Source organism: Lissotriton vulgaris, chromosome 1_1, assembly GCF_964263255.1.
Source record: "Lissotriton vulgaris chromosome 1_1, aLisVul1.2, whole genome shotgun sequence".
Classification (NCBI taxonomy): Eukaryota; Metazoa; Chordata; class Amphibia; order Caudata; family Salamandridae; genus Lissotriton; species Lissotriton vulgaris.
Genome location: NC_141685.1, coordinates 1,082,317,131 through 1,082,389,219, shown reverse-complemented (window position 1 = coordinate 1,082,389,219; position 72,089 = coordinate 1,082,317,131).

The window sequence follows — 72,089 nt, the reverse complement described above, 5'->3', positions numbered from 1 at the left end:
CTACCATGTTCAGGTAAAGGAATGTTTTCCTTTCCTCCCTTTTATTCTAGAATATGCCATTTTTCTTCTCAGCAAATGACGCGTTTCTGGCTCACGAAGCCCTTGTTCACAGGCGGATCAAAGCCATGATGACTATTTTTAAATGCTGCATAATGCACGCCCACCTTCACATACTCCAAGTCACATGATCATGGACAACGAAAACAGACTGTATTGCTATTTACGAGCATCACATCAAGTTTAAATTTTGTAAAAGTGCTAACCTTATTTCATTGATGACGCGAAACGTATTAAAACATACAATAATTCATTATTATGTTTCAACGTGCCAATAGTTATATATATATGTCTTTCAGTATAAATACATTAAGAGAAAAAATATATCCTATCGTAAAGGCATAATATGAAAGTGCCAATAGTTCTATATATATGTTTTTCTGTATAAATACATCAATAGAAAATATATCCCATCATGAAGGCATCACAATCATTACAGGATAAATCCTTAATGTAGAACCAATAACAATAGGTAATGCACCGTCGATGGAGGCATTTTCTACTTTTATAAAATCGCACTATATTGTTATGTGGAGGACCCATTAAAGTGCAAAAAGTGCATAGCAGCAATCACCTAACTGTGCAAAACTGTGCGAATGTGCCTATGTAATTAGAATAAAGTGCATCCGTATGATTTGAATAAATATATAAATATTACTAACAATAAAATACCATTTCAGGTTAATATTGCTAAAATCATATTAATATTATTCATAAAATTCAACATACTGGATAAAAGCGCAAATACATTATAAATAGGCTTTCCTGTTTTCAGTTTCTATTTTTGGTAAATTCTGGTGGTGTTTTGTCAGTGTTTTCCAGTGATTGCAATACCTTAAAAAAACAGTGCTTTTCAGTGGTTACTCATTTTCACTCCATAAAAAACAATGGAAATGGTGTTTTGCTGGTGTTTATGGAACGCTTTGCTTTTATTATTGCTGGCTTTCTTCATTGATGCATGGTATATGACAGTGTACGTACAGTACAGTGTATATGAGGGCCAAATACATTTTTACACGTCAAATTTATTGTAGTACACTATACAATTTTATTCAGTGATTCTTTGGTCATTCGCGCTCTCTCTTTCCTTCCCATGTATACTTTTATTTGTGAAAAGGCCCTCTCGACATTGGCACTTGAGACTGGCAACGCCAAGACAGCTAGTACACAATTTGCCAACTCTGGCCACTAACGTAGCTTTCCATGCCAACCAATTGGTGAAATTGAAGAACACATCTTTGAGGCATAGCATAAGAATCCATTTTGTGCTTTTTTTATAAATTGCTTCTGGAAGTATCTTGTAATGTGTTCTTAACTTTAATGTTTTTGGGTACTGCTAGTACGTATCGCATGTTTCTCTGGACAGTAGCTTCATGCTTATGCCAAAGATACCAGGATTCCAGTAGAGTTTTCTCAGTGAACTAAAATCCCGTCTCTGTCACTCAGTGGTAGCTAGTGATGTTTGAAAGTAATGGGGTGTAACATTCATCTTCGACTTTCAAAGAATGCGCAAAGTGAGTGACACCGACTGACCGAAGGGATTTTGAAGATGAAGGATATTGTCTCCACATTCACTAGACATACAAATGTATGCAGACGGGCTTTACATTATTATCGTTAACTCACAACATAATTCAGAAGTGGTGGGGACTTACTGTTTGTTTTCATTTTACATTATTGCTACAGCACTAGCAAGATTTTTTCAGATTTGTGCTTTTTGTTTGTCAGACAATGATGATGGAGTTCAACTGAGTACCCAGATCATAGTGACTAGTGGTAGCGGTTATGTCATGAAACTATTGTGTGTGCGCTAAGATGAAGCAATCGTTTTATAAGCCTTGTGGGAGCAGTTCACACTGAAATACACCGAATGCTGCTTTAATTACAAAAAAGCTGCGTCTTTCAATTCATACGCGCATGGGTTAGTGGCATCTATAACCAGAAAAAAATCCCCATTTCTTTTGAGATGGGCAGTGGCGCAACTAGAGCCAAATTTCGAGGAGGTTGTGGGCTAATAAAAATTTCGGGGAGTTGGAGTTGGTAATTCCTCCAGCAATCTGCAGAGTGAAGATGCAGGGTCAGAAGAGGTTGCAATGCAACTGGTGCTCATGTAAAGTGCTCTGATATCTCCAGCTCTTGTTGGCGCTATATAAAACACTACCCCCTGAAAATGTTATAATAATACATGCCAGATTTTCATGATAGCTATGTAGCAAAAATTCACACACCAATTATAACTGGAACTCCTTAACAAGGTCAGTACAGTACAGAAAATCTGGCACTGATTTGTTACTCCTGGGCCTGCCTTGGGTTAGAAGAACTTGCTGAGGCTCTCCCGTCATTTAACCATGAAAAACCTTAAGCTACCATAGGATGCCCTGCAGGCCCTTGAGCCCGGTACAGTGCTTGCTAGAGGGGTTCCGTGACATAGAAATCATCACTGCAGCACAGAGCAACCCATGTCAGCACTCCTGCTAACAAGAGGTGGCCAGATCCATGTGCGTCCTGCAGTCCCCGCCTACACAGAATACCCAGAACTTTTCCAAAGCGTAGAAATTAATTACATGTATTTCTTCGTGATTGTTTTAATTTTAAGCACTTCCTGGCTCTGTAAGGCCATCTGTTTTACTTCCAGTGTTTTTGTGCATTTTATTTCAAAAGCCAAACAGGACAAACTGAGTGAATTGACCCATACATCCACAAAAGGCCGTAGACAGACAGATCGAGTGCACACCAAGAAACTCGAGGTGCAACTAGTATCAAAAATAGGGGGGGGGGGGGCGGCTAAGAAAACATTTCGGAGGAGGGGGGGCTAATTCTTCAAACAATTGGCAGAGTGAAGTTGCAGGGGCTCCACGAAGGGGTGAAAGAACAAGTCCTCGGTAACTAAATGGTCTTTTAAAGACCTGTGAAGTGCTCGGTGCGACTACAGTAAGACGGATGCCAGACCACAACAGCTCCTCCCCCCCCACGTGAGCCAGGCAGGGGGCCTGGTGTTCCGCTGGCCCTAGGGGTGTCCAATGTCAGAAGAGGTTGTAACGCAACTGGCTGGTGCTCATGTAAAGCGCTCAGATACCTTTGGTTCACTTTTTTGGGAGACTCCGGCAATAATCTCAAATATTCCCAATTTTGAATGAATGAAATAGCTGGATAGTGTTGTTTTTGCATTTCAAATTAAAGAATTTGTTGAATTCAGTGAAAACACGGCATTCAGTGAAACCTCAATGTAAAATGACCCCAGAAGAAAGAAAACCACAGCCCTAAACCAAGAAGTCAACCCGGTGATGAGCTGCCTGGAAAAGACTCTTCATCTTTGAGAGTACGGGCCATTATTCTAATAGCAGCAAAGTAATAATTTAAAGATTTGCCTGTCCAAGGGCAGCTTTCTTAGTGCAAATCCATCTACCTCTTCATTCAGAAAAGCAATTACAGTGGGATTACGTGTTTTAAAACAACAACCAACAGTAAATCTAAACAGTAAATCTCAGAGCGGCGCATTCTCCTCTGGGAGGTTTTATCTAATAATAGGGCAAACAGTGTGGTGTTTAGAGAGGGGCCGGGAGAGCCCAGCCTGTTTTTAACCAGGTAGACTTTGCATGACAATTTCACCTGTGGGTGGTTTGGGGATTAGCCTGAGTGTGAATAGTAAAGGGACCCCCGGCACTCATCCGTCTGCCTTACCTCATGCTGGGAGCAGGTATGAGGAACTGCGTAGTTTAATCACGAATGCTAATGAAAGGATTCTGAGGAGCAACCAGCTCACAGCTGCAATGCTTTCACGAAGAATGTATTTCTGCGGCATCCATCCCTGAAGCCTGTTAGGCTGCTTCGCTATCAGAGAGATTCATTTTTTTTATTTTTTTATTATTGCCCCATAGGGTGGAGTGGGGCTGCAGCACACCAGGCTCTGGTTCCGGGAGACAGAAGGGGCCCGTGAGGGGCCCACGCTTAAGGACTCAGGCCACCCGTCACCACTGAGTCTGTATGTGGCCCGCACAGGCAGCGCAGCGGGTTGTGTGCTGGCTGCATGGTGTGTACATTAGTTCGCCTCACCCTTGCACCGAGGGGAGCTAGGGGCTCGGTGTGCAGCTCATGCATGCCCCACTCCTTTGTTCCTCTGGGTGCAGCAGGTATTGCCCAAGCCCCACACTTCTCAGGCAGAAAACACCCCGACCCTTCTCGCCACAGACGCGCCTGGTATGCTCCTGGCACTATGCTGCTCACACTGTGTGGCGCGGCTGTCATGGCCCTCTCTTCAGAGGCTTGACATGTGGTGACCATGCTGCGTGGGGTTACAGCCAGGCCTCCACCCCACATGCATACATGTCTGGCTGTTTGTCTGTCCTTTACAGTGTCGCTGCCGCCGCCCGCCAGACTTCCCTGACAGCCATGACCTCACCCAGATCTGTTTAACAGCCACGATCCCCCGCCCTACAATTACTTGACACCTTGACCGCCTCGCCCAGGGGTGGGACCCACAGTGTTTACATTGCCGTGCCTGGGGTTCACGCTTCCTGGCGTGGGACATCCTTGACACCCCCTCACGGGTATATCCTGTGCTGCCCGCTCCCAGGGCACGAACGGTCGCGGCCCTCTCGCATCACACCATGCATATTCTGCCTGCCACTTGCTGTCACACATACTGCTACTTGCCACATTTTGTCACTCGTCCTGTGTTAACCGTGGCTTGATGCCTGCCCTGCTCTGCTCAAACTCACAAGTCTCCCCCTTCCCACCTACCCAGCTCCGAAGGGCCTGTCAGTTCACGTGCTGCGCTTTGTGTTTACCACTTGCCTATATTCCCACTAAGAGCGTATTCCCATGACAGGCAAAATGCATGCCCCCACCCACCCCCGAGATTTGTCTTAATGCGCCTTTAAGTTAAAGGGTAGCCGCTGCACGCACATTAAGACAAAGTAAAAGATCTTTAAAGCACACATTCACATTGTAAGGATTTGGCTCCACCAAGTGGCCAAATGGTGCAACAATGGGGCAACAACTATGCAAATCAGTCACACTCGGTTTAAACCGAGTCAGCTGATTTTGATCCGGTAGTGTACTATCAGTCAGAGCCGGTTTGAACCGAATTCCGGACAGCCTAATTATAAAACATGTTTTCAATTTAAGGCATGTGAGGTATTCTAATCCTTCCACTGAAGTATGATGGTTACAGTTAGTTATATATCCACTCAAGTGCAAGCAAAGGGGGGTGGGGTGGGAGAAAATATATACATATGAATATGGTATTTTCCACCCTAACAAAATTCAGCGGTGTGTATCATCATATTGTGCGATCTACTCCAAATGCAAAGGGGAAGACAAAGGCAAAAATTCGAAACTAGAAAAAGTTAAACATATCTTCTGTATTATTCAACCCTTTTGGCCATTTACTGTCGAATTCGAGAATCATTCTAGTCTCCAGCTGCCTTAGTTAGAGTTCTCTGTTCCCCCCCGCGTCGTGGTTTAGAAATAGATCCTACCACAAAGTATTTGAGGCAAGTAACATCATTGTTATGTGCCCTTTTAAAGTGATGCGCTACTGGATACGCAGGGTCACTATGAAGAATGGCACGTAGATGCTGCAAAATCCTCACGTGCACCTGCAGCTTTGTACTACCAATGTAGTCAAGACCACAGGTGCACATCAGGACGTATACAGCAAATTCGGTCCTACAATTGAAAGTCCCCAAAATAGCTGTTTCTCTAGTAGAGAAGGGGGTGCGATAGTGTGTCATGTTAATGCCGAATTTCCAGGGTCTGCAAGTGGAGCATTTTCGGAAGCCATGAGCAGTTTTTAACCAGATGTCATTTTGTCTGATCTCGGGGCTACTTTTATCCAAGATTGCTCCCATACACTTTGCTCTCCTAAAGGTGATCAAAGGAGTAGCAGGCAATCTTGTGCGTAGCACCACACCAGTGAGTACAATGGGTCAGTTCTTTCTGACTATAGATCTGATTTTTCTTTCCTCACTGCTGTAGGTTGTGATCAGTCTAGGGCTATCTTTATAAGCTGCCACATCGCAAGTGGCTGAATCCATAAGTGGAACATGATTTTCAACGGCACTGCTCTTGAACAGACTCATCCTAAGACGCACACTAGCTTTGGCCATTGCTTCATTAAGCAAAGTGTCGGAGTAACCACGTGCCCTCAATCTGGTCATAGTTTCTCTAAAGCACATATCAAAATCAGTTTACAGGCTACAAATTCTTTTAAGTCTTAAAATCTCACTATAAGGGATGCTAGCTATGAGATTCTTGGGATGCGCGCTTGTGGCATGGCGTGTGACATTCCCTGATGTGGGTTTACTGAACAAAGTGGTTGAAGTTTTGTTATCTTTGATATGGACTTTTACATCTAGAAATTCAATGCTAAATTTAATAATGTGGGATGTAAAGTGGAGATCCATGGAGTTGTTATTAATGACCTTTATGAACTCTAAAGCTTCCTTTTCCTCTCCTTGCCACACAATAAAAATGTCATCTATATACCTAAGATAACAAAATATATTTTTATTGAACCATACCCTGTGTTCTTGCTTCAGAATCGGTTCCTCCCACCAGCCCACGTGCAAGCACGTGTAGCTGCTGGAAGAAACAGGCTCCCATCACCACTCCTCTAAGTTGTCTAAATAGTTCCTTCCCAAAAATAAAGAAATGATTATTCAAACACCTTTCAATGAGATTTAAAATCACCTTATTATGTTCATGAAATTCGCATGACCGTTTGTCCCAAAAAAACTTGTCTGCAGGCAGCCCCGTATTGTGGTCTATGCTCTTATAAAGAGACTCAACGTCAAGAGTAATTAGCAACATATTTTTTGTTCACATTAGGTCTTTGGTCTTTACAAGGAAATCACCAGTGTGTTTTACGTAGCTGGGTAACTCTTTAACCATGTCTTGTAAAAAATAATCAATATATTGACCCACTTGTTCTGCAACACTTTTGATGGTCGATATGATTGGCCTTCCCGATATAGGCATAATGCCCTTGTGGATTTGGGGAATCCGATATAACACCAGGAGGACAGGAAACTCATTATTCATGAATTTATATTCAGCCGATGAAATCAGTTCTTCCCTTCGCCACTGTGCTAGTTGCTTCTGTAGAGTCTCTTTGGCCTTTATGTATTCCTTATGTGTGTATATATATATATATATATATATATATATATATATATATATATATATATATATATATATATATACTCCACGTTTGCTTCGGTTAGCCCACCACCTCCAGATCAAAGGGTGCGTCGGCGTTGCGGACCTCCGAAACCCGGTCCAAAATATGCAACACTCTTCCAACGAAGGAAAGTTGACGTCATGTCATTTTGCCACAGTTACTTTATTGTCAGCTGATAGTGCCAGATGAGTTTCGCCTTCACAGCAGGCTTGCTCACTAACATTTGAATAAAGTTTTTCTGCAAATTTAACTGAAAGTGCTTCCGTGTCTCGTGCAAACTACAAAAATGGCTAGTGAAAGCAGACTGGTAGTTTTTTTAATCAGATAACCACATTTCCCAGTGCATTGTTGCCGCAACGCTTATTCTACGCTCAATTTAGTCAATGTGAGATACATATTGTTACCATCACAATTTTAGTAATTGAAAATTCAGCAAATTTCATTACTGCCAAATTGAAACTAAATGTTGATTAATCAGTTTACAATGACACTCTCAGCTGCTCCAGTAGGCTAAAATGCATAATTGATCAAATCATTTCATATCACTGATGCAGATCGCATAACATATCACATATATATGTTAAACATATTGAGCATCTCGTTCAAGTTGCTTAAATATAATGACATAATATAAATATTCTCTATTACTTAAGCCCCAGTTGACCTTTTTCACCCAGGAAAATGCATTGTTATTGTATAACCCTTTTACATTTACACACTTACATCATCGGTTACATGTCCCACTGCAGAATGTTAGCGATCTTAATAAAGTATGCCGAGATTGACCACGCGAGAATTCTGGAGGAATTGGAGCAAATTACAGACATGCTTAGCAAAGAAACTGATCAAGAGCTGATTATGAAATTCATTAGTGAAATGAAAAATCGTCTAGGCAAATTGGAAACAACAATAAAAGAGAAAAAAGCACAGAAGTTCCTGCGGGATAAAATTGAATATGACCGGGGACAAATCTATACATTTGCTAAGAAGTTTGAAAATATGAGGAGGCAAAGGATGAATAATGGCAGTCAGGGGATGCAGGCACAGCAGTTAGAACAAAGCAGTATACAAAGCTCTGAGCCAGATACTGATCTGGAGGAGGGGCTATCCAACATAAGATCTATACAAATTTCAACAGTTATCGATGAATTTGATTTTTTAAGGGATGAAAGACGTTTCTTTCTACGTCCAAGCCCCCAGCAGAGTTCAGACCTCAAAGAGCAAGAGGCAGAAGAGGAAGAGGCGCAAAGGCGCCAAACTGTGCAACATCAGGAGAGAAGCCCAAATCCAAAGTCAACAAGTAGATGGAAGTAATGATGCAACAATTGTTAACCTCACGACGATTAATCTCTCAGAATAAAAACGAATTTTGAGACTGCGACTTTCCTACTGTCCTAAAATCGATATGGATTATACTACTACAAGGGTGGATGTGTTTAAATTTGTGAGAACCCTAAAATTGCAGTAGCTCCCAAACATCCAGCCATACGTGTATCAGATAACACGCAGGATGAAGAGGGCAATTTATTAGTGAAAGATATGAATTTTATGGTGGAGCTACAAGAACTGCAATTTTGTAATGAGGCAGAAGGTGGCACTAATGAAATGCAAGATTTACCGAGTACCTCTAGCAGGGTGATTGAGCTGGCCCAAGAGGAGGACATCAATATAAGCAGTAGTGCCATAACCAAGTATAAACCACTTCCAAATTTACACCATTAACAGCAAGAGACTCTGTAGATGTATTTAATGATCTGGTGATCAATTAGGTTAAGAATTTGTGTCAAAGAATAAATGCAAAGAAAAAACTATTAACTCATAAAGCTAAAGAGTATTATACTTTGGTTGACAAATTGTCTAATGATGATGACTGTATTGTTTGTAATGCTGATAAAGGGGGAAATGTGGTTCTCTGGAGCAGGCATCAATATCTTACTGAGGCGTATAAACAACTTGGGAATAGAGTGAATTATGTCAAAGTGAAAGCAGATGTAATGAATAATAGCTATCAGATGTATAACATACCGTTACTGGAGTGGCATATGCATGGTCTCATCTGCCAAGATGAATTGTCCTTTTTGAGAATAACCAATCCCACTACCCCAGTGTTTTAATGTGATCACCACCTGCCTTGAAAACAACTTTTTTTCTGTTTGATGGAGAACTTTATCATCAAGTGTGTGGGATAGCTATGGGCACCTGCTTCGCCCCCAGCTATGGCAATTTGCATATGGGCTGGTGGGAGGAGCAGGTGGTCCAATCCCTATGGCAGAAAGAATGGCTGGAGAATGTGATCCATTGGAGTAGCTATATAGACAACCTATTTGTTGTGTGGAATGGAGATGAAAACAGTGCCAAGGAATTTGTTAAATAATTGAAAACCAACAATCTGAATTTAAAATTAACTAGTGACATCAGTGAGACAGAAGTGAACTTCCTGGATTTGACAGTGTATATCTATAATGGGAAACTACATACTGAGCTCTATCACAAACCCACAGATGGAAACACGTTGCTACATGCATCAAGCTTACATCCGGCCAATTTGGTCAGAAGCATCCCCTATGGGGAATGCCTCAGAGCAATGAGGAATTGCAGTTCTAATGATGACCTGGAGGCAGAATTAGAATGCCTTAAAACTCGGTTTGCCTCGAGAGGTTACTCCCAGAAGTGTATTGGGGAAGCAATACGGAAGGCGAGACAGAAATTCAGGGAGGAAATTCTCTTTAAGGTTAAAAAAAAGAAAGAGCAGACTAACCTAGAGAACTCTCAATGCAGGATGATTACCACTTATAATAACCAACAGAGGGAATTAAGAAACATCCTGTATAAACACTGGCACATCATCCGCAAAGATCCCATCTTGGGCAAATTTGTCCAAAAGAAGCACCAAATAACGTTCAGAAGGGCGCATTCCCTTAAACAATCATTAGTCAGTAACATGTTACTGATAAAACGGGGAGCAAGCCGAGTAAATCATGGCTTATCAGAAATGCCATGTTTATCAAGTGCACTAAGTGCAAGGCCTGTACTTTTGGTAAAAACACTGCGAGTTATGCTTTAGGGTTCGCAAAAAATGAACAAAAGATAAAGGGGCAATTTTTGTGCAAAACGGAATTTGCTGTCTACGTACTTCAGTGCCCTTGTGGCTTGAAGTACTTGGGCAGTACTATTCTTCCAATCCACAAATGGGTGCTGCAACACCTGCGAACCATTAAAAATGGCGATAAGACGTATCCTGTTGCCTGCCATTTCGACAAATGTCACAACAAAGATGTGGGAGGCCTTACATACTTTGTAATTGATTTTTTTTTAGTATTTTATTTTTTCTCTCGACCAGCAGAACTACACAGCAAGTATCATCATACAACAATTATTCTCGAGTTACAGTTGACACTTGTTAATTATATTGTGGGTGACATACAATCAGTTATTCTTTACATCACATAGTACCTAGAACAGCAATAGTATAATCTACTTAGCCTTAAGGCCCCCCCCGCTCGAGCTCCCGCCCGATTTCACATCTCATCCGGTCCTCTACATGTGTCTTTTACTACAAACCCCGCTACCCTATGTTAAGGAATCGTCATTTGTACGGAACATTTAGTCTGCAGCGTCCTGCAAATATTGCAGAAGTGGCTCCCAAAAGTCCCTGGGTCTGGACGCCATTGGTATGTCTTCAGCATAGGTCTCTAGTGTTGTCTTGCAATAGGACATGTCTTTGATCCAGTCTTTTAGTCTAGGTGGTCTCTTGCTGCCCCCATCTTATCGCTACTCGTCGTTTCGCAAGAAGTAGCTCCACTGCCAGGAACTTCCTGCGCCTAGCGTATTTAAGTTTTTTGATTCCCAATAAGCATGTCAGAGGGGAATTAGGAATATGTTCTGAGAGCATGGTGCTTAACGCATCAGTGACTGCATGCCAGTATGTCTGCAAGCCAGGGCAGGACCATGCCACGTGTGAGAAATCTGCACCTGCCGCATTGCAGCGATAGAAAGAGTCGGTTTCCCTAAGCCCCAGTTTGTGTAATTTACTGGTGTGTAATATATTTGATGAAGGAATTTAAAGTGTATAATGCGCAGGTTACAATTGCATGTAAGAAGTGTGAGTTGCGTACAGCTATATTGCCAATCCTGCTCATCAATTGGTATGCCCAGTGACCTTTCCCATCTGCCCTTTGCCGTCGTGGGCCCGTCAGCCTGTTCACTTTGAGCTGTGGTATATAGTCGTGTTGCTAAATTTTTGCGAGTTGGGGCTGTTAATAGCACTTGCAGTGTCAACAATTGTTCAGGTTCAGTAGGAAACGAAGTATATAGCGCCCTCATAGCCATACGGAAGCGCAGGTATGCAGCATTTTTCATTGGGGTCTGATGTGCGCATAAGGCGGGGTCCGACCATTTAATAAATGTATTATGTAGAAACGCTTGGCCCATAGTCTGGAAGCGCATGTCCTCAAAAAGCTTCTGCATATTTGGTTCTTGAGTCACCGTGAGTTGGGGGTGTTTTGCTGTTGGTAACGCCCGCGCATATATCGGCAATTTGTTTGCTCTGCGCGCCAACGCGTGCCACGCTCTCAAAGTGTTCTTGGCTGTATGTATCGTGTCTTGTTGTGTGTAATGTATGGGGTGGGCCAGTTGCGCCATCAGCGGCATAGGAGAGATGCTGTCGCTCTCTACCGCAACATGTGGTATGTAGGCGTGTGGCCTCGTCCAATAATGTGCATGTTGAGCTTGTGCGCAAATATAATATAACTGAAAATAGGGCGCCTCAAAGCCGCCCAAATGATATGGTTGGGTAAGGACTCTCCTGCTTACTCTATCCTGTTCACCGGCCCATGTTAGTTTCTGGAGTACAGAGCGTAATCTGTCAAAAAAGGAGTTTGTCAGCCAATTTGGAACATTCCAGAACAAATACAGGAATCTAGGTAATACGATCATTTTCTGAAGAGCTATCCTGTCCGCCATTGAAAAGGGCATTTGTATCCACCTATTGACTTGGTCCTCCAATCTAGTCATCGCCTTACCATAGTTCTCTCTGATGACTATCGCTGGATCTCTGTGTATCCATATTCCCAGGTATTTGACCGGGTCTACAAACCATTTTAGGGGGTAATCTAACTCTGGCTCCGCTGTACCTGTGGTGAGTGGGATCACTACTGATTTGTCCCAATTTATGCAGAGACCAGCGTATTGAACGTACTCTCTGATGAGTGAATTCAAATTCTTATCCGGATGCGTAGTATAGAGGACCATGTCATCCGCATATAGCGAAATGCCAAATGGCCGGAGGCTAAATTGTAGAGCCGTGGTGGAATGTTTTTGCCGGATTTTGCAGGCTAATGGCTCAAGTATCAAGGCAAAGAGCATTGGTGACAGCGGGCCCCCTTGTCTCGTGCCTCTTGTAATTGATATAGGGTCGGATGTTAAGCCATTGATTCGGACCCGTGCCTTAGGTGCCAGATATAATAGGGAAATCCACTTTAAAAAAGGTTCAGGGAAAGTTACAAACATGAAACTCCATTCCACTGAGTCAAACGCCTTAGCGGCATCCAGCAGGGCTGCAGCCGCTGGCTCCTCCTGGTCTAATTGGTGATAAAGGGAAAAAATGGTGCGCACATTTTGGGCTGTGGACCGCGTCGGCATGAAGCCTGCTTAGTCGGGTAAAATTAAATTAAATAGGAGCGGTTATATTCTGTTCGCTATTATTTTTGCCAGAATCTTCGCATCTATATTGATCAAGGATAAGGGCCTATAGGAGTCACACCTCTGGGGATCTTTACCCGGCTTTGGGAGTGCTATCAGTAATGCTTCCGTTAGAGTGGTCGGGAGTGTGCATTCCTCATACGCTTCTTCAAGCATTTCTGCAAAGTGTGGCACCAGTATATCTCTGTATTCCTTATAAAATTCTCCCGGGAGCCCATCCAGAACAGGCGCCTTATTATTGGGTAGGGAGTTAAAAGCATCTATTATTTCCTCCTTAGAAATTGGCAGACAGCAATACAGTCTATGAGTATCAGACAGCCATGCAAGTCCCATAACGTCTAGGTACTTCCATATGTCCGGAGCAGGGGGTGTTACTCGGGCCGTATATAACTGAGTGTAGAATTCAGTGAATTTAGTATGGCTGGCGTGTCGTATACTGGGATATTCTGAGCGTTTATTATTTCGGTAATATGTGTTGTGGTGTGTGCAGGTCTAACTTTGTATGATAGTGCCCTACCAGGTCTGCCTCCCTCGCCATAATTTCTCGCTACATATTTGCGTGAAAGGTATTTTACTTCATCAGCAGCAAAGTCATTATATGTGTTGATGTGTTTCCTTATATCCGCCAATAAAGCGTCAGATGGGTTCAACTCATACCTGCGTTCTAAAGCCAGAATGTCATTCTCAGTTTTCTCCAATTGGCGCTGTATGTCCCGCAGTATACCCGCGTGTGCACCAATGCAGTGTCTGCGTACAGTAACCTTAAATGCCTCCCACAGGGTTCGTGTACTCTGTACCGAGCCAGTATTGTGCTCGAAAAAACTCTAGATTGCCTGACGCAGTCCCTCTCTGAATACCTGGTCTTGTAATCCCGTGTGTCTCAACCTCCATGTGAATTGTCGCGGAGTGTGTGTTGGAATTTCTAATTTAAGTTTGACCGGTGCATGATCAGATAATGTCTTAGGCATATGTGATACCTCTATAGCCCATGTGCAGACATCTTGTGTTACTAACCAGTAGTCCAGTCTGGACCATGTGAGGTGTGTTGATGAAAAACATGTACCTTCCCGTTTATCTGGGTTTCTCTGCCTCCATATATCCACTAAGTTCCAGTCAGACATCCCATCCCATAGGACTTTGGTTGAACGTTTGCCACACCTATCCAGGCCGGTTGACCTATCTATCACGGGGTCTAGGCAGGTGTTGAAGTCCCCCCCAGATCACGGTGCCTGGTTGCATTTCCCTCAGTGTTGACCAGAATTTGGCATAGAAAGAAGGGTCGTCCGTATTTGGGCCATATACATTCACTATAGTTAATACAGTGCCCCGTAATTACCTTGTAGTATCACATAGCGCCCTTGGTCGTCCTGTACAGATTTAAGGTGAGTGAAGGGTACAGAGCGCTTTACCCAGATTAATACACCCCTGGCGTATGACGAATAGGAGGATGCCAGTCAAAAGGAGGCCCACCTTGTTCCAATATGTTGTTCCCTACGATCAGTGAGATGTGTTTCCTGTAGACAAGCCACATCAATTTTGTGTCTGCCTAGATATGTCACCACCTTGCGTATTTTCTGTGGGTTGTGTAGGCCCCTTATATTCCATGAGAGGAGAGCCAGTGGTCTACAATCTTTAAAAACATCACCCATATTGTGCGGTGAAAGCATGGATCACCCCCATGTGCTTTTCTATATATTGTGTTAAGTTAGCATGAGTTTATTAAATGTTTAAACAACATATTTTCCTTAGGCTTCAGTTTGCACACGACACATAATTGTTATTGTAACTTTCAACCTAGACGAAAGATGTGATTTATTTGAGAATAATATGTTATTGCTCTGATATCAGTTGTGCTTGGTACACTTGGTACACTGTCTGCACACTGAAAGCTGAACCCTCTAAGAATAACCTAACACAAGGTTGCTGGGAGGCCTGATCCTCGCACCACATTAGACATAACTCAAATAAAGTTGCTGCCAACATTGGGCTCTACGCGGGTTTAAGATAGAGTTACTGAGAATGCAAAAACACACTTGATGGTGCTTCGCATGCAGAGAGCTGGTAGCTGATGATGTGATTTTCTCCTACTGACATTTAGAGGTATGGGCCCGCCCTGCTAAAACCCAAATGAGACCTTCTTAGATATAATATAGTATGCTAAATAGGGTGCGCGAAATATAGGTGATACAGATTTCTATTGATTTTTGCATTATAATATGCTATCACCGTTCGCTTACTATGGATTATTGACTATGCTGATAACTCTGATTTTTATAATATGTATTCTGGTGTTATATAAGATACTGCGTTTAAGAACCTTGCATTGAAAAATAAATATTTCAAACTTGCACGTGTCTTCTTTTACTCCCCGTTCTGGTTTGAAATGATTATAGAGCGAAAGAGTGTTCATGTGTTCCACGATACCTGAGGTAACCCAAGTTCATGTTCTGGTTTGTCTAAGTCATTGGGAGTTTGTTATGACCAATGAGACACTGTAGCTAGTTCGGTAAGGGGATTTTGGATACTAAGGTGGGTATTGGGTCACCCTAATTCACCGAGGTTCTAGATCTCTGTGCACAGTTCTGTGGGAGAACGGAAACCCTGCTACATGGCGCCCATACGTTGTTGGCCTTATATCATGACACTCGAGTAGTATATCATTCAAACCTTAACCCCTTCATTCCCGTTTCCGGAAAACGGTGGTGTCGGAAAAACCTACCTATTTTTGAAATAGGTCTTTTCAAGCTTGAATCTATCTAAAACGGTTTCCTTGAATTACTACCCAGTTGTGCTACAAAGTAGTATTTTTTTTTCACGTTCCTGTGCAGTCATGGCACAAGCCGTGGACATCCCGCAGCATAGTCGCATTGCGGTGCGTGATCATTTGCGGGCTTATGATGACCCTTTGGAAGGCTTGGCTGTGGTTCTGGTGGTGAGTGCGGAACATGCTTACCCGTACGAACTGTTTTATTCGTGGGTGACATTTCCGGCAGTGGACGCAAATTCTGGTGTGTTCCACTCACACACTGCGTCAGCTGTACCTGCTGAATATGCGCCGTACAGAGCACAGGAAGTACCTATTGATGTTTGGCAGCATGGAGTTTGGTTTGGTGGCGCCCTACCCCACTCTTTAACCGCTCCGAGATTAGGTCCTTTGTCTATTCCGGGCACAAATTGGCCCGCTTTGGCTGGATTTACTCCTCACCCTAATCACGCCACTTGTAACTTAGCTGACCTTAGGCGACTTCATGTAGTCGCCATTGCCGTGATTAGAGCCCTTGTGTATTACACGAGTCGTAATGTTCACGGGGGTGCCCCCAGAGGTGCAGCCCTTCCGGCAGGGCAGGCTGGTTTGAAAATCAGTCCTGTCATGGTGAATTCCGTTATGGGCAAGAAGCCCCTAGATAAGGATGATTTTCCTTTTTGGCTTGCCGAGAAATTTGACCAGCTGGAGGCGGTTTTTCCTAATACGACTCCTGGTGAAAAACACCGGATTCTTACGCTTAGTTTGCTGAAAGATTTGGCCCCTGAACTTGTTGACTGTGAGACCTGGGGTAAGACTTTTGCGGCTGTCTATTCGAGGTGCTTTGGCTCCCTGTCTGTGTCCAATCTGTCTACGGTCCTTAAACGTGTTCAAGATGATCACGGGCCGGAATCGGCTGTTGAGTTGGGTATGCGCCTATGTGGCTCCTTTGATGTGGTTTGCGATCTGATCCTTGCGAATGTCAAGGGGGATGCTGTGAACTTTCAGGTGGCTACCGCTTTAGCGCTGGTTCCCAATGCCGAGAAACCCCGACAGTTAGCGAGGATAATTGTGGCGGCTTATAAAACCGTAGGTCGCAATAGTAAGGGTAATAAGCCTTTTTCTACTAAGGAGAAGAAGCAGCCCCAGGGACAAGCTTCGGAAACTGACGTTCAACCCAAGTCCAAGAAACAAAATTGGCCTAAAAAAAAGAATCAGGGTAAGCAACAGCAACAACAACAAACACAGGTTTTGCGTCCTGCGTCTCCGTTGCCTGCGCAGTCGGAACGAGTTTATGATTTGCTCGACCGCGCGATGATTAAATCACCTGAACGCTTTCAGGCTTCTGACCAACGCTCTCCTCGTTCCTTTCAGGACTCATCGGCTCCGTCAACCGGTGGTGGAGGGGGCGGCAGGGGCCGGGGTGGCCAGCAAGGACGTGGTCAGCCCTGCCCGCGCAACGGTGCAGACAAGCAGGAGGGCTCTACGCCTCAGAGACCGCAGTTTGCCAAGAAGAAAGTCGCAGCCTTAACGGCGCATCGATATGCCCCAGATTGTGAGAACGCGTCTTCGGAATCTGACTTGCGCTCTGACCTTGCTGGACAGCGCGGCGGAGATTACCATAGTGATAGAGACCCTCCGTCCACTACTGAAGGTGACAGCGACTGACACTTATGTTGTGATTGAAACAGCTGATACAAGAGTTGCTCCCCCTGATAGACTTTTTGAAATTGTCCTGTTAATTGAAGGTGACATACAGCGTACCATAAAAGGGGTATTTTGGGAAAATCTTTCGTCTATGTATGACATTTTGCTTTCGGAGGCTGACTGGCCCCCACCTTTTGTGCTCGCAGATCCAAGAGGGGAGGAGGTAATCCTCCCCAGTTTCGCGAACACTGTTTCGAGAGTGGAAGCGCTGCACTTTGCAGAAGAGTGGGCTCTGGTGCTTGCACCGGCTGTGTACCGCAATCAGTGTGGCTGGGATAAATTGTCCCCAAACCACGAGATTCCTTTACGGTCTCAGCCGCAGCCTCAACCTCAATATCCCATACGACGTGAAGCCAAGGCTTCAGTCGCAGCGATCCTTGAACAATTGGAATATCAAGGTGCAATTGAAATGTGTGCGTCACCGATGAATAACCCCCTTTTTACTGTAAACAAGCCAGACGGCTCTTACTGTTTGGTTTTGGATTACCGGCATTTAAACTCGCATTGCCGTAACTGTGCAGTACAGAATACTCATGGCTCGGCCCTTGTAAATAGTCTTGTGCGTAAGCGGTTCAAAACCACGCTTGACATTTCCAATGGTTTTTATGCCCATTCATTGGACAGTCTAAGTTCCCAATGGACTTCTTTCACATGCGGCGGTGTCCAAAAAATGTTTCGGCGTCTCCCGATGGGCTATAAGAATAGTCCTGGAGTATTTTCCACCCGCATAGTCTCTCTGTTGGAGAGGGGCGACCCAGATGCTTGTTCCTATGTGGATGATATCTATCTCACAGACGACGAACTTTGGGAGCATCTGTGTCGAGTGAACAGTATTATTTGTAACTTTGCAGACATGGGTTACAAGTTTAATTTTGCAAAATCGCACATTGCAGAGTACACAGTGTTGTTTCTAGGCTATGAACTAACCAATGAAGGAAAAGGCTTGGCTCCTCACTTCCTGGAGAAATGCGCACAGTTGCACTCTCCGACAACACTGAAAAAATTAGTCTTTACTGGGCTTTTTGAATTTCGGAAGAACATACATTCCGGAATATGCCCAGCGTATCAAGCCTTTGTATGCTTTGATACAACCATCTTTTTCCAAATCATGCTGGCTGCCTGAGCATTCAGCTATTCTGCAGTCTTTGCAAGCTGATTTGCTCGCTTCTGTATACTTACAGACTCGTGATAACAAGACCAACCTGGTGATAAGAATTGTCCCGGGGACGGTAGGTTTCACGTACCTAACTTTTAATGAGGGAGATACAGTACCTATGGCTTACAAGTCACACTTGTACACTTCGGCTGAAATGCGCTTTTCCACTGTGGAGAAAGTTTTGACGGCTGTGCAGATGGCAATTCTCAAGGAACGTGCCCTGTCACAGGGAAAACGCATGTTGGTTGTTACCCCGTGTCCTGCCTTGGAGGCAGTTACGAAAGCCAGTGTACCAAATTCTAAAGCTTTGCACCTTCGGTGGATTCAATGGGCTGCATCCTTGTCATCCCAGGATGTCACGTTTATTTTTGACGCCACTTTACGGTCGCAGGAGAACTTACAGTATGAAATTGTTCATCCTGCTCCTTTAGCAATGCGGCCGTTGGAGGATTTCCATTGCATCATTTACACTGATGGTTCGGCGCAGGTTGCGCATGGCTCTAAACATGCCTACTTTTCCGCTTGCGCCATTGTGGTCGGTGCCATGGTGAACGATGAGTTCAAGTCCAGTGTCGTGCACACGCAGACGCTTGGGGACTGCACCGCACAATTGGCAGAGCTTCGTGCTCTGATGCTTGCATTGGAGTACGCGGATCCTAGTGTGACGACTTTGATCGTAAGTGACTCTTACTACTGTGTCCAGTCTTACAATGAGAACTTGTTCTTTTGGATTCAGAATGAATTTTCGTGATTCCAAAGGTAGCACAATAAAACATAAAATGATCTGGGTCCGAGTGGCGGAACTCAAAGAAAAGTTGCCACTCGTGTTTTTAATTCATACTCTTGGCCATCAGCGCGTGGGAGTCCACGCTGTCGGTAATTCGCTTGCTGATGAAGCAGCGAAGGCAGCAGTATCAAAATACTTAGTTGCAGCAGTTACGAGGTCCAAAAGTAAGATAGATGATGACATCTTGGCAGCTGTTGCTGCAACTGAGAAGGGAAGTAAATATCCTGCGGGGTTCCCTTCAAAATACACATACCACTTAAGTCCCGATAAGGTTCCTTATGTGAAAATTCCTGATGTTGGCGAACGTTTAATTCCCAACTCGGATCGCAGAGCTGCTTTGATTACAGCGGCTCATGAAGGTGTGGAGTCTGCGCATGCGGGCGTCTCAGCCACTGTAACTCAGCTACAACAGAGGTTCTGGTGGCGGGGACTGTACAAACAGACGCGCGATTATGTCCTTCAATGTGACATTTGCCAGCAGATTAAACCTTCAACTGCTGCGCGTCCGCCTCAGACACAGTTGTACATTTCTAATAAACCACTGGGGTGTGTTTATTTGGATCACTGCGGTCCTTTTTCTTCTGATACTGCATATAAGTACATCTTAGTAGCAGTTGATTCATGCACACGCTTTGTGTGGGTATGGCCCCATCGGAGCGCTGATTCACGGACTGTCATTAAGGATTTGCGAGTCTTTGTAGGGATTTTTGCCTGTGGTACCTTCCATTCGGATCAGGGTCCGGCTTTCGCCTCTAAGGCGTATAAGGATGCTATGGTTTCATTGGGAGTCCAAGTCAAGTTTTCGTCTCCGTACAGACCCGAGGGAAATAGTGTAGTGGAACGAATGAACCGTGACTTAAAGCAATCTTTGACAGCTCGAGTTATAGGCACTGGCAGAAACTGGTTAGCCCACCTCAATGGCGTGCAGCGTGCGCTTAATAACCTCCCTAGAAGGTCTCTGGGTGGGCGGACCCCATACGAAATGCTCTTTGGTATCAAGATGTACGTCCCTGACCTCGACGGTCTAGACTGCAAGGCCCAGGCCGCGGCCTTTGACGTAGATGAACATTTCAATGTTTTACAGGATCTACAAAAGACCAGAGACAGTCTAGCAAAGGAACATTTGCCCTCCACATCGGATGATGCGTTGCAGATCCCGGTAGTTGGCTGTCTACCCCAAGTTGGAGAACTGGTTCGAGAGAAGATCGATAACAAGAAAGAGTTTGGTCCCTCATATCGTGCACCGGTTCGAGTTCTTGGAGTGAAGGGCACGAGAACAGTCATATTACCACCACTTCCAGGTCGTAAGGAAAACAGATTTATCTCTATTGACAATGTCAAGACACACAGGGTGTCCGATTCTTCATAGCATGACACCGGCTGTATCCTGTCCTTCCATGGTGAGGCATTCTGTGCTGGCTATTACTTCTGGTGCAGAACCGGAGGTGTCCCTCGAGATGCCTGCTATATCCAGTCCTTTATTAAATACTATTCCTGTTACTAACATTGATGAGCTAAACTACACCTATCCTGCTGATTTATCCATGCCAGGTTTGCAGACTCGTTTGGCCGACCAGACCAGATTCTCTTTTGACTCTGTTTCGGAACTTTCAAAGAAACCCTCAACTATTGCAAAATATGCCACTCTATTTAAAAAACATTTTTTAATTCCCCCTTGGACATACATTTGGTTGATTCTATTTTCATTTTACCTTTTTATGTCGATTGGTTTTGTGTTTTATTTTTTCCGCCTGATCGATGGCCACTATGTCAAAGAAAGAACAGGAATTCGGTACCTTAATGGAACATTGGCTCCTCTTTCCTCTTCACATTCAGCACACAGACTGAAACGAGACTTGAATACAGTCAACATTACTGCTTGGCTTGTCCTTGATGGGATTGTGTGGGATGCGGTTAGATTTCAGATACATGGGCCCACTGAAGTGATTAATGTTCCGAATGTGCTTAGAGTAAACATGGGGGATGTGATTAAACAAAATATACGTTCTGATGATTGGGATATTCAGGCCGTAGAAGCATTATTCTCTGATTTAAAATATTATGCAGCTTTTGATGCTGAGGATTTATATTTAGATTCTGTTAATTATGGTGATTTGTTTTGCTTCCAACATTATGGTAATAATTTTCTGCATAAGACGAATTCCAGGAGGGTTGCTGTAAATTACACACAGTGGGAACACTGCCCAGCTCCAATAGGAGGCAGCTCCAGTACATTTCTGAAAAAATACACTTATTTTACAGACTTTAATCAATCAAATCCTGAGTCGTTTTATTTCAAAATGACACAAAAGCCCATGTCCAAAGTTAGACTTACCGATACAAAATTGCTGTATTCGAAGTCCTTTCTAGACAAATTAGCTGTAGATGGCTACGAGTTCTGGAAAGGAACAATTGACCTTAAATCGGTTTGGGGTACCAAAGATTGGCAGGTACAAGGCACTGAGGCTTTGCACCGTGCATGTCTCATCCCGAATCACATGTTGTTTCTAAATTCTACTATTTCCCAAACAACATGCTTTGGATTGGCTACTTCTAAAAAAATTAAATACACCAATTATCCCCGAATTGGAAGAATATTCAGGTTGGGGTAATTTTACTGAATTGTCTATTCGTGAGTTACAAACTCTATTACACAATTCATCCTTTAATGTATCTAGTTTGGATCCAAAGGGTTGGCTGATGTGGCAAAGAAGTACTGATTCTTGCCAACGTCGTTTTCTGGGTTTGGCTGAAGGGTTCACACAAGTCAGACCTGATCCCCGTTTTGAAACTGATTATACTGTCACCACTTACTCTGTGGGGAAACTGTGTCAGAATTGGTTACAACATTCCACTTTAGCTGCAGTTAAACTACATCTGTCTCAGTTGACTGATAATGTGGATTTAAATGATTTTATAAAAGGCCCGGCTAAGGGTAGGTCTAAACGGTGGATTTATGCAGTTTACAATGAAATTTGGAAATTTTCGCAAATTGAGGCTGCTAAGCGCCTAAGGGCGATTGACCAAGCAAATTTGGAAAAAGTGCTTGCAGTTGTCGATAACAGTATTAACATGCTTTCTTCCCGAATTTACACGGTGAACAATATTGTCTCTTCTGTAGTTGACATTGTGAATGATGAGGTGTCTGTATTGTACCATGGACAAAATCAATTGCGTTCTGTGATGCAGTTTGCATGGACACTACAGACTCTTAAAGCGGGTCGCGTGCCCTGGAGTTACATGAACGCGTCATCCCTATTTGCCCCATTTAATTTGACTGACAAGCAGCGCATGCTTTCCATGCGAGATGCATCATTTTCCATGTTACACATTGAAAAGTTAGAATCTTTGCCCTTTTCTGTAGCTGAGGCAGCTGCTGCTACATGGCTTATCCATGGTGTTATTACGTTACCATTTGCTTTGTACAAATTTACTAATTGTATGCGGTATATTGCAGTAGGGCGATATGAACCACTAGGCAGTGCTTTCCTCCATGAGGCATGGTCTTTACCATACACGTACAGATGCCTGAAGGATGGAAAGGAAGTAAATCTGAATGGTGAAGAATGCACACAGTCGCCTGACCGTTCACTGATATGCAGACACATCCAGTTGCATGGTTCTTGTAATCAAGACCGGCCTAATTTAGCCTGTGTTTTAAAAGGCACACCAGTCCCTGCAATAGTTCCCACAATCACTTTATTGACAAACGGTAGTTATTTACTTTTGAATAACGAGGAGTGTTGTGGGTTAATGGTCGGTATCGCCTATGTGGTTACTGTATCAGAACGTGTGGTGTGTTGCAAGAACGTGTTATATCCACCCACGCATGGGAATTCAGATGTTTCCATCTGGCCGCGCATCCCAACCTTGAAAGCGGAGTTCAATGGTATGAGCAGAATAAGGGCTCTTTTGTCTCAAAAGGAAGTGGCCCTGAGCTCGGCCCGTGAAACGTATGTCCTTCACATAGCTAACACACGCACAGAGGTGCAGGCACTTTTAAATACTGACTTGCCGTTTCATTTCTGCGAATTAGTTCATCAAATCTTTAATGCCTCCTCCACGTCTGGCTTAGCTCATTTTTTTAAATTGGTTAGCAGTGGTCTTGTGACTACATTTGAAAAGATTTTTGGTGTCATCCCCGCTTTCTTCCATTTAATATTTTCGAGTTTGTTTGGCGGATTCCCTGTTTTGCTGGCTTTAGCTGCAGGCGTTTTGATATTATTGTGCTTCCTAAAACATGGATGCCCATCCTGCGCAAGAAGCCGCTCAGCCCCTTCTGACACTGTTTCGCAACCGTCTGCTTGATTACTATGGCACCCTGCCGCTTGCGACCTTAAGCACGGCTTTTGGATTATCATTTCGATTTTCCTATTTCACATGTGTCCAGCCTGTGTTTCATTGCCTGAGCTGCGATTTTGACTGGGCCATTGATTTGTGTCTCTGCTTGCCGTTATCTCCTGAAGTCGATTTTAATCACCTGATGGGCCCCGTAGTTGCTCACGAGTTGGTTTGTTCTGGCGAAAGGATTATGGCCTTGGCAGCGATGCATGAACTAATGGGTCAGTGGGACATCCCCGCAGCGGCGCATGAGTTTCTGGCACATAGCGTTCTTGAGAACCCACGAGTTGTCCTCTGAAGTTGCTAGAGGGTCCAGTGCTGGAGGAGCACGTATGTTCTTTCCCATTGCTTAATTGGATGGCTGAACTGTTTTCGGATGATGACAGTGATTTCATGTTGGAAGCTGTGGCTACCTATTTTGCATATTCTATCCACCCATGAGTGGCTTTGGAGACTTTCACTATACTGGCACGTGACTTTTTAGTAATTCTGAATGTGCCTTTTCTCTTACGGACATTCGACTTTATATGTTCTAGGCGTATGATTTTATATTTGGCCTCAAGTTCAAGACTTTTATTACGTTTTATTTGGCCACTATAGGCATTCATACATATTTTTGTATTGTTATTTTTTATATACATCTACATACATTTAGCTTGGCTCAATATTGTTGAACTCTGCTTTCATGTTATGCCTTTATTATATTATTGGCTTGTTTTTTTTTTGACTGTCCTCGGATCATTGGGGGGGTGTCATATAGTTACTGCTTTTCTATATATTGTGTTAAGTTAGCATGAGTTTATTAAATGTTTAAACAACATATTTTCCTTCTGCTTCAGTTTGCACACGACACATAATTGTTATTGTAACTTTCAACCTAGACAAAATATGTGATTTATTTGAGAATAATATGTTATTGCTCTGATATCAGTTGTGCTTGGTACACTTGGTACACTGTCTGCACACTGAGAGCTGAACCCTCTAAGAATAACCTAACACAAGGTTGCTGGGAGGCCTGATCCTCGCACCACATTAGACATAACACAAATAAAGTTGCTGCCAACATTGGGCTCTACGCGGGTTTAAGATAGAGTTACTGAGAATGCAAAAACACACTTGATGGTGCTTCGCATGCAGAGAGCTGGTAGCTGATGATGTGATCTTCTCCTACTGACATTTAGAGGTATGGGCCCACCCTGCTAAAACCCAAATGAGACCTTCTTAGATATAATATAGTATGCTAAATAGGGTGCACGAAATATAGGTGATACAGATTTCTATTGATTTTTGCATTATAATATGCTATCACCGTTTGCTTACTATGGATTAGTGACTATGCTGATAACTCTGATTTTTATAATATGTATTCTGGTATTATATAAGATACTGCGTTTAAGAACCTTGCATTGAAAAATAAATATTTCAAACTTGCACGTGTCTTCTTTTACTCCCCGTTCTGGTTTGAAATGATTATAGAGCGAAAGAGTGTTCATGTGTTCCACGATACCTGAGGTAACCCAAGTTCATGTTCTAGTTTGTCTAAGTCATTGGGAGTTTGTTATGACCAATGAGACACTGTAGCTAGTTCGGTAAGGGGATTTTGGATACTAAGGTGGGTTTTGGGTCACCCTAATTCACCGAGGTTCTAGATCTCTGTGCACAGTTCTGTGGGAGAACGGAAACCCTGCTACAAGAGTTTTCCGTGTACCCAGAACCACCCCCACCCACTCCACTACCCCAAACTTAGTGGAGACATCCTTTGCAACAGTATCCATCATGCCCCACAACAAATAACATAAAAAAAGAACTAAAAAAAGCATAGAACAATAACTGTGCGGTTCACGCGTGGGGGTCAGAGCTGCCTACTCTTTACCTGCAACCTAGGTTACATGAGTCAGAGCCCACTGCAACATAACATCTCCTCACCCACACCCAGTCTTTTCTTTTCCCATATATAAGGCCGTATGGGCAGCTACATTTAACATCTCTACGCACCTGGTAACAACCATGTCAGATCCACACACAATTCTCAGTTCTCATAGAATACTTAGCGTTTGTTCACTTATCTGGTTTCGCGTTCTGCGGCAGTCATGCATTTAAATCTCCAATGTTCATCACCCAACGAGCTACACCCGCAGCCGCAGCCCACCAGCAGTCAATCTGAGTCCTGAGTCCCTATTATTCCACATCAGATATCGTGGGCTGGTCTCATTGTTCGCTTCTTGGCGATCTTCTCCGCGTACTCGGTTTCCCTCTTTGTTTCAGGAATTTATTCACCTCTGTTGCATCATTGAAGATCCGTGTTTAACCCTCCACGGTGATTTTGAGTCTTGCCGGATACAGCATTGCGTACGGTATGTGAAGTTCCCGCAATGTCTGCTTTGCATCCATGAATTTCGTACGTGCTACTTGTACCGCTGAGGTAAAGTCAGGGTAGAGGGAGATGTCCATCCCTTCATGGGTTAGTGTCCCCAGTTCTCTGGCCTTACGCAGCGCCGCGTCGCGATCTCTGTAATTTAATAGTTTGGCTTGATGGGCCTCGGTCTGGATCCGGTAGGTGGCCTCGGAGCCAGCGACATATGTCCTCTTTCAACAATGAACACGTCCGAAAAGGTGTCTCGTCCCAGCATGGAGATCAGCAGTTTCTCAACGTAGTGTTCCATTGGGCCCATATTCGTGGTTTCCGAAGCACCCATCAGGCGGATATTACTTCTCCTGGACCTGGCTTTCGAATCCTTCGTCTTCGCCGCCATTGCCGCCAGCTGTTTCTCCATCTTCGTTTGTTTCACTTTCATTTGTACCTGGTAGTCTTCGGCCTCTGATATCCGTCTCTCCGCCATATCCAAATGTTCGGTATGCTTATCTAAGCGTTCTGACATTCTATCTACCCTGTACGTTAGTGAGTCAATTTTTCCATCGATGTTCGTGAGTGAAGTCTGTATGGTGTGGAACATGGATTGAATGGCATTGTTCGTAATCACTCCAGCATCCGTTGACGTGGGTGGGAGCGGGGTCTGTGTCTCTGTGGTATTGTCTTGTTGCTTTTTGGCCTGATCGAAGGTAATCTTCGGTTGGTTACTGTATGGCTTCCCCATAGTGTTTCAGCTATTTGGGCGACCGTCCGGTTTTGGTGGACGATATATGGGAAGGCCCTGGGGGAGCAACTTCACCGTTTGGGAGTATATATAGGCGCAGTCCCAGGCAGCTCCGCTAGCGTGTAACTTATGCAGCGCCGTCTAGTGGCAGTGGCACCCCACCAACCAAGTTGGCGCCAACCCGCAGATGTTCACTCCCCGGCTTCCGGGTGTTCCGCCAGATCCGATCCGCTGTCCAACGCCCGCACATTCGCCAATTACCTTATGCCTAGTATTCAGGTGGCGTGGTCTCAATATCTGGCCCGGTGCCGTATAAGTGGCAGTCTAATGCAGCCCTGGGCAAATGCGACTGTCTAGCTCACCAGCAGCATCAGCTTCATTGGTACAGGGCGGCCTGCTGGCCCATCAGTACACACATTATGGTGCCGCTGTGGTCCTTCCCACCACCGTTATTAATGTAGAGGAGTGAGTGCCTCTTGCGCTGCGCTGGCCCAGCCCTGGATGCCCACCGCTCCGTGCTGTACAGTCAGTGTCTCCCCATCGTGCACTGTGCCAGCCAGCACTTCAGCTGTGTCTGTAGGCTGCCTCTCCCCACCCAGGCCCCGGGGTCCGAGCCCTAATGTAGCCCCACCTCGCCCCTAGACCGTCACACGCTCCCAACTACAGGATTGTCAAACGGGAGAGGGGGCGCCGTGCCAGCCGCACCCAGTGTTGGGCCCACTGCCTGCGTCTGTTCTCCGCAGGCCTCCTCAATGCAGCCACCGCCTCAGGTCGTCCACATATTTCGCAGGCTCTCTGGGCTGTAGCTCGACGTGCGGGGGCAATACCCCGCGTCCCCTGGTTTCCTGGCGCCTGCCACGACCTGGAACAGCGCGGCACCGGCCCACCTGGTGTCAGGCAGGACTCACCGGCCCCCGCAGCCGCCTTACGTGACTTGCGTCATGGATCCGCGTCGCACCCAAGGCCTGGGGCTCCACACTCGCTCGGCGCCGCTAGGCCTCTGTCTTCCAGTCGATTTCACAAGGCGCCTGGGGCGCGGCCGACCCCCAGAGTCCAGTCGCTCGCCGCACCACACTCCGGACAGCTCCCGGTGTGCCGCAGTATGGATGAGGTAAAGGATGGTCTTTTAAGGATTATATGGGCTCAGGCGAAGAGCTCGCTTAAGCAGCGGCCATCTCGCTTCCTCGCTAGCTCCGCCCCCCTACATACTTTGTAATTGATGCTGTACCACAGGTCTTAATATGGAGGAAGATCTCCATACACATTTGTAATGTGCTCCTGACCCTGCAGTTTTTAACTGGTTTTAAAATTCACATTCACGATCAGCACTAGTTTGGTGGAAGCAGTGGGATATGTAACCGATGATGAAAGTGTGTAAATGTAAAAGGACTATACAATAACAATGCATTTTCCTGGGTGACAAAGGCCCACTGGGGCTTAAGTAATAGAGATTATTTATACTATGTATTTATATTTAAGCAACTTGAACGCGATGCTTGATATGTTTATCATATATATATATATATATATGTGATATGTTATGCGATCTGCATCAGTGATATGAAATGATTTGATCAATTATGCATTTTAGCCACTGGGGAAGCTAATAGTGTAATCGTAAACTGATTATTCAACATTTAGTTTCAATTTGGCAGTAATGAAATTTGCCGAATTTTTAATTACTAAAATTGTGATTATAACAATATGTATCTCACATTGACTAAATTGAGCGTAGAATAAGCGTTGTGGCAATAATGTCCGGGGAAATGTGGTTATCTGATTAAAAAAACTATTAGTTTGCTTTCACAAACCATTTTTGTAGTTTGCACGTGACACGGAAGCACTTTCAGTAAAATTTGCAGAAATGTGCAGAAAAACGTTATTCAAATGTTAGTGAGCAATCCTGCTGGGCAGGCGAAAGGCGTCTGACACTATCAGCTGACAATAAAGTATCTGTGGCAAAACGACACGGCGTCGACTTTACTCGTTGGAGGAGTGTTGCATATAATATATAAATATATATATATCTCTTCTGTCGATATCTTTAGACATATGCAATGAATAGACCCTCTAACTATGAACACGTAGTCCATCAGTGGACGTAGTGAGTCTTTTATATATGCAATATGGCTTTGGAAACACATTCCAATATGGCGCTCATGGTGTTGTTTGAGGGGTTAGTCCATGATTAAGTTAAACTTTATTAACATGCTGACATTTTGGTGTAATTGACACACTGACGGAGGCAGCACGCCGAAACGTGTCTGTGCAGTTTCCCTGAATAAACCTTTTTGTGGTTTCTACAATCCTCCTTGAGTGCTGTGCCTTTTCTGTAAAGACAAGAAAAGTTTGAGCGTAATATATATATATATATTTTTTTCAAGCTCAAAGTTTGCCAAAAGCAATGAGCAGCACTCAGAACGCCAGTGTAACAGAGCCTTTATTCGGTATGAGCAGGGTCCCAAAGGCCAATACCTGATTCACAGCTGTTCCGCCGCCTGACGCGTTTCGAAGGAGAAACCCTTCTTCTTCAGAGGCTTTTCAAAGCGGAAAAGGTTGCATGCGGTTCCGGTCACAGTCACGTTTTTTAAATGCCATATTCCACGCCCTGATTGGGCTGCTTGTTAAAGACTGCGGGGCATTATGGAGTCTGTAGTCCCAGCATTAATCACTGCGGGAAAAACCTGTACCAGCCCTCCGATGGGCCTCAGCCTTCGTGACACCGCTCTCAATCCGCACTGAGGTTCCCACACACCAGTCCGGTAGTTACCGTGCTTGTGGCCCCCAAAAGAGTTCTCAGGGTGGTCCCAACATCTTAAACACACATGCCTTTTTTTAACAACCTACCTCCGCACCCCACCCCAGGCTCAGTTGACCTTAGACCAGTACAAGTGATTCCGAACTGCCTTACTCTTAGGGTGCTCTTAGATGACAAAACTTGACAACAGCACAGAGGAATTTTTGTTGTGCTAGGCAAATAGGGATAATGCGTGTGCAGCATGACATAGGCCTGTTTAATGGATTGCGTTCTAGAGGGGTATCCAAAGTGCTACCCTCATAGTGGCGGAAGACTACTGCCTGCACTAGGAGCTAAACAGCATGAGTGCGGTGGTGCCAGAATACCGATTGGGGAGTGGGGGTGAGCAGGTCCTCTTTAAGTGTCACTGAAGTGAGGCCTAAAGTCTCACACATTCAAAATTCAGATACTGTGCTTAACTCACCTGTTGTCTACACAGGGTTGTTGTGAGGTGCTGCGGAGCGCATGAGTGGTGTATCTGCTGTGGGTGTATGTGTGCCTGGGAACGGTACACTACAGGGATAATGCAACACTGGGTAGGGTGTTCATGGTAAATGACTGCACTGGATGTATGTGAGCCTGTGAGTGATACAATGCACAAAGAACGTGGGCAGTGCATGCATGTTGAATGCATGTGCTGGGTGTATCTGTACCTGTGAATGGTATAATGCAGAACATACTATGGATTCAATTTTGGGAGACCCAGGCAGATTTGTGTGATGCATTCTTGTATGCCTGGTAAAACACACTCGAAGGGAAAAGCCTGGAGAGAGGTCCCAAGGGAGGGGCCTGGACACTTCTCAGGAAAGAGATGGGGCTGACAAGAGAATGATAGCGTATGGCTGAGGCTCTAGGGTAATCTTTTGATCAGCTTATCCTTGCGGCTGACATGCAGGTGTGAACACTATTCACTCCCATGGCCTATGTTGCGTGGCTATGCTATCAGATTTGGAATCGCTCCTGCTGTGACAGACTGCTTACTAGAGGAAGAGAGGGCAGAGGAATGGGCACTTCAAAATGAAACAGACCACTCACCCCCTTCCCCCTCTCCCCCAACATGAACTTCAAAGATTCAGAATCTTAATTACATTTGATGTTTACAAATGCACAAAAAAAGGGAAGCAGGAGATAGCAAAAATTGTCAACAGTCAAGAAGCCAGGTGGGCTGTGTGAGGAGGAGAAGATCGGAAAGACCTCTGCCTGTGACCAGAACTGTGGGCATACTAATCTCCCTGCTGGTTAATAGAACAATACCTAGGGAACAGAAGACCACTTGCCCTTGAGCACCATTGCCTGCCAGCTTGCCTAGACCAGAGTGCCTTAAGAGAAAGAGTAGAGCATTGAAGAGAGTGAGTTCAAGAACAGAGCCCTGTTGGGTGGACTTCATTTGCGAGGTGTGAGGAGACAGCTGCTGCACCAATCAGGTTATTGCCCATTTGAAGGACAAATTCTGCAACCCTTGTATGCCAGTCGAGCGCTGCTTTGAAGTGAGCCGTGTGCATTGGTACACTGATTGACCTGAAGCCTGGGGGTAGTGAGGAGCTAGCAACCCAGTATGACAGTAGGGGCCGCCGGAGGAAGATTGCTGTAAGGGCTGCAGCCCTTGTGTGGTGGTGAGCTGTGACCCTGCATGCCATGAAGTTCCACTGGGATCAGTAAGGTATGTGATCTGGTTAGAGTCGTCACTAGAGAAGTGAGGTTTTCATGGGGACCCGTGCATATCTCTACCATGACAAAGAATTTGGATGAGGAACATTACACTATTCCTCCCCGTCATGGGACAGACCACTGACTGAACCTGTATGGAAGAGCTGCAAAGAATCTCTGGTTCTTGTAGTGGCCCAACCGCATCTGAGGAACTTTATGAATACTGTGTACAGTCCGCTAGGGCCATGTGGAGTGAACTCACCTGAATCAGCTGCTGCCACTCCACTGTCCTCAGAAGGACATGCTCAGGAACTCTGGTCACTTCGATCCTGCAGGTATGGATAATACTGATTTCAGGCAAGTGAGCCCTGGGGCAACTTTGCTGTAATGAAAGTCTGGTAGCAGAGGTGTAGTTTAAAGATGATTTGTTCGTCTTAGTTGCAGATTGGAATATTCATAGTAGGCTCTTGGTTTAGTCCATAGAATATCAACACCAGGAGCAGCCTCCCTACTGCTCAGCCCATACTCCAACTAACATGCCTCACCTCACAGGCGCTCAAACATTCCATTGCATCACTACCACTCCAACATTCCACACAGCACATTCACATTGGCTGACCATCAAGGTTCAAAGCAAGGGAAAGATGTACATATAAATACACAAGATATAACATATACTGACCCTTTATGCAACACATACGAAATACACAAATGCAAGATGGTATAAAGCAATACTTGAGGGAGGGAAACATCGTTAACAACGCGGTCACTACACCGCAATGCTGTTACAACGCGGTCATTACAAAGACAGCGATGTAACCACGCTATGCCATTACAATGCAAGTCTTTACATCGACTTGCGCTAGATGACGTGCTAACATTACAAATAGTGTCGTTTACTATCCCAACACCTTCCCTACTGTTAAGTGGACTGGAGTTGGAATAGTAAATTACACCTTTTTAATGTTAGCACGCCATCTAGCGCAAGTCGATGTGAAGACTTGCGTTGTAATGGCATAGCGTGGTAACATCACAGTTGTTGTAATGACTGCAATGTAATGGCACGCGTTGTAATAGCTAGCGTTGTTCCGTCATACATTCCTTGAGGGAACATGCATAAAGAAAATAGGGATGATGCATATCACACATCCCACCCCTTTGTAAAACACATATAATATAGCAGAAGAAAACTGGCCACAAAGCATTTTCTTTAAATCACAAGTTGTTGGACAGCGGACTGAGGAAGAACTCTATCAGTCCTACATCACCATAAACGATAAAAAAAGATACAATGCCACCCCTATTATGACCACTAACCACACCAACTGGCCAAACAAGCTTGACAGGTGGAATAACACAGCAGAACAACCAAACGTAGCAAACACACACATACAAGAAAAAAAAAATATGGGGGATATTCTCAAGAACGCGTGATAATTTCTGCAAAACTAGCTTACTGCACTCTTCATATCGCAGTCTATCGCGGGAAAACAACGCCGTGTTAACTCAGTATTCACAACACGGAGGTACTATGTGATAGGTCCACGACAACGCTTCAAATGTCTGCTTCAAAGTCAACGCGACGCCGCAAAAATGCGTAACACTAACGCGAACATAGTAGCAATGAGGCCAATCGCGATACAAACATCAGCGTATCAGATAGGCATCCCTGCACAAACAGTAACAATATACAGTGACATGAATTCTGTATGTAACCTGCAGGAATGCGGAAATATACATGGGAAACACTGTGAACCTGCATCCCCTCTTCACATTGCAGAGGGACAAACAACACCCCCTGCACACAGACGTGCCTTGTCCATGACCAAACAATAATGAAAGGTTGGACTAATGTAGGGGCAGTGACTCCCCCTTACGTACATGTTGCCCATGTCGTGGGACTTGAGTCACAGGGTGCATCCCTGCATCATGGCGGCACATATCAGAGCCCAAAAGAAGCCTTGTTGTCACTTGTAGGCCAAAAATGACAGCCAAAATGGAATGAATTATAATGACCATACGGAGACACTGAGTGAGTTTGTGGAACTGACTACGGGCACGTGCGCCCAGTCCCTTTTATTGCGAGGGTCACCTGTTCAGTGACACCTATGCTGGATGGGTGTTGGGTAGTGTAAGCCACCCCTCAGGGGTGCTTGGTGCTGGCAACAACCACTACAGTGATCAGGCAATCAGCAGTACAAGCTTCAAACGGCAAGGGTCCATGACTTGCGCTGCACAGAGTTAGTGGCCCAAGACTCACTACGGCCACAATAGGCACACTCCCACGGGACGGTGACTTGCCCTGCACTGAGGTGGGGCCACACGAGCTGTGCGGGTCCTCGTCGGTGTCTAAGGTGATTGTCGCGGAGGGTTACGGGGACAGTGGAAGGTGTCCTCCTAGGCATGATGCAGAGGGTAGAAGCAGGCAAATGGCGGAGTTGAATGCTACAGACTCCTCATTACCACCATGTCAATATCAGCCTCATGATGATGTAGACAACCCCCAGCCCATGGACTCAAGACACCACCAAAGTTCAACCAGAGAGTGCCCATGAATTTCCGGGCACATACTTAGTGGCACCAGAGCTGGAAGGGTATGCAGTCTTCGATGAGGCCTGAACAATGACATGAACTCTGCCATGAAGAGATCAGGACTCATTTCCAATTGTGTGACCTACTCCACCGCAGTGTGTGCCGGAGTCAGCGGTCAACAGTGGCCCACTGCCACGTGTCATAGGTCTGCGTTGCACAGAATTAGGGGCACGAGTGCAGTTGTTGGTAGTGTCCCATCACCTCCGGAACGGAGACCCTTTGCTCGTCCGGACTGAAGCGCGTCTTCCTCTTACTCCTCTCCTTGCGTACTCTGACATGAACACTGAAATAAAGAAATCAACACTCCATTCCAAATGTGTGACCGAGTTGACCCCAGTGTAGGCCAGAGGCCGCGGTCAGCACAGGTCAACCGCTGTTCAGCCAGCTCCTCCCGGATCCAAGACGTTTGAATGGCATGTCGAGGAGATATGTGGCTGATGGAGGTAGTGGCACAGAGTTGAGCGGGTGTTTGCCAGCGATGATGCGATGTCCTGCCTGATACGGACTGCATTGGATTGGTGTGAGGCCTGCAGGACCACAGTGTAGGCCGAAGGCCGAAGACCAGAGTTGAGAGAGTGTTTGCCAACGATGATGCCATGTCCTGCCTGATACGGAATGCATTTGATTGGTGTGAGGCCTGCAGGACCACAGTGTAGGCCGAAGGCCGTAGACAGCAAGGGCCCACAGACAAGTGTGGTTGGAATGCTATGCATGGCGTTGGTGTCACCACATCAAAGAGAGTTTAGTGATTTAAACTCAGCCATAATAAAATGTCCTCTGCCATACTGTAATCAAGACTCAGTTCCAAATGTGTGACCTACAGGTCTGCTGTGTCAGCCGGTGGAGTACGTCAACAAGGAAGGAGTACTGCGGGCCTGTGTTGCGGAGGCCGTGATGGTCTGAGGAGGCTGCCAAGGACGGGGGCCTCAGGCTTGGAGCTTGCACCGGCACGTGGTGGGCCCTCTGTGACACACGCCGGTGTCGGCAGGTGAGCAGTGAGGCCTGGGTGCCATGGGGTGGGCAAGACGGGTTCTGGGAGCAGCGGCCCGGTGTGCAGCAGGCGTACAGGATCTCAGGCACCACCGCTCATGGCGTCGGCCTGGCAGAGACGTTGGGCATTCCGGAAGAGAACCATGCCCAGAGTTACATGCTTTTTATTCACACCCCTATGCTGGCCTGGTGTACGCCGGGCCAGCCCACTCCGCACAAGCTTATAGGGGAACGTCAAAAGCTACATATGACTCTCACACTGACTGGGGTGACATGGTTGCGTCCACTGTCCACTACACTCCAACCACCAGCAGTGTATGTCGAGATGGAAATGTCTGTGGTCTGCATACTGCAGTCTGTCCAGCACATCCACGCCACACTTGGCATTGTGTGCATTCTCATCCATTGGTCACTTGCTGCTTCACACATGCCTGGTTCCCACCTCTCCCCACATGCTTCTAATGTGTGACTAAGGTGCCATGCCGTTGATGGCTTAGGTACATGGCTAGCCCAGGTTCCCACAGTAAGTTGCGCTGCCGTGTCTGGTGGGTGTGCATGTTGTTTGGCATGTTGTATGTGAGTTTGTAATGTGTGCATTCCCAGAGTTATGAGTTGCATGATTGTGGAGTTGAAGTGTGTGGTGTGTTCATTTGGTACTTACCAACGAGCTGTGCATTTCCGTAAGTGCCAGCCTGGACGCGCTGGTTGATGATGGACTGTCGGAAGATGTAGGAATCATGCACACTGCCTGGGTAGTTGGCCATGACATTGGTGAAGAGTCCCCGGTGGTCCACTATTGCCTGCACACTGATGGAATGCATGTGCTTTCTGTTGCGATAATTGTTTGCAGTGTCGGAAGAGGGAACAAGTAGGACATGTGTGCAGTCGATTGCCCCCAACACTTGCGGGAATCCAGCTATGGCGTAGACGCCTTGCTTGGTGTCTAGCTGTTCATGCACAGTGTGGGGGAGAATAGGTACTGGGGTACCAAGCTGATGATGGCATCCAGGACAGGTTTGAGGAAATTTGATACGGCTGGCTGTGAGACTCCTCCGACTCTGGCGGTTGTTAGTTGGAAGGTACCTGAAGCCAACAGGTGCAGCACAGCCATAAGCTTTGTCTGAGGTGGGATGTTGGTTGTCCGCTGTGTTGGTACTGTCAGCCTGTGGTCAATGAAGTTCAGTATGTGGAGGATGGTTGTCCTTTTGAGCCTGAAATGGGCAATGACATACTCTGGTGTTAAGCCTGTGAGGCTGGTGCGTTTTCTGAAGGTCCACTGTCTGTGTCTGCACTACCTCTGTGGGGGTTCGGGAGGGTGGTGTCGGGCCTGGGGGTGGTGGTGGGTGTTGTGGCCCTGTGGGGGCTCCGAGCTGCATGATCAGTAGCTCCATGACTTCGGTTTGTCTTCATGTGTGGCTGTGGGCTGTGCTCCCTTTCCTGGTGCAGGCTGTTGTCCGACTTTACACCAGATCAGAGCAGGTGTTAAATCCCTGCTGCTAATGCGCCTTATCGCCTGTTTTGGGATCTTATTGCCGATCTGGCTGGTTATTGAGAATGTTGCAGAGTGGTGTTGTTGCGGCTTTTGCCAGGGTCATCTGTGGTGATGTTTTTTGAGGCTGCTATCGCTGGGAAATAGTTTTTTTATCGTAACTTTGGCTGCAATAAAGTGCCGATAACGCAGCGAAGTTCCTTGAGAATATGCCCCTCTAAGTCAAATACTAAATCAAAAAACACTCGTTCTCACACAGAAGTGATGGGTGAGATTCACCCCACACAAAGATCCCCAAGCAAGGGCAAATCATGTAAAATGTAGAAATGGGTGACCTCCACCTCAAACCGCCATCCTACATGTAAGGGCATCTAGCGTAAATCGTAGAAATGGGTGACTTCCACCCCATCCAGTCATCCCTCATGTAAGGGCATGTAGCATACAATGTAGAAATGGATGACTTCCACCCATACAGCAATCCCTCATGTGAAGGCAAGTAGCGTACCATGTAGAAATGGATGACTTTTACCCCTACAGCCGTCCCTCATGTAAGGGCATGTAGCGTTCAATGTAGAAATAAGTGACTTCCACCCATACAGCCATCTCTCATGTATGGGCAAGTAGCATACAATGTAGAAATGTAGCACTGCAACACAGCAGTAAAATGGCAACTCCCACGTAAAGGAAACTTGCACACCAGCCGGATTCGCCACACACCAGAAATTAATGTCACCACAGCACCTCAGTAGCGACACCACAATGACATTCCCAGCCACAGGGAATTATGGAAAAGTGTAGAAAAGATAGCTTTAAAGTCATACGCCCCATACACTCTCAAACAATGCACCAGTAGGAAATCATACATCACAGGAAATAAGCACTCAAGAATACATTGCACAATAAGCATACTGTTGAGAAAACAATATGGCAGCCAATAAGAATCATATGTAACTTGCTGGAAACAAAGACATAAAAATGAACTGAAGAACAGTATTGAACAATGTCATGGCAGCCAACTAGCAACAAAGAATAGTAAGTAGCAGGGCAAACATGCCACCTAAAGTTTCTGTTGAGCGACCTCTCACCCGAGTACTGCCACACTGGACAAAACAAGGGCATGTGTACACCTCTGACATGTAAAGAAGTTGCAGGACTGACCATCAAGTCTCCCATCAGACGAAGCCAGTGGCACACTAAAAGAACGTTCCGAGAAACTTTTCCACACCAGGCTGCAGATAGACTTGTCAACTTAACGTTACTCCATTTTGAAACTGCAGATGATCCCAATTCCCAATACCAAGGCATTGTCTTCATGACTGCATGTCCACTAAATGTTCCGATGGATACACTCATTTCCAGATGGTAGACAAGTGATGTCAACAGGGATAAGCACGTCAGCCATTTACCCATAAAGAATGCATGGAGCGCTGACCACTACACGTCCCAAACTCGCGGACGTGTGATGACAACTAAACAAAATCATAATTAATGTTGGGCCAATACGTCAGAAACCATGCCCTAAAGAAAAAGTTGTTGAGGAATGTGAAAAATGCACGAGTCCCAGGCAAGCCCTCGATGTGTTATGTGGCACACAGATGAGGGGCAAAGACTCCAGAAACACAGCCTGAAAGAAAGAAGCGCTCTGTCACAATGATAGGACTGGAAACAAGACTTATGCAGGCCAGCATGTCAGTTGTCCTGTATACAAATACGCCAGTCTGCTAGAAACGAGAATTGTAAAACGGCTATTGTGCTTGCGAAGGGAAAAGAAAACTGGTGGCACATAGGGAAGAATAGCGTCATATGGCTTCAGGCGCGTGCGTGCTCCAAACATCGTTGGACAGCACATGTTCTTGGATTTTATTGAAGAAGCCTAGTTGCTCACCCCACAACACCACAAGAGAATGATATGGGCTGCTAACCGGATTAACACAAAGTATGGTGCCAGATTACCAATCCAAAGTACAGGCATTGACGGCTGTCCAGCCTGCCAAAAAACTGAACTCAGTCGCTGGGAACATGTTATCCTTGTAAACACTGCTAATTCCTGTAAAACTCTGCCGGTAATTGCCTCTTGAATGATGACAAGTACATACATACATCAGGTTGCTGTAAATGCTCATAACATGAAAACTAAATAATGTAAACAACCGAACCATGCCCTGGCTGGGGCCGTCCGATGTAGAGGACACTGGTGGGGCTGCCAGGCATTGTGCTTCATTCTAACATTGTATTTCTTGATACTCTTAGTTTCATCAGCATTTCAATCATCAGTTTCCTTTTGAATGTCCTCAGTAGTTGCACGCCTTGTTTCTCTAGATCGTCGCCAAAATGTTGTAATGAAAGTTTGGTAGCAGAGGTGTAGTTTAAATATGATTTATTAGTCTTAGTTGCAGATTAGAATATTCATAGTAAGCCCTTGGTTTAGTCCATAGTATAGCCTTACTAGGAGCAGCCTGCCTGCTGCTCACCCCATACTCCAAATGACACACACATCAACTCACAGGCACCCACCCACCCAAGTTCAGACATGGCCATATGCAAATCAGTCTGACCCTGTGTCTCATGGGAACAATCCAGCCCGAACTGCCAAGCCATGTCTTCCCTGGACCGGAAACATGCATCCTGGGACCGGTTTCGGATTCATAATCCTCATCAGACATGCTATTTTGAATCCAGTGGTAGAGTTAGCAAAGGACCCACGTCTGGGCATACCCTGCCAACTTAGGGCGAACAAAGCGATACCAAAGGGGATGATGGACGGAGCGCCTGAGCAAATCAAACACTCACCCCCAGTCAACTGATCTGGGTTTAATCCATCACCATTCTTTAGCTCACTCCAGGGGCCCAGGGTCAGACTGATTTGCATATGGCCATGTCTGAACTGGGGTGGTGGAGTGAGCTAAAGAATGGTGATGGATTAAACCCAGATCAGTTGACTGGGGGTGAGTGTTTGATTTGTTCAAACTTTCCGTCCATCATCCCCTTTGGTATCGTTTTGTTCGCCCTAAATTGGCAGGGTAAGCCCAGACGTGGGTCCCTTGATCACGCTACCACTGGATTCAAGATAGCCTGGCTGATGAGGATTATGAATCCGAAACCGGTCAGAGGATGCTTGTTTCCGGTCCAGGGAAGACGTGGCTTGGCAGTTCGGGCTGGGTTGGACTGTTCCCATGAGGCCCAGGGTCAGACTGATTTGCATATGGCCATGTCTGAACTGGAGTGGTGGAGTGAGCTAAAGAATGGTGATGGATTAAACCCAGATCAGTTGACTGGGGGTGAGTGTTTGATTTGCTCAAACGCTCCGTCCATTATCCCCTTTGGTATCGCTTCCTTAAACCTTAAAATTAAAGCAGCTATTTCCAAAAACAAAGCCTTTCCTTTTAGAACTGCCTTGCTTGCAATATCCTTAACACTACTCAAACAGGGCGGACACATGGCCTCTAAGGTGTATGCCAGGCTTAGAGCCATGACTACCTCTTTATGTGACGTCACTCAACCGAAATGGTGTAAAGACTGGTCACAAGACGAATTACCCAACCCGCCCAACATTGACTGGCCAAACTAATGGGCTTTCCCATTCACCAAGAAAATTATACCTCATCTTGTCCAGACCAAACTACATATTCTACAAAGATCATTCTGGACTCTGATTCCCTAGTCACAGCAGGTCTCATCAACAAAGATAGTTGATAGTTGAGAGCTGTAACTCCGCAAATGCGGCTCTCTGCCAAATGATGTATGAATATCCTCAATTACATGACTTTTAGACTAAAATTCACAACACCATTGACACCATCTTTCATGTTAACCTCCCTATGAACTTTTCTTTCTCCATTTGCGGTGCATTTAGCCCATCACATACAATGGGCTTACAATGAGACAGACTACACCTAGTAGATTTAATGTTTACCCTAACTCATAAAACCATTCTCTCTTCTTCGATATCACTGGGGAATGCATCCATCTACACATGGTGGGAATGGCTGAAATACATTAGGGGCGCATGTTCCATTCTATCTACCCAATACCCTTGGATTTTGGCCAGCTAGGCCCTAAGGAATAGCCTTGACAGATAGCTGGGATTGATCAATCTTCCTTGATACAATATGACTATATCCTCCCTAGCTAGTCCATCACGTCCACATTGGTCTGCTCTATACTTGAGATGTTAATGTCCTCTAACAGTCTTGCTGACTTGCCTATCTAGTCTTGGCAGGCCTCTTACCCCAGTAACTGGATATTTCCCTCCTCTCCTCTACCTGTTTTTGTTTTTCTCTTTTGATCTACCCCGATCCTTTTCTCTTTTTTATCATTTTTCATTCACTTTCCCACCACTCGGTTGAGCAACTAAGTTATTGTTACCTTATTGAGCTCTCGTAAAATTGTCTTATTCCACCTAGATATTTGTAAAACACTACATGATCACATTGAGTAAACTGTACTCAGCTCATGTATATATGCCAACCGATTGTTTTGCACTAAAATCCTTAAACAAAAAAATTGAAAGAAAAAAGAAAACGGAAATGTGAAGGCAAAAAGTTTGGGGATTACCCTGCAGAAAGGAACAAGTCCAACACTCACTGGTGAGCCTTTTTGTACTCAAGAGATTCCACCTCAAGGCTCACTGGAAGATGCATTCCGCCTTCCGTGTAACTCCAGTGTGCTTTCATCATTTTCACTTCTGCTACTGTTTCCATGTGTTCTGAAGGAGGCCAGGAAAGACCTGGCTCGGATCATCCAGAAAACCCTGGACTGGACTCAGTGAGTGTGGTATTTCGAGCAATTGAGCTTGAGCTTTTCTGCTGTGCTCCATCTACCTTTTTAGGTGGACCTGCTGTACCAAACATGGCGTCGGTACAGAATCTCTACAACCTATACCTCCACACGTGGAGATTAAGTGGAGCCTGTTGTGTGGCTTTGGCCTGCCATAGAGGTTATTGGTGTCATCTTGATGGCACACAACACATCCATGTAGTCTACTTACTTTGTGCATTATACAAATTATGGTTTGGTGTTAGGACCATCGGTTTAAGCAGTTGTAGACTTCACTATCTGATATAATTTCTTTTTGTCCTAACTTTAGCCCTGCGAGGCCTTATCGTGGGCACTGTTAAAGGTTATTTGTTAGCCATTCCAACTTTTCAGCATTTGCCTGATCAGCCCTCCCTGTTTAAGTCATCAGTTGTGATGAGTTTTTTGAGTGGGCTTACATATGTTTCCCACTGCACCTTTTGTTAAGCTGCATTGAGACCGTAACTTGGTTCTGACCTTCTTGATGTGCATGTCCATTTCCATTCTTTTTTAGCAAAATGTTTGTGCAAACAAAAGATACCCACGTCTCCTAGTAGCAGCTTTAGAAAATTTAAAGTGCATATTGCCAAGTGCAGCATCATAATACAAAGCAGCAATTCATAATACAGGAGAGTATATATATACACTACATTTTCATCACCAGTTTGCACCATTTTGTGTCCTTGTACAATTTTTAACGCAAAATGGTGCAAACTGGTGATGAAAATGTAGTGGATACTACATTAACCAGCATGCATCCATTGACAACACAGAGTCACATGACTGTGTTTAAAAGGAGGACTTAGAAACTGGCTCAACATGTGGAAAATTAGGAAAAGTGATATACATAAGCAGTGTTCATTTGCCCTTTCCCATTCCCTTCCCTGTATGTTAACCACACCACTCCGCCAGTAAAAGCCCGTGCCCACATATACCGGATAGCCATTTTAGGCACCATGGCCTTTTTGCCCGCTCATCGGAATCCCCGGCTTCCCTCCTGCGCGTATTTGAACCCCCCCCCTCTCACATGTATAGATCATGAAACCCTCTCCCTCTGCGCGACCCTGCTACGAAAAACAACCTTCCTGCTTGACCCACGCAAAGTCCCCCATTCCTTCTTGAAGAAGCATCCCTTGCCTCAGCTGACCTAACCCCCCAGCGGTATCTGACTGCCCCCGTTCTCTCATGTGCGGGTCATAAGACTCTGTCCCTGTGCGCACCCTGGCTCTCCCCTCCTCCCTCGCATGGACAAGTCATAAACCTCCTTCTTCTGCAAGGCCCTGTCCTTGGGAGTCACGGCCGCACCTGACCAGCACCTCCTTTCCTTTCATGAATAACCCCTCTGTTAGTAAACCCTCCCTCCGCGATGGACTGTCCACACATGTCCGAGGCCAACGCCTAAGCCGGAAGAAACTGTTTATTGCCCCTTATTGTATGGAGTCACTCCTCTTCAAAGAACCCACTATTGATCCTGGCTTCCCCACCCCTTGGGATACGATCAGACGCACATATCCTAATAATCAGCAGAACACTCAGCTGCGTCACTGCCCCTTCTCTTATCGACAGTTCAAGGGTCTCTATTGTAAACATATGTGGGATAGGATTGACACGAGGATTATGGGGATGTCTTTCCTTTGTGTCACAACGTCCTGATTGTAATGCCAAGTGTTTTGTAAAGTATAAAAGACGATGTCTCAGCTCACTTGTTAGAGCACCTCCCGACAGACACTGTGTTTCGTGTCCGAAATGACAGGCTCTCCTCATGAGTAATAAATCCTGTTCTTGTGATTCCTGCTTCCAGCGCCCGACTCTTTATTTGGTAACTATTCAGAATGGGAACTAAGAGGCGACTTGCCCCAGCAGCCCGGGTATCGATAGTATTATGGGCTCACTTTCGACAATTGGCGTCCCAACGCGGGGCCCATCAGTGACATAAGGTCCAGTAAGAGAGATCCAGACGAAGAAGTGAACATCTAAATGATCGGAGTATACCTGCCTTGAGAGGGCCCTCGTCCGGCTGCCGATCGAATGAACTTCACCGATTCTGAATGGACCTCTCTCGAAGTGACCTATTGTCCTGACTGGAATCCCACAGGAATGCTGCATGGAGTAAGAGAACGATCGGGCGCTGGAGGAGGAAGATAAAGAACTGTCCGTATGGTCCGGTCCGGGTAAGATTAAGTAGGGCGTTTTACGCCTGATTGGTAGGATGGTTTTATCCATCTGATTGTTTGATTGATTGTATTGGAATCGGTATTTGAATACTGATATTGTTTGGTTATTGGTTCATTTAGCTTTGGTTGCTACTTGAAATATTGGTTCTCTTCTTGAGAACGAGACATTCTCTGTTTGCAAACAGCGGCAAATAGGAACGTTCGTCTCTCTTTGCAGATAGAGAAGGGTAGGTAATGCAGACCTTTGTCCCCGTTGTAATCCGTCATGCCTACTTTTCTCCCCACTGATTGTTTGAAATCGATTAGATAATCGATTGTTGCTCTTTGAGATCTTCCCTGTCCACAAACAGCGACGAATAGAAATATTCTGTCTCCCTTTGCAGATAGCGAAGGGCAGGTAATGCAGACGTTTGTCCCCGTTGTAATCCGTCATGCCTGTTTTTTCTCCCCACTGATTGATTGATTGACTGGACATTGTTGTCCAAGGAATTGTTTGTTTGAGGTATTTTCTGTTTGCAAACAACGTGGAATAGAAATATTCTGACTAGTCTTTGCAAGCAGTAAAGGGTAGGTTATGCCCCTTTATGATTCGTCAGTCCTACCCACTCCCCACTGATTGACTATTATTTGGGGGGTAGCTCACCTGGTCCGTCCAGGAGGCTACCCTAATGGAGGACACATGCCCCCACCCGTTGGCCATTTATTAGAAGTAACCCATCTGGTCCGTTCAGGAGGCTACCCTAGTAAGTGGAGGTACATCATTTGGTCCATCCAGGATGATGCCCTAACAAAGGGATATGTGTTCCCCTCTGGTTGATAATCTAGTTCCAACCCGGACCATTTATTAGAGGTAACTCACCTGGTCCGTCCAGGAGTACCCCTAGTGAAAGGACATATAAAAATGAAGTGATCACCGTACCCTACTAACAGAAAACTTTAGCTCGAAACACGCTAAGGAAAAGAAGGAAAAATAAAAAGAAATCGGGCTAAGTCAGTAACCCCCTGATGAGCTTCCGACTTCACTAAAAATAAGAAACATTAGGAATAATTCGTAATGAGAAATATAAAATGGCGAAAGGTTTGACAGCAAGACAGCCACGAGGTAGCTAGGCTCCATTGCCTATTCCTGCTCCAAACATGTCTGCCTCATTGCCCACCACGCCCAAATAACGGTCACATGAAATAGGAACAAACCAATAGGTACCTACCCCCATTCCGGAAGCTCCCGAAGTGCAACAGGTCCGCGGTTACGCCCATCCGGAAGGCGAGGCCTCGATGCATGCAGGGCCCGGCTGGCCGCAGTCGGAAGGGGATGCTGTAGGGCGGACGGCCAGAGGAATCATGGAGGTCTCCCCTTTTCCCCCTCTCCTGCTGCCCTGCAGGCCAAGGGGGGGGGGGGGAGCTGTCTTGCCTCGGCCACCGACCGCTCCCCGCCCCCTCTCTTGCCTGATCTGGCCATCGTCGAGGACCGGAGCAAAGGCGAGGTCGGACAACCCTGAGAGTTGCAGATAGTCCCGCCACATGACCACGCCTGAGAGTTTCAGGTAGTTCCGCCACATGTCAGAAAAAGGGGGGATGTCTTGCCTCAGCCACCGACCCCCCCCGTCTTCATCAGCCGGCACGGCCAATACCGAAGTGCCGGAGCCAAAGAACGGTGCGGGTCGCTGGAAGGGGGAGGCAGCGCGAACGAGCCTCCCCCACCTCCCTCCAGGTGGAGGCTTCCAGCGACACCCCAACGCTCTTGCTTAAAGAGGGTCAACATCGAAAAGCGGTCTTTTGCCCAGGACGGGCACAACGCCCCATGCCTTCTCTCCTCAACTTTGAAGATTCTATGAGAGCCGGGGGGCCCCCCGACCCCTCCGCATGGGCGCCCCCGTCCCCCTCACTGGGAACCGCGACATTGGCGCACTCCTGCCAGCGCCAGCCTCAGTATGGAAATGGCTAAAATACAGCCAAGGTACAGACTTGTTCAGTTCCGGTGGAACACCAGAATGACCCGGTAGGAAAATTGTTGCCGCCCTCCCCACTCTTTGACTGATGGTCCATATTGTTAGACTGTTACCACATTGCGAAAAACTTTCGAACTACCAACGGAAGGTTCTGGTCCTACTACGAGTCAGCGGAGGCAATCTGACTATACTGGGACTTGCCTGACCTCGCCCAAAATGGCGCCGACACAAAATGAGACTTTTTAAATAAACGTTGTTGCACCCTGATTGCTCAGCTTTGACGCCCCGAGATTTGTATGCAGTTTTTGGACAATGAAAGTAGATAAAAAGGATATTGAGTATGTGCTTGGAAAAGAAAGCGATATAAGATGAACATTGATTATATGTTGGGATGATGAACTGATTTAGAGTGGGTACTAATTATGTGTTGGAAGCTACGAATCGGTATGAAATAGGCACTGATTGAGCATTTAAACAATGAATTGATGTACATTAGATATTGAGCAAATAGTAGAATGATGAGATGATATTATTGAACGCTTGATACGCATTATACTTGCCGCTTAAGAAAGTTCGATATGATTTTCATTGCACTGCTGCACTTTATGAAACAAATGGCCCCGACTTCACTCCTCTTATGCCCAGTTCCAGTCTGCTCCGTAGCCGGCCCACTGGGTTGTAGGCCCGTATTTGTGCGCCATCCTTTTCATTAAAATTTCTTGACCACGCAAAAATTATCGTAGCGTTTGTATTTATGAATGTTATTGAAATGTATGGCTACTGTCACCGACATAAAATACGTGCAGTATGACTAAGGTTGAAGGTTAAAGGGGCCCGGTACTTAGCCACTACATTCTGTGTCACAGACAGCCGGAAAAGTGTTTCAGACGCCCTTAAAACGATACCGAAGAAATGCCACTTGACCACCACCCTTGCACATGACCTAAAAAGACACGATCAGGTGATTCATGTAGATACGCAGACCATCAACGATTATCTATCCAACACTGCTGGTCCCTCTGGGCTTAAACGCCGAGACGGTAGAGAATGCACCCCGTGGAGATAGGTCGAGTATGTGGTAGGTAACAACATTTTCGGATCTATGCCCGATGGTGTGTTTTGAATGCTACCCCCACCCCCTTCTTCTCCTCCTTTCTGCAGGTCGCGTCGGAACGTCGGCTGAAGAATGGAAGAGTGATGATCGAACGACCGACGATAAAGGAAGGAGGGGCTTTGAGCATAGTACTTATGCTAGACTTGGATATGACTGTTCCTCCGTTAGAGCATAACGACTGGGAGGATGGACTGACATAGAAAATTGACGGGTACTGTATGACGGAAATTGACTCGAAATTAGCACGTTAGAACGACTGGGAGGATGGACTGACATAGAAACTTGACGGGTACTGTATGACGGAAATTGACTCGAAATTAGCACACTAGATAACGCGATTATGACGTTTAATTAGATAGGGAAAGGACTAGGAAAAGTCCTGAGGTAAGGGTACCCAGGCACCACCCGTCTGGGAAGGTAGGAATGTTGTTGATGTTCGAAATGTACCACCTCCTTCTCACACTCTTATAGATATAACCAAGCTGTCTGACTGTTCTCCTGATCAATACCCTCTGTTGCCTCAGCCTGGAGAACTTCCAACCAAAAAGAAGAAACTCAAAAGTGGTTTAAGATCCACTTATGGGAAATAGCCCGACCAGGTTAATTTCTGACCGGCTGACCGAGGTGTAAGTATTGGCAATTGGGAGCGCTCGCAAAAATAGCGAACGAGAAGAAAAGGAGGAAAGGTAAAAAGAGCTCAGCCCATGGATAAATAGGATATTAAAAATGCGCAGCGTACGCAAGGAGATTTTTTCCTTTTTGGCCAATAACTGTTCTATGTCTTGTCATGACTTTCTTTGTATGTAATATATGTACTGTCTTCCTTCGTCTGAAGTTTTGTGCGTATGTACCGTATGAGTTTATGCCTCCCCTCTGTTCGTGTCTCCGTGCTACCTAACCCCTGCTGTTCTGTGTTGTGAGCACACTAAATGACCCATTTTCGTACACGTCCCTCTCTCTCTCTCTCCTTCCCCCCTCTATCTATCTGCCTATCTCTCTCTCTCTATCTCTCTCTCTCTCTCTCTCTCTGTCTCTCTCTACATGTCATACGTGTACTGAATGGCCCGTTTAGGTTGCGGACGACTCTCACTCCCTGCGAGAGTCCCCCTGTTCCATCTTCCTTTTTGTGATAAAAATTGTGCCCCGCTGGCACCCGTCTGATTGGATACTCTGTGAACAAGAAGGTGTTCAACGAAATTGACAGAAAATAAAATGATTGTAATTTGCCATATTACTACCTCTCCTTTCTGCAAAATGAATGAACTCGAATTGGCTAAGAAAGAAAGGACAGGTGAGACGACTAAGGTCCCCTAATCTGGCCCTCTTAAAAGGGGAACTATATGTCAATGGCACCCTATTTTTGTTATTGTTAGAAACAAGCGCCAATGTCCCGATTGACCCCAATGCCCAAATTGCCCCGCCCCCCCCCTTTTTTTCTCACTTAAAGCGCGAATGCCCGAAGCGTCCCCGCACCACCTGATTGACCCCAGCTGCTGTCCCGGTAAATAATTAATGACCATGACCAAACTGTCGTCCCTCAAGAAAAATGCGTTAACACTGCCCCACAATTATTGCACCCCCGCGCTGGTTAAAAAAAAAAATGGTTAGCCGGCTCTAATAAGGGAAATGTAAGACTGCTAAGGCTCGGGTTGGAAGGACGAGTCTCCCCTGAATGTTTATTTTCGATGAAATACGCAAGTGATAGGAATCTGACCTCTGTCCGTATGTACCATGAATGAACGCCGATTAAGACTCAACACAAACACAGTAGACATACCCGCATACTTACTTCACAGTAATAGACTTCTGACTATGACCAATGAGCATGACCCCCAGGTGCTAGGATTGCGAGTGGAATTCAAATGTTAGAAATCTCTTCTCCTGCCAGTTCTCTAAAACTTGTTTTTACCCATTCCAAGATATACGATCATCGGAGGAGAAGGGTCGGACGTGGCGCACAGCCTGGCCGGAGACACATGCGACCTCGACCAAAGGTGGAGCTGCAGCACAACAAGATACGGGACGAGGCAGCACTCTCCAATGTGGTAAACGAAAGGATGAAAGGCTGTCCTGAAGCCCTTTGTCCACCTACCCACGCGTGCCTGAAGTCTCCGTCCCCCTTTTCAAGCCCGATTGATGGGCCTGCTTGCTTGTTACCCTTAGCTCCCTTGGTCCCTTTGGTGTGTCCCAGGAAAATCTGCCCCCACTCCGCCCTCTCACTCCCATCGACTATCGAAACCACACACCCTCTTTTCCACATGACTTTTTGTCAAAAGGAAGAACAGCATCCAGGTGGAAATGGGGTACGCCGCAGGAATATGGGTGCCGAGCATAAGGCGCCACTAAAAGGATTGGTTAGGGAACAGGACTGTGGTCTAACAGCAGAGGACTGACCGCACCCTGCAACGCATAAGGATGGATCCGAGCTGGACCTATAGCTCCACCGCCGGTGCTCAACAGCGCCAACGAAAGGACACGGACTAGAGCCTACCAGTGATGGCTCACTGCTAAAAAGACACTGTGACGAAGAGATCTTATTTGGACTGAATTCCTCCCTCAATTACTTGGTCAAAATGTTCATTGGTCACATTTTTGAAAAAGTCGAAAGCATTTATGCTGTGAAGTTCGTTTGCAAATGCAATTTCCTATGTGCTGTATTCCGCCAATCACACCAACTGTTCATGATTATATGTAATATGTTAGTGTTGACAAATGCCGTTTCATCAACCACACTTGTTTATATGTACGTCCGTTTACTAGGAAGAATAGGGAAAAATGAACTCTGTTATGTAAAAAGCGTCGACTTTGGAAAATTAGGAAAAGTGATATACATAAGCAGTGTTCATTTGCCCTTTCCCATTCCCTTCCCTGTATGTTAACCACACCACTCCGCCAGTAAAAGCCCGTGCCCACATATACCTGATAGCCATTTTAGGCACCATGGCCTTTTTGCCCGCTCATCGGAATCCCCGGCTTCCCTCCTGCGCGTATTTGAACCCCCCCCCCTCTCACATGTATAGATCATGAAACCCTCTCCCTCTGCGCGACCCTGCTACGAAAAACAACCTTCCTGCTTGACCCACGCAAAGTCCCCCATTCCTTCTTGAAGAAGCATCCCTTGCCTCAGCTGACCTAACCCCCCAGCGGTATCTGACTGCCCCCGTTCTCTCATGTGCGGGTCATAAGACTCTGTCCCTGTGCGCACCCTGGCTCTCCCCTCCTCCCTCGCATGGAAAAGTCATAAACCTCCTTCTTCTGCAAGGCCCTGTCCTTGGGAGTCACGGCCGCACCTGACCAGCACCTCCTTTCCTTTCATGAATAACCCCTCTGTTAGTAAACCCTCCCTCCGCGATGGACTGTCCACACATGTCCGAGGCCAACGCCTAAGCCGGAAGAAACTGTTTATTGCCCCTTATTGTATGGAGTCACTCCTCTTCAAAGAACCCACTATTGATCCTGGCTTCCCCACCCCTTGGGATACGATCAGGCGCACATATCCTAATAATCAGCAGAACACTCAGCTGCGTCACTGCCCCTTCTCTTATCGACAGTTCAAGGGTCTCTATTGTAAACATATGTGGGATAGGATTGACACGAGGATTATGGGGATGTCTTTCCTTTGTGTCACAACGTCCTGATTGTAATGCCAAGTGTTTTGTAAAGTATAAAAGACGATGTCTCAGCTCACTTGTTAGAGCACCTCCCGACAGACACTGTGTTTCGTGTCCGAAATGACAGGCTCTCCTCATGAGTAATAAATCCTGTTCTTGTGATTCCTGCTTCCAGCGCCCGACTCTTTATTTGGTAACTATTCAGAATGGGAACTAAGAGGCGACTTGCCCCAGCAGCCCGGGTATCGATAGTAATATGGGCTCACTTTCGACAAACATCCTGTGAGCAAGCTTTGTAAGAAGCGAAACGCCTTGGGTACTGGTTGCTGAATAAACCGCTGTAACTAAACTGAGACGAGAGAGTGCGCTTTTATTTCCCTGCCGGGAACCCTGAGCAATATTTTAACGATTAACCCAGTCGTAGAAAACTGCACCACGCCATCAACAGAGCGCCGACACCGGCTTGGGTTACAACATATATATATATATATATATATATATATATATATATATATATATATATATATATATATATATATATACACACACTATAATATATATATATATATATATATATATATATATATATATAACTTCGAAACGCGTAGGACATCTTGCCTGAATAAACATGCACTAAAATGCTTGTGGCCGCGGCTCCATTGTTTTGACTCGCTTTGGATGAAAGGAGTTTGACATTGGTAACAGTGTGTGGAATATATATATATATATATATATATATATATATATATATATATATATATATATATATATATATATATATATATATATAATTATTAAAACATCAATTTCCTTCTTTGTGTTAAGATGCACTTCCAAAAAATGTGTGTCACAATCATGAAGTTGCTGTAAAAAGAATAGAGCAGTTTTACACCTCGTTGATGTGTGCCTCCGCAACAACAGCAATATCAAACCTCCTTGTAAACGGCTGATAATATTTGCAGAAAAAAAATGTATTAAGGTTTGGCTGGATTGCTCGTCACATCGGCAGTTGGTAATGCAGGAAGAGGAGTATTGACCTAGAGGAAAACATATAAAACAGGGAATGGAACCTACCCTAAATCTGGCTAATAAGATTCTCTCGTAAATGTCTGTCACGTATAAAAGGTCTGGGGCAATCTTTGGTGCGATCTGGATAATACAATAATCCCTAACCAGGGATTTGGCCACTTCTGTTAATTCCCTGGTGGCCTGTCTATGCTTGGCAATACTATCCTGAACCCAGTATTTATCCTTTTTCATAATTCACAGTGAGCTCAAACAAATGGGCACAACCAAGGGCCAGAAAGTAATCTTTAATATATTTTAACCAAGGAATTGCCACACAACGGTCACAGAGCAGGCAATCTCTAATCACTGCACGGTTAAGATCAGCTTCCTTATTTGCCCATATTGCGCACCAGAGGACCAAAGGAGCGGCATTAATGGTATCCTCCACATAATCCATGCCTAACTCCTGGCGCAGGGCAAAATGCGGGGTCGCGGAGGGGGGGGGGGGGTGACAGCCAATAACTGGCGTCAGAATATATATTCCCCTCCTGCTGCTTAATCCCCACATCCCTGCATCCTCAAATGTCCATACCATAGGTTAGAATTGGCAGAAATTTCCGATTATATATCTCCAAGATTGGTGCTATGGATTTTTTTCTAATAGTCATAGCTAGCGAAGAAGGAATGCCCCTTGCTGGTGTGAAACGTGTTATCCTGTTTTTGATACAAGTAGGTCAGGTACACACATCATCAAACTTGAAGCCCAAATATGTAAACAAGCTTACCCTATCTAATTTCTTACTATCTATTTTTAAGGTACAGGTTTTGTAGTTTCTAGGACCACATAGCATTGTAAATGTCTTAGGAAGGTTAGTCTCCAGGGCCAGATCTCTCATAAAACTGACATAACTAAAAAACAGGCTTTTAAGGGCATAGGACGTCCTTGCCAGGAGGGCCACATCATCTGCGTATAAATGCGCGGGCACTGCTTTTTGCCCGACACGGGAAGTGTCCACCCCAACAGAAGCCAATGACCTCTCCAACCCATTTGTATATAAGAAAAATAAAATCAGGGCAAGAACGCATTCCTGGCGCACTCCACACTCAACTCTGTGCATTCACCAGCATTAACATATCTAACTACAGCTGTAAGAGTATAGTGTAGGAGTCTTAAAAATGAAACCAAGACCCCATCAACACCCATACTCTCTAAAATGGACCATTGCTTGGATCTGAAAACATAATCAAATTCGTCAAATACATAAACTCCAGGTGTGTAGAGAACCCTTGCCGTATTTATATTTTGCCACGATTAGATGGGAATTGAGGCACTGTTCGATGGTCCCTAGCCCCTTTCTGAACCCATATTGGGTTTGGGAGAGGATATGGTTTTTATTTATCCAGACTAAAAGACGATCCAAGACAACCCTCCCAATGATTTTGGCTGTAGAGTCTAAAAGGGATATCGGGCGGTAACACTTTACTTCATGCACATTAACTTTTTTTGAAATAGAGGCAATTGTTGAAGTGCACCACAAAGTACGCACACCCAAACTACAAACAGCATTCAAATCACAAGTGAGAACAGGGATCCAGAACCCCAGATTCTCCCTAAACAAATCAAGGGGGACACCGTCCGGGCCCGACGACTTCTTACATTGACTGTCAATAATCGCCTTGTACACCTCTTCTTCTCTGAAATCAAGTTCAAAACAGGGGGGGTGGTCAACCCTAGGTGCTTCTTCAACAATCCTGTTATTATTAGCACACCTCCCTGAAAAATTTGTTAACCAAGCCTCAGGGGTAATATGGACTTCTACTCGATCTTGATGGGACGTAGGAGATAAAACAGACCACACCACCTGGTGTGCATGTCTTTTGAGTCAATGTGCAGTTGTTCATTCAAATCTTTGCCCTTTAAGTCTGTCTTCCTCATTGCTACTACTCCTGTGTGCTAATTCAGAGAGCCGCAGGTTCTGTTTGTACAATCACCATACACAACCTTCTTTCCGACATGCTGGAACTTCAGACCCAGACACCCTCTCTACTGAAGGTGGTGTTGTCCTTCCCTTGGGGCAATCTATAATGCTCCCCACTTTCTTTGCTCATCCACATTACTCTAAGGAGGAGGAGTGGTTTAAATGGTTTCAGTTTGTATATCAGGCAAACAAAGCTGCTCAGATTGGATGGACAATCTTTGTGGGGTTCTCTGGTGTGAAGGAGTAAAGAGGACCAGAAATGGACCATAGTCAGATGGATTGGCCTCTGCATAAAATGTGCTATGCCTTGGCCAAGAAATAGCCTCCTGAGGGCCTTATGTCTCATTGCACTAGAGGTAAGGCTGCCATTAGAGCCTTAACCGGGATGTACCAGTGTTGGGCATTTGCCAGATGGAAACAGAGGCCAACGCCCACACCTTCACCAGGTATTTCTGGCTTGATTCACAAGTTCGTAGCTGGGGACATTTCAGCCTCTTAGACCCTTAGGATTTCCTGGTGTGAAGTTCAGTCCTAAGACCTAGCATTTGTGGGTTACTGCTTTGGTACCTATTCAGAAGGTGAGTCATCTGCTGTTAGAAGTATCCATCAGAAGAGGAGGTTATTTACCATTTGTAATGCTCTTTTTGGTGAATACTCTGACCGCACATTCCACACCACCTACCTTTCTCTCCAGCCCATGTATTGGAGCTCTATGTTTAATAAGGTTCCAAGTTAGACTTTGCATGCTGTGATGGTTATTGATCTGTACTGAGGACCAGTGTCTAAGGAGTGGAATGTTTTTTCAACCTACGTTCAAGCACATGGATGGCACCTATAAATACCTCTATTGAGACCAGGACAAATGTACGCTTGAGGAGATGTATCACACCTATAAACGATAATGTATGCACATTGCCAGTTGATTGCAACACACCAGGGAAATAACCTGAATACGAAGTTAATTTTAGAATTAACCATACACTATAGTACAAAGAAAGATTCTGCCAAAGACTTTAAAAAATGTGTCACACTTTATTGTACAAAAATGGAAAGGTGCATTGAAATTCATCGGTGCATACATGGAATCAAACCCTGAAAACAAATAGTCCAACCGTAACAACGCAAGCAATTACCACGCTGTTGTATGTCCTCATACGCCAATGTTACGCCCAGAGTCCACCACAACTGCGTAGCACACTTCCCAGCCAGTGTAGGCCTCCACCTATAGGGGACTCTGGAGATCTTTATGGATGCACTTTCCGCAGATACCCTCACATATAGACAGTTCAGTTCATCTTCCTTGCCAACCACGGGACTGATCCAAAGGGTATATGAGTCTGCAAAAAGGCATAATCATTGGACAAAATAGCTTAGATGTATCACATCTCATCCAACCAGGTTATGCAGGGCAGCCAGAAATGCTTTTTCCTTTTCCAATTTGTCCTGTCTAAATTCAGAGTATGTTTGACTGCTTTTAAGCAATCTAGATAAGTTGGTGCAGTATCTTTTAACTAGGATTTGCTTTTTTTTCTCCGAGCAAGTACAATCAGATATATTGTCAGCTTATTAATATCACGAGATAATAAATCATAATTTGGCAAGATACCAAAAAAAATTAAGATTATGCTCACCTGGATTCCAAATTTAAACATGTCTTCCATACCTTTACAGACCGCTACCCAGAAGTTATGTAAGACTGGACACATAAAAAACATATGGAGATCGTCCGCTTTTTCCTGCTGACAGTTTGGACAGCAGGGGGTAGGGCCTTTCGAGAATTTTGAAAGCCTAGCTGGAGACCAATACCCTCTGTGGAGAGAAAACAAATGATTTCTTTTTAAATTGGCAGGCGCTACTGTAGTGTGTAGTAAAGCATAAGATACTTGCCATAATTCTTCTATATTCTCATCCGGCAAGTATGCTCCCCAAAGCTCAGCAGGCAGAATAAAATTCCCATCCTCTGCTTCCAGCATAGTCCAGTACAAGATCGCTGTCTTTATCTTCTTGTTCTTTTCTTGGAGCGCGTTCTCCAAATCATTTGTTCCTCCTACCAGGGATCCCATAGTCTGACTCCAACTGTAGATTTGAGATATTTGAATTTAGATAGTTTCCTCTCTGTCATTATTGTGATTTCAACACAATGTATCAATGAACCCTCGGCCATTAGCTGGATCCACCGATTTATCCCGGCCTCCATCAATGGCCTTGAAAGCGCGTCCTTGGAACATTCTGGAGACCCCGGTGAATACCAGATGTGGGCCAGCGCACTGAAGTAGCCGATATTCAGGGATTTCCTTGTTCTTGCCCAGATAAAGGCCATATCTTTCAATACCTTTAAGCGAACCTTATTAAAAGAAACGTGGATCTCCATACTTATACAGGAAGCCGTGATTTCCTCCCTTGATCTCCCATAACATCTCTTTGAACATTGTCCCTGTTTCTGATCCATCTGGTTGATTGAAAAGCATTTTCCCTGTTATTAGCAAAAGTGTCCAAGCGTATAGCTTCAGGTCTGGGGCGCACAGGCACCCTTTGCTTTTTTTTTCGCCGAAGCTTCCTCCACGAGATCCTTATGCCCTTTGAGGCCCATACAAAGGAATTGAATTTGGCTTGGATTTTCTTAAGTTTCTCTTCTTTAAATGCAAGAGGAATATTCTGGAATAGGAATATCAGTTTGGGCAGGAGCATCATTTTCAAGTTGTTGACTCTGCCTATTAACGTAAGGGGGAGGAGTGACCATCCCTTTAAGGACCGTACAATTTCTTTTTCTACTTTGGCCAAGTTTCTGTCGGTCAGGTGTTCAATATCTTGGGTAATTTGGATCCCCAAGTATCTAATCTCATGTTTCAAGATGGGAACCTGAGCATTTATATTCCAAACCATGCACTCTGACTTGGACTGATTGATCTGATGTCCCGAGATCTGCCCCAACTGTACCGCTGCATCGTATATTAGTGGGATCGCCCCTAATGGATCAGAGGTATAAATCATCATATTGTCTGCATAAAGCGAGACTTTTTTTTCCCAATTCCGAACTTTAAACAGTAGTATATTAGTGTCCTGTCTGATTTTCTCTGCCAACGGCTCTATATAAAGATTAAAGAGTAAAGGTGACAGGGGGCAACCCTGTCTCGTACCTCTTTTGATGGTAACTGGTGCAGATAGATTGCCATTAACCAATACTCTTGCTGTGGGGTGATGGTAGAAAGATAAGATGGTTCTGCAAAAGTTGGTGCCCAGATTGCATCTTTCCAACGCTCGTGCTAAATAAACACAATTTATGCGATCAAACGCTTTGGTCGCGTCGAGTGTAATGATGGCCAATGGCAATTTATATGCAGTTGCTATATCTATAGCACCAACTAGTGCGAATGTCAAGTCTTGTATACTACGTCCCTTAACAAAGCCCTTCTGGTCGCTATGTAATAGATTCCCTACTACACCATTTAATCTCTCTGCTAAAATCTTGGCAAAGATCTTGTAGTCAAGATTAAGCAGAGAGATTGGCCTGTAAGAGTCACATTGGGCTGGTGGTTTGGATGGTTTCAGAATAAGGACCACGTTTGCCTCATTCCAAGACGGGGGAGTTTCCCCTCCCTCCTCAAAAATGGATGAAAAAAGCCTGTGCAGGATGGGGACGATGACTGGTGCTAAAACCTTATAAAGCTCCACTGGCAAGCCATCCGGGCCCGGTGCTTTTCCTCTCTTACCCAAGACTATTGCATTACCCACCTCCAAAGCACTGATATTTCTGTTTAGATTTTTAGATGTGGGGTCATCGAGTCTTGCCACAGCATAACGATCAAGTCAAATTTGGATTGACATTTCCTGGGGTGTAAGATCTTCCTTATATACCTGCTCGAAATGTTTAAAAAAAGCCTCCTCAATAACCTTGGGGTTCTCTGATATCCCCCTGCGGTTTCAAACAAGACACCTCTAATCCTATTACGGCTTTGCTCCTTCTTAGTTTTCTATGCTAGGAATTTCCTACTAGATTCCCATACTCAAAATGTGCAAGGGAGCTCGCCTGCTATCGTTTCCTAGCTCTGGCATCCAAAAACTCTGCTAATTCTATTTTGCAAGCTGAGAGCTCTTCGTGAATGTGGGCCTTGGATGTCAAAGTCTGTGCTATAAGATCATATTCTAAGTTACGGATTTTAGCCTCAATTCCAGCTATCGTGGCTCTCAACTTTTTTTGTCGCCCAGATTGTATAGCTGTGATCAACCCCCTCAGGTATGCCTTGTAAGTGTCCCATACTATGTCAATTGAAGAGGTCCCTAGATTTGTCTCAAAGAAGCTCGCTGACTCATGTAGTAGCTTTTTTACCACTTCGTCGTCAGAGAATATAGTTCGATCTAAAGTCCATCTCCAAGTGTTCTGAACCGAGGGCAGTTTTAAAACTAGGGAGACAGCCGAATGGTCTGACAAATGCACGCCTAAATGCTTGACATCTATCACCCCAGGTAGTAATTCTACAGCAATCAAAAAGAAATCTATTCTGGATCTGTGCCCTAGCTTCTTATTGTAGAAAGTATAACCCTTTTTAGACCCCCATTTCTTCCTCCATACATCCATCCAACCCATTTGGTGGATTGCATTTACTAATAGAGATCTCATTCTACAGTTGTGTGGAGATTTGTTCTTATAAGTTTTATCGATTGAAGGATTCAGGACCAAATTGAAGTCTCCCGCTAGGATCAGCGGATCTTTATAAACTAATAATTCTTCCAGCAACACCCTCAACGGGGCGGGATCGTCCAAGTTTGGTCCATAGTAGCCAGCAATCGTATATTTTTCTGTATGGTACCTAATCTTCGCTGTTGCGCATCTGCCCTTCTTGTCCACCTTATGGCCTTCCACTGTGAGAGCTGAATTGGTTTTGACTAAAATAGCCACACCCTTTATATGGACTTGCTAAGTGGTGCATATAACCTCCTGTATCCATTTTTTCTTCTTGCAAAACTCCTTCAGCTCTTTTTCTGTAACATGTGTCTCTTGCAAAATAAAGATTTGCTCCGGCGCATCTTTAAGATGTTGGAATATTCTCTCCCTTCTGTGTTTTACCCTCAGACCATTTAAATTCCACGTTAGAACCTTCAAGTATATATCCTGAGCTGCCCTAGCTTGTGACATTCTTACCTAAGTGTTTGTTGTTTGCCTTTAGATGACCTAATTGGCGAGTTGGAATTTTTTTTTGTTTTTCTCCCACATGCTCCCCACCCGGTGGCCCCAACCCCACCCAGCCCCCCTCTGTTACCCTCCCTAGAGCTCCCCTGGAGAACCCCCCTTCTTCCTTTGGCCCTTCTCTGGCCTTGAGGCTCCCCTCCCAGCATCCGGGCAGTGTTGAATAATATCTATGTGTGTATTTTTTTTTTTTTAATCTCTAGAAACTCTGGACGACATGTCATGGCGAAATGAGTGAATGTCCGTTATGGAGGTATTATTGATGTGTAAGAAGTTATCTCAATTCTGCCTCCCGCACTGTTTCAGAGATCAGTTGTAGATAAGCTTCTGCTTCTTCCACACATTTAAAGACCCTCATTTTATTATTAAACATTACTTTTAGCGACGCCGGGAATTTCAGTTGTGCCGTTGCGCCAACCTGCCTGAAGGGTTCAAGAAGTTTCCCTAACTCCCACTGCCTAGACGCAGTTATTGAGGAGCCATCTGACCTTATCTGGAAAACCATGCCCTCAGCAGTTAGAGTGCTATTTTTTGATGCCCTGTTGAAGATCTCCTCTTTTAGAGTATAGGTTAAAAAGTATATCAGGATTTTCCTCGGTCTAGTTTTATTGGGGTTTAGCCTAAAAGGGTCCCTATGCACTCGCTGTATGTCCCTCATAAGATCTTTCTCCGAGAGCTCTAAAGCGGTAGCTTGTATTATGAGTTTGGCCACAAATTCTTTTATGTTAGACCCCTCGGCCCCTTCCGGAATTTTGAGGAGTCGTAGATTATTTCTCCTATGAGAATTTTCAATGGACTCTAACTTTTCCTGAAGCCCCCGCTCACGTTCTTTTAGATTGTCAAGTTTCTTTGTGTGTTGTAGAGTCAGAGTTTTCAGATCTGTTACTACTGATTCCAGGGCCTCAGTCCTAGCGGCAAGTGAGTCAAATTTTTCTTCTAACTTTTCGCAATAGGACTTAATCTCCTGCTGGTTCTTTTTCGAGACCGCAAAGCCATTGCTCATCTCTTGACTTAAAGACTGAAGGATTCGCAGGGCAGTCTGATCTGTTGATATCCCCTCATTTACGCATCCTTGATCTGCCATCTGTTCTTTTCCACATATGGGGAGAGTATCTCCGGAACATGGCAGAATAAGCCCACCTTCAGCAATGATTTCTACATCACCCATTTTAGTACTGACTGATGATTCTGGATCCAGCAGATCCTCCAGTAGCTGAAATTTATTAGGGCTTAATATTCCTTCTGGGAAGATACCATGGTCACTTATGTTGCCCCTTGGAAGTTCAGAGGCACCCTGCAAGGGTTTTAATTCCAGTGTGGGGGGTACAACCCTAAAATACTCTTTGAGTGATGGAGCCGGCTTTCCCCTGCTTGGAGATTCTTGATTAGTGGACTTGATAACAGTCAGATTGGAGTTCTTGATGGAATTCTTGATACCACCCCTCCTTTTGGGTTTAGACTTTGGCTTAGATTTCATTGAAATAGCGGGATTAGTTGTCCTTGTTGATACTTTTTTTTGCAAGGGTCCCTGACACAACCTTTTTCGTTTTAATGGGGATATTAAATGTATCCGCTAGCATTAAGACTTGATTTCAACCTTTACTCCTGAGGGTATACCTAGAAACTGGCGAGCTTCCCGTACCTTTTACAGAGAGCTGTAAATTCCCCCCACTTAAATCTTCCAAATCTAGAGCTTGCCAGCGAGTGCTTTGCTTTCCCTCACTACCTCCAGTGGATTCTGGGAGAGAGAGTTCAGTGCAGCTCCGATTTCCCCAACCTCTGCCTATGCGGGAGACCCTCGCCACTGCGCTGCAGCCCCTTCTTTTTTTTTAAGTGTAAGAAATTTTTATTGAGTATTTAAAGATAACAATAGTACATATGTTATGCGTGTACAGAAGATATGTAAATGATACGTGCAAATAAGGAGTACATAACATATGCCGCTGCAGCCCCTTCTAACCCCCCCCAGGCTGCCCGAGTCCAAAGAGCTAAACCCCCTTCACTCACAATGGGTTGAGAGCCTTTTACCTCCGTACTTCTCTCCACGACCTTTGTGAATTCGGTGCCCTTGAAGTCGGCTCCTGCCGCTCCTGTGAAAGCCTGGTCCAAGCCCTCCAGCGCTGGGGTGTTATCCCGGGTCCCTAACCCGAGGTATGCAACTCCCAGAGAGAAACTCCTCGCGGCGGGGAACCGAAGAGATGTATCCAAATTGAAACCGAGCGGGAAGCCCGGTGAGTCCAATGGGTGTTGCGTTGCGCGCCTGCCGTGAAGCAATTAGTAACGAAACCGAGGTTTCACATTTGTCCGTCGGTCCGGATCCTGTGGAGCCTCTGCGACCAGCTAGCTGCTATGTCCTCCATGTTCCCACGCTCGTGGAGCCTTGAAGGATTACCACGCTGTTGTTACATTGTAAACGGCATTACATCGCACGCATTTACTGCGCATGCTGTTTCCACGCGATTGTAGTGTCTCTGCTGCTTTGGGGCATTACAACGCAGGTCACCAAATCGCCTGCTCTTACATTGTTCTTTTCACTGAGTTCTGTGTGTTCACCAACGAAACCACTATTGACAAAGCCAAAGGTCAGCAGACAATGACAGACCTATTGGCTTTGCCAATACTTATTATCTGTGGTTCTTCATATTTTTGGTACTTGATGCATGACCATCACCTCCGCTACCTGTGGGTGTTCAATAACTTTAAAAATATTTACTCGAGGAAAGTTTATTTTTATAAAAACGTATCTTTTTTGATACAGCTAACTCAACGTAATTACATCTGATCGTTTCTGCAAAATACATCAGGAAAACAACCTCAGATCTTTCACATATTACTGACTATGCTGGATAAAACATTGAAAGACTGCAGAAGTGCTTTAAAACTGCACCACATTTTACCGCGGAAAATAGTGATGAGTTTGTGAGCATAAGCAGTCGTATCTATCGGGCATTGAAGATTTCCCCTTCCTTTTTTACCGCTTTCCGCTCTTTGACAGGTTCAAATGTCCAAACAAGCACTTAACAACATTTTTACTCTGTTTATGCCACCCCCCCCGCACATCAGAACTATACCATCCTATGCAAAATTCAAGAGCCAACTCAAATCCTTGTGCCTTATCCGTTCCCTTGGTTGCGGGTAACTTGGATCAGCAAGCGTCTCCGGAATCCATGCGGTAACATTGAATCCTGTTATCAAGAAGTCCTGCTGTCTGAACTTCTCCTCATTCCAAATTGTCGCTCGCTGATCGCTTTTATTGGGTTTGTGTCATGTTGTTTTCTTTTTCATTCCCTCTACTGTAAAGCGCACCGCTACCTTCGGGTCTTGTTAGCGCTATAGAAAACTTCTAAATAAAAATAAATAATAAATGTATCCCCCTCTTTCGTGTCCAACTCCTTTGATGCCCTTTCGTCTCTGGGTTTCAATCTACTGCTTCACTGGTAATGTAGGGCCATATGCATCAACACATTTTCCCATAGACACAGAATGGGCAAAACCCTTTGATGCATCTGGCCCGTAATCACCTGCGTGGTTGGGGCAGTTTGCCTCCTTCCCGTTGCTCTTGTTGTCTTCCAGGCCTCTAATATTTCTTCTATTTTCCTTGAGCCCACAGTGAGAACCATTCCGCTGCATGTCCTCGGGCTGTCAGGTATGGTTTCTGGTATCTTGCTTGCACGTGGAATCTGAAAGCAGCCTATTCAGCTTAGTTGATGTGCTTACCCAGAGGACATTAGGATCAAGGCGTTAGTACTTTGCTTATGTTTTTTCTGCTGGACACAAAGAACAACTTCCAAAAATTACATTTGATTAAACTCATCTCGTAAAAAGCCACTCACCAATTGGGTTTTCCAAATGGGAAAACATAGCGACCATTATTTCGTTTTTAAGCAAGCAAGAAAAGTGAAAGTTCACACTTTCAATACTTGCTGTCTACGATGCTCTGCCTCGCATCCATTTAGTGTATTCCCATTCAAGCAAATTGATCGGTCATTTAAATTGTCTGAACAAATTGAGTCTAAAGTAGTTGTTTGTTTGCACGCTCCCTTGATCGACAATGCTGTTGACAAAGGCGCTTGCTGACATAGTGTTGCATCCCTGAACCATGTTCCAAAATTGAGCATTGGTCACACATCATCTCTGCTGTCCCTTGACATCCCCTCACAGAAAATGCCTTCCAGTGTCTATCCTCAGTGTGGTTTGCAGTGGATTAGGGAGTTAGAACAGAGGGATGTGATTCATCATTCATCCACCCATCATTCATCCACCCACCTTTTCACACATCCATACAACCATCCATCCATCTATCATTCATCCACCCACCCTTTCACACAGCCATCCATCATTCATCCACCCTTTCACACAGCCATCCATCATTCATCCACCCTCCCTTTCACACATCCATCCATCCATCATTCTCCACCCACCCTTTCACACATCCATCCATCCATCATTCATCCACCCACCCTTGCACACAGCCATCCATCATTCATCCACCCTTTCACACAGCCATCCACCCATCCATCATTCATCCACCCACCCTTTCACACATCCATCCATCCATCATTCATCCATCCATCATTCATCAACCCTTTCACACAGTCATCCATCATTCATCCATCCACCCTTTCACACATCCATCCAGCCATCCTTCATCCATCCACCCTTTTATCCTTCCATCCATACATCTATCCTTCATCCATGCCATCCTTCATCCATCAACCCTTTCTTCCTTCCATCCATACATCCATCCTTCGTCCATCCACCCTTTCATCCACCCACCCTTCCACACATCCTTCGATCCATCCACCCATCCTTCATTGAGCCACCATTTCATCCTTCCACCCATACATCCATCATTCATCCATCCACCCTTTCATCCATCCATCATTCATCCACCCTTTCACACAGCCATACATCATTCATCCACCCACCCTTTCACACATCCATCCAACCATCCTTCATCCATCCATCCTTTCATCCTTTCATCCATACATCCATCCTTCAACTATCCACCCTTTCATCCATCCATCCATCACTCATCCACCCACCTTTTTACACATCCATCCATCCATCCTTTATTCATCCACAATTTCATCCTTCCATCTATACATTCATCCTTCATGCATCCACCCTTTTATCCTTCCATCCATACATCCAATCAATCAATCCATCCACCCATCATTCATCCACCCACTTTTCCACACATCCATCCATCCATTCATCATTCATCCATGCAACCTTTTATCCATCCATACATCCATCCTTCATCCATCCACCCTTTCATCCTTCCACCCATACATCCATCCTTCATCCATCCCACCTTGCATCTGCCATAATCCGTCATCTGCCTTTATCAGGCACGTCATCTTATTTCTGTAATAATCCGTCATCTTGCACGCAGGCATCATTACAGCACGCGCAGGCATCATCGCAGCATGCGTTGTCATTGCTAGCGATGTAAAAGTCAATGCGCAGTTGTAGCATGCGTTCTAAAAGCATGCAATGTAAAGCCTCCTGCGATGATAAAGTCGCGTTGCGATGGCAGCGCGTGAAAACACCGTAGTTGTAATGGGTGTTTCCCCCCTCACGTCCCTCAGGGAGGCCTGTCAGGCATTGAACCTCACTATTCCGGAGCCCAAGGCAGACGCACCACAAGAGTCGCGGAGCCAGAGGAACCGTGAGCGGACACAAGTGCGACGAAGGTGCAAACTAAATCTCCTCAAACAGAATTAATTACTGGCAGGCCGAAAAGTGGCTCTTGAACAGGTTCAAAAAGTGAGCAGCCAGCCGACGCCCTGCCTTTCACTGTCACTGACTTCCACTCTGTACCCTAAGACAATAAATGATGAAACGTGTTGACAACCCCACCCACAGACTGAGCGGAGAAGTGTGGCAGTGACATTGATGCAAGCAATGAGCTCTGAAAATGTATGTTGCCAACCGGGGCGGATGACACTTTATTCCGGTCTACACAGTGGGCCTTTCCCCTTCAAGGACTGTATAGCTTCCAAGGTTTCAGATTGCTTATTTGTGACATTTTCATAATTTCAATGTAATTATGAGTGACATTCAATGACTATGAGTGACACTTTCTCGCGAACAGTAGAATGTCACCCACACTTAGTAGTAGCATGGCATAGCCTAGGTCGGACACCAGTTGCCCAACGAGGTGTCAGAGAAACAATAAATTACACAGGAGATTCCCTGCCTTAGCAAGCCTGTGCCTCCCTGGCTTACCAACTAATCAAATTAATGGCATGATCAGATCATGATCAATTGACATAGTCTGTCCAGGCTGTGCCACGTGGGACCCGAGGCAGGAAGCAGGATATGAAAAGGGCCCCAGCGGAGATCATCTCCCTTTACAGTTCTCCAATTAGGCCCCTTTTTTACTGCAGTTTAGACTGGCCTAGTTAGGTCGAGCAGACGTAAAAAGCAGGCAAAGCCTGCTTTGTCTGCGAAAACATCTTTTGCTGGCGTGTCTGGAGGAATGTGAGACAGCGTTCAAGCACGAGCTTCGCTGTCTCAGATTCCTCCTCGAGGGCGCGCACGTCGCCGTGCACATCCCCTGCCTGCCATTCACTCTCAATCACACACAGCCACACTCACGCATGCGCGCACAGCCAGCCCCACACCCCTGCTCACACACCACACAGGCACACCTAAACACGTTGCCCCCCCCCCACACACACATACACGCAGGCAGGCACACACACAGGTGCAACACACGCAGGCACATACAAGCGCCCCCCCTACATACACACACACACGCGCACACACACACACTCCCAACCCCGCTCACCGGGCACACGCAGGGCTTCCATCAGGGGGGGGGGGGGGCGGGCACCGTCAATGTGCCCCGACGCCCCCCCTCACCGGCTCCTCTCGTCCTGTCCAGACTCCGCAGCCCGCTCCTTACTCCGCCCCCTTCAGGACATTTCCTGCGTGTCAGGCCTCTCCTTTCCACCGGCCGGAAATCCTGTTTGCGTGTCAGGCCTCGTTTTCACCACGCATTTTTTTTGTTTTGTTGCTGGCTTGTTTCTATTTAAATCCCTTACGGCCGCCATGAGCATAACATTTTTAATTTAGTCTGCTGTGTCCATTGCTCGCTGCTGCACTCTGGTGCTCTGCTGCCCCGTCTGTCCTCCTCCATCCCCACACTCGTATCTGTCCCAGGCAGATAAGACCATGAGCGATAATGATGACATCGAGGTGGAGAGCGACTAAGAGCCACAGACCTTCCACTCTGAGGATTGCAAATACTTTTGGTTTTTGACACCTGTACGGTGATTGTTTGTTATAAGTTCCACTGTGAGCCATTTCCTGTTCTTTGGTTTAGCTACTAATTGTTGATTTTATAGTGGCGTTTTGCAGCTGCCCGAAGTTCTATTTATATTTAATGCTCTTCTGGTGAGCCGGTCTTCCTTGTATGTCTTTATTTATTGCTGCTCGTTCTACTCATGTCCCTTCGGGCGGTATGTAGGCTTCAGTATCTCTGAGATCTTTGGGTTCTGGTTCCGGCCATTATCGTCTTTGCTTCCAGTATTTCTTGGCTCTAATTCGATCATCTGCAAACTTTGCATTATATCAAACATAGCATATAGGACATGGGGTCGGAGTTCTATCCACTTTAACACATCCAGCGGCGTTTGGTAATCTGGTAGTAATCTCCTTAATGTTTTCTTGTAGCCGAACTGAACATGTTTACTGCCGGATGTTGGCATCTTTTACCATCTACATGTCTGACTGGTAATTTGCATGTTATGATGCGCAGTTTATGTACAGTTCGATGACCTTTGATTACTTGGTGCACTCGAAGTTTACTACCGATGAAAGTAGTTTTATTACAAGATACCCATCAATTTAACTGACTGTTCTTTTACGATATGTCACAAATGTACACAAATGTTGATATTTGCATAACACTTTATTTCTTCTTGCAGTAATTCCTATTGGTGGTTTACATCTGAAGCTGAAATGCTTAACAGCTGTGTCAGTGATCCTGTCCATAAACCCATATTGTTGTTGAACCGGATCCAGGGGTAAACATTCAGGGGCCATGTAAGTGACATAAAGAAAGTTGTGAGCTGACTGGTGTCCATAATAGTTGGCGGGCTGGAGCAGTATTTTTTACCTCAATAAACAGGGTTTTTGTCCATTGAACTTTTAAAAGAGTGATACTTTTTTTGCTAGAAATGTGGAACCGCATTTGCTAACATCTCTAAAGTAGTTCACAACAGAACACAGCACAATAACATAACAGCAAAGCGAACACACAACTAAAACAACACAGGGTACAACAAGACAGGAAAAAGAAAAGCCACATAACAACCTCAGTGCAACCCAAAAATACCACAAAGCAATTATGCAAGACAAAAGCACAAACACTACAAAACACATTACCAGGTTCAAGCCTGACGTCCTGTGATTCAAAAAATCTAACTGGTGCTCAGGTAAAGCGCTCCACGTTTGCGCTATATTAAACTAAAAATAGAGTCTCTTTCAAGTTACATCAAAGGCAGTGATGTATATTTTTTTAACCCTGAGGGTAAAAATGGAGAGCCCAAAAGGGACACGTCTCGGCAGCTGCTTCTAAAAACTGCCGGTGCTGAGCACGGGCAGGACCTGGCCCACTTAGAGCCCTGTTTCAAATCATCATGTGCAAAGAAGCTTCATTTATGGTGAAGCAGGTCTAATTTACTCCTCTCAAAAGCTTTAACATTTTTAAGTATTTCCACTTGCTTCATTCATCAGATATTTTAAAAGCCCTAAGTTGTCAGTCTATGTGCAAGCAGTGATCTTTTGGTTAAAAAAATACCACTGCTCAGATTTCATTTTTTTTACCAGTGTGGGCTTAAGTGTTTCTTGTGTCAACATGCACTTTTTGTATTGCCGAATATGTCTGCTTTGATTGTGGCTTTTTATACAATTCTGCACATTTTTATTTGCTTTTTAGACTTGTCTAGATAAAAAACCTATTAGCGACACAGCCTTTATTGATCAGGGCTAATCTAACGTGAAGTTACTCTTCCAGTTAGCAAGCAGTATTCTTCACTGTAAACTAAGGCTAAGATTATTCTAGTTCACAGCACCAAGCCCTTCGGGGCTTTGCTCCTCGCTGTGGATACTGTCTCCCAGCCTGCATAGTTCATGTTCTGCTGAGCCGGGCACCATCTCCATGAATCATTATAGGAATTATTCTGCTGCCTTGCCAGAACACGTGCACATTCACTAGTTGGCACTACACTGAGCTGTATTTAGTGATTCTATTTTGAAGTCATGATGCAGCTGGTGTTTCTGAGGGATGGAAACTTGCAGCATGTTAATTTCTTTCATTTCATTCAACGCCACACGGATCCACGCCATACAATTAAACTCCACACTTTTCCATTCCACACCACATTTCGACAACAAACCACATAATTCAACTCAACAGCACAATTAAATAACACCGCACTTAAATCCAATACACACCACAGTATTCCACATCATGCCACAAAATTCAATAGCATACCACATAATTAAACAACACTACATACCACTCCGCAACACAAAATACCAGTTTAATTGCACTCCATAACACACAATGACACTTCACATAATCTAAGTAAACTCATTACCACATTATTGCACTTCACATATTTCCACTGCACACCATGCCACACAATTTCACTACACATAACTCCACTCAACATAACATATTTATGCAACATACATTCCAAATACCACTCAGTGCCACATAATTACACGCCACATAATCACACTGCACTCAATGCAACATACACTCCAAATTCCACTCAGTGCCACATAATTACATGCCACATAATTACACAGCACTCAATGCAACATACACTCCAAATACCACTCAGTGCCACATAATTACACGCCACAAAATTACACTGTACTGAATACAACATACACTCCCCATATTACCACTCAGTGCAACATAATTACACGCCACATAATTACACTCTTCTCAATGCAACATAAATACACTCCACATAATACCACTCAGTGCCATATAATTACACACATCATACTTACACTCTACTCAATGCAACATAGATACACTTTATCTATCTGTCTAGCTATCTATCGCCCTCATTCTATGTGTCTATCTATCGCACTCACTCTATCTATCACCATCACTCTATCTATCTATTGATCGCCCTCACTCACTCTATCTGTTTATCTATCTATCGCCCTCCCTCTATCTATCTATCGCCCTCCCTCTATCTATCTATCGCCCTCACTCTATCTATCTATCGCACTCACTCTATCTATCTATCGCATCACCATAGCATCACTCAGCACCACCACAGCATCCCTCAGGGGCACCACAACATCACTATGCGCTACCACAGGAACACTGAACGCCACAGCATCACTCGTCGCCCCCGCAACATCACTCCGCGCCACCACAGCATCAATCTGTGCAACCATTCAACAACAACTGGTTCAAATATGTTCTCTCAATGTTTCAAGCTTTATTACAAATGTCACAAAAAGATGTTAATATTTCACTTCTGTTCTTGGATTTTCGTCACAATAAAATACAATGAACATAATCTTCACAAAAGTTGTTTACAAAAGCTATTGCCATTATAAATTACAATAACTTTTATTTAAGTATTAATTATTTAAAAAAATAAAAGCCATTTTTATTTGTAATATCAAAACATCTAAGTCACGTAAATACAACACATATTGCATTACAAATGCTATAGGTGTCACATTGGCGAAAGTTAAAACTATTGGCATTGTAAATGAAAAAGCTATTAATTTAGCTATTTTCAAAACCAACACATAAATAAAAAAATTGTCATTTACAATACCAATAGCTCAAACTTTCCTAATGCGAGACCTATTGCATTGCAAATGCTTGTTTTTGTCATGTATTTGAGAAGCTTAGTTTTGCGACTGAACATCCACATCTGTTTGATACTATGGTTTGAGCAGGGGGTACTTTTTACATTAATTAAGCGGGTGTGTGGTTTTGTATTTTGATCTTCAAAATCTCTGAGTAATAATAATAATAATAGTAATAATTTTATTTCGCATAGTTACTTAAAACCATTGCAATACAAGAATAGGTTAAAAACAGAGAATTATAAAGGTACAATTGTAATAAAAGAGAATAAAACATTCACATTTCCTTGGTTCGGATGTGCATACAGCAACTTTGTAACCAATCAGTTGATAAATAAATTATAAGTTCAGCTTTGTAATTATAAAATATTTCTGCTTTCCTAATGTCCCCATAAGCTCTTTGAGTCAGTAATGTCATTCGGCAAGCGGGATTAGGTCAATAGTGCAGAGTCCGTTATAGATTTATTTCAGGCATCTTCAAAATCTCTGAGGTTCATTTGGCTTGCATATTAATTTCTCTGATAGCAGGATAGTTCCACGTCACAATATATTTAGATTCCTATACCACATGTTGTATTTTAGCACCATGTTGCAGCCTTTAAAAAACGAGCTTCGCTTTTATGTGTCCAAAGCAAGAAACTGGAACTACACAGTTTTAGCGCACTTCGGACACTATTCTTTTGCGTGACAATCTCACGCATTGTGGTTATGGGGGAAAATTAACGGAAATGCATTATTCTAACGCAAGACACGTGGCACTTGGCGGTAATGGTGACTGGTACCTTCTTCTTCACAAGACTGCCTTTCGATGGGTTTTTGGGTCTTCGGAGGGAGCTGTTGTCTGCCCTGAGTCATGTCAACACACCACAGCACCACCTTCATAACATGTGACACTAAGCCACCGCTCCCTGTGACAACCATGTCCACTAACACACTTCATATTCTTACCTATAATGTTTGACGTCGTAATAACCCAGTTAAATGGTACTCCGTCTTCTGTGAGCTGTCCTTTCTCCGAGTGGACATAGGACTTCTTCAAGAAACCCACCTACTGTAGTTAGACCACTACTGCCTAAAGTCAAGGGAACACCCGGGCCAAAATTCCTCCTCTGGTCACAAGAACACAGCTGTGGTGGGCATTCTAATGCATCGCCATTGCCTACTGGTGGTGTAAGGGACCCTCTGAGACGCTAGTGAGAGGTAGGTGGCCAAACCAGTCTCCCTGAGGGGTCACAAAAAGCAACATATTGATTAAAAAACAAAACCTGCACTGGCTGGAAAGTCAATTTACATGCGCATGTCTCTTGGTAATTACGGTACAAGCTTCCAAGGAGAGAAAAATCTCCCTTGAACGAAATAATAACCATTGGCTGGAAAATGTAATACAATTGCTGAAAATATAACAAAATTAGCTGTTTGGGAAATGATTCTGCGTTTGGTTGCTTTAAACTGGTGAATATCAAAGAATGATCGTAGTGCTCTCTTGTGAGTCTTGACTCTGCCTGCTGCTACTTGACTCTGCCCTGCGCTATAGTATCTGTTCTAGTAGAGTAACCGCAGTGCAGATGAAACCGCAGATAAGCTTAACTCTTCCCTCTAAAATTGTGAAGGTGTTAGTATTGAGACACCAAGCATAGTTGTGAATGCTGGAAGAGTTAGGAGTTTGCTTTTAGCGGTACACTGCGCAGCAGTGCTCGTGCAGCGCGATACCTTTAATCATTGAAAAACGGGGAATCTAAGCTGCCCTAGGAATCACACACGCTTGTGCGTGTGCGTTTCCTTTTCAGATACCCCATTGGCCTTAGCAGGCGTCTTTTAATGAAAGACTGCACGCTATTGGCCAAAGGCGGGCGCATTGCTCCACCCACGGCCTGTTGGTGTCTATTACGCGCACCAAGCGCGTAATAGACACCGATAGGCCGTCGTGTGGTTTCAATTATGGTGCCCAGACACAGGCGTGATAATTGAAACCGAAACCAGGGCTTGCTGTGGCGCACGTGCACCACTCGCTGGCTTTTGTTTTTTGGATCCATTTCACGGGGAAGCAAGTAAATGAAAGAAGCCGTGTTTTGTTCGGCGCCTCTTTCACCCGGCTTGTTTTTCACGGCTGCTCTTGGTTGCAGCACTGTCTATTTTTAATAAGCTGCGTGCTACAGGAAATATTGGAAAAAAGTGTTTGGCGAGCCGGCCTTTATTATAATTGGCACCGCTCAACAAACTCTGTTGGGCATTCTGCATGCCTTGCCTCACAGCTGCAACCTGAAGGTTTCACCCGATGCCAGCGCTCACAGAACACAGCGCCGCACAGGAGACGGCACCCACAAAACATCCGAGATAGGGTATTTTTTTATTACTTTATATTTTGCACATTTTCTCTCCTCATTCGACTCCTGTTGCCTCCTGCTACTCTGTTTCCCTTGCGCCCCCTTCTCTCCCCCACAGCTCCTCTTTTCCCACTCGGCGCACAGCCTAATTGTGGTAAATTTGAACACGCCTCAGGCTGTAAGCGCAGTATTACACACACACTGTGCTTTGCCTACTATAAAACATTTCTTTTAATATTTCTGTTACTTTTTTAAAGAACATCTTATTGCACCTTAACATACTTATATGCTTCTTGAAGCTTAATGGAGCTAAGACTGAGCTTATGCTTTTTGGGAAATCTGGTCCTTTAAACATTGACCATTTGTGGCCTAATTGTCACTTTTTGAGGAACATTGTCCTCCGATACTGCATTTACAGAATTCTAATTTCTATCTAGTGTTACCAGCGCAATAGCAATACACTGCACCAGCTACAAATCACTGACGATAATGATTTTTTTTTACATACTTTTATTCTTTGAAAATTTAATGCATTTTATTGGCAAGCTACAAACTTCCCAGAGTGTCTGTGTTAAATTTTCATTAGTCCCGGGATGTAATTGCACCTGGATACACGTAGCGGGACTACATGGACTTTCACACCTGTTTATGCTTTATTACTCAAAATAGATATAATTTTGTGTCTGCAGTTAATTTGCATTACCTCTAGGTCCCTCGTCCGCGACCCAGTCATCACTCATGAGGTATTCCACAGACAGGAAACAAAACAGGAAAAGCTTTTAGGCTCCACCCCCCTCCTGC